We start from the raw sequence: 72,089 nt of genomic DNA, 5'->3' as shown, positions 1-72,089 counted from the left end.
AGTAGATCTAAAAGTTGAATCCTATTGAACCCCTCCTCACCTCCCCTTTTCTTCCCTATGAAATCCCTAATTTGTAGAAATCTATAGAATTCATTATTTCCTAAGAGGAATTTACTCCTCATATTTTCAACAGTAGTACAGCTCTTATCAAAATAGAAGTCACCAAAAATAAATGGAACACGCTTTTTCCTCCATCGCCTAATATAAGGATCATGAAATATATCAGGTAAAAGAGGGTTATCATGAAGGGGAGTGTAAAAACTAAAACGACCAACCCCTAGTTTTTTCCTAACTCTAATCCACATTCTAAATGCATATAGAAGTGTCTTGAACCTAACCTTTTTAAAATAGCCAAATTCTAATTGCCAGAACAAGCAACCACGGACCACAGCTCCAAGGGTTAATTCAAAGCATGACGGAACAGTATTCCAAATGAGCCCTTCCTGAGATGAGTCAAACTGCAGGGGTATTATTTGTTGCAGCGACGAGGCCCAGTAGTACAACCTGAAGTTTGGTACAGACCCAGATTATCCTCTACCACTTCATCTGTGTCTGCGCTGATATTGACACCCAGATATACTGCGTTCGGGACAACCTGTGTGTCCTCAAACCTTGTATTCTCATTTATAAGTATCTGTGTTTTATCCGTATTAAGTCTGTATCCCGCGATACCTCCAAAGAGGTTAGCCTCACTTCGATCTCCTTGACGGCATCGATGGGGGCAGGGGTGACAATCGCAAGGTCATCAGCGTAATCTAGAATTTTAGTCTCCCAGCCCCTAGTTGACATCGGCAGGATTGAAGCGTTACCTTGGATTCGGAGGATTAAATGGACTATATAGAGGGCGAATAACAGGGGTTAACATGGACAGCCCTGCCCTGTCTCCTGCTGGATTTTAACTATCTCTGATTCTCCCCCATAAACGCGGTTTTAGCCATAGGTTTAATAAATAACATTTTAACCATGCTATAAAGTATGAGCCCAGGCCCTTTTTCTCTAATATCGCCCATAGATAGGGCCAGGAGACCCTATCAAATGCTGTCTCAGCGTCTAGTAGTAAGAGCGCCATAGGGTCTCCTTGGATTTTGGCCACATCAAATAAAGTGATTACCCGGTGGATATGGTCTGTGGTACCCATTCCTGGAATAAAGCAGTGTTGTATGGGTGAGACAATTTTTTTTATAACCTTAGATAGCCTTGAGGCTAAGATTTTAGAAAATCCTTACTATCAGAATTAATTAACGTAATAGGTCGATATGATCCTAGCTGATTCACTGGCTTTCCCTTTTTGGGGAACACACCATCCTAGCAAAAGCCAATGAATCAGGAGGAGGACTACCCTTCTGAAAGGCTAAAAATACCTCCAGCATAAATGTATGAAGGGTGGTAGCAAAAACGTTATAAATTTACCCCGGAATGAAATCTGTCCTCACTGCTTTTCCAGATGCTAATCCCGACACTGTAACTATAATTTCTTCTGATGATATGGGTAGATCTGAAAGCTCCTGATCCTCCCTGCCCAACATATTCAAAGCCATAAGAGCTAAGTATGTTTCTATCCCTCATGGATCTACCTCTCCTCAGCATACAATTTCTGATAGTGTCTTTGAAAAAGCGGAGCGTATCCCCCTGCTTCTTAGATGGGACCAAGCTCTGGGTCTTGAATTTGTTTAATGTCGCCGTAAGTTTCTTGCTGTCTAGTGCGCAGAGCTAAGATATGCCCCACCTTTTCATTCAATTCATACGTTTTGTTTTTCCATACCGTATATTTTTTGGCTGCTTTTTTAGCCGAGATATCCCCTATTGCTATTTTAGCCAATATATTCCGATTTAGGCCCCCTCAATGTCAAGTCCCATAGTAACAGCCTCTACCAGACCTGCCTCAGCCTGCGATAAGCCCTGATAGAGTTCCTGCAATTGATGTTTCTCTTTTTTCTGCATATTCCAACTATATCTCGCAGTTTCCCCACGAATCTCTGCTTTGAAGGTATCCCATACTATTCCAATGGGATCAATCCCTAGATTTTCAGCCATAAATATTGGAATCTACTCCCTCAATTATAGCATTAACTCTTTATCCAACAAAAAAGCCCTTTCAAACGACCATCCCCCCTGGATTGCAAAGTAAGTAGCATGAATATCAAGTTCTAACACTAAGGGATTGTGGTCGGACATCACCCGGGATATTTAAATATGCGAGAGGCGGAGATCAACCTGCTAGAAATAAAAAAGATAATCTAGGCGAGCATTCACCTTGTGAGAGGCGGAATTGTAAGTATAACGTGGGTCCAATGGTTCCTTATCAGCCCAAACATCGAGAAGCCTATGTACATTAGCCAACTGAACCAGTGACTAGAAGACTTTGGGCTTACGCCCTTGACACATTGCAGCACTTGCCATCAAGGCATCCCCTTTGATATTAATATTAAAATCCCCACACACAACTAAAGGAAGGAGCCACCCACCCAGTTCAACACAGATCCAGTCCAATAGTGCTGAATCATCAGTGACGGGCCGTATATAGAACAAAAAGTAAAAACCCCTCCATCATGAGTGCATTCTACAATGGCCCATCTTCCGAATTTGTCCACCCTAGATCTACTGAATCAGATCTTGCCTTTACATGCAAGTATCGCCATCACACCGGTGCAGGTGCCTTGCAAAGTCCTGGAGATAACTTGATACCCTGTGAGTTCCAATAACTATTTTTGGGATCCCTCAACATGTGTTTCCTGTATACAGAGTATATCAGCTTTGAAATACTGCACATCAATATTAACCCTCTGCCTCTTCCGAAAATTTATTCAGGCCACAGATATTGATTGAGGCTATTCTTAAACTAGTCATCTTTTATTATAATATAATGTTGCCTGAATATTGCCAGCCACAAACTCATCCCACCACCATGCTTGGATTCCCCGCCCCCCACCAATTCCCTACCTCCCCAATCTGGCCCCCCTCCCAACCCCTACCATGAGCAAAAGGGACACTCCCAACCCTGATGATGGTGCTAACCCGCGAGCCGCCCCTGCTTCCAACACCCCAAACCACTCAGACCCCCGACAAAGCCCGAGAGAGAAGAGCAAAATCAAAAGGAAAAAAGAGAACCCCCTTATACAGAAAACCTGGATAGCCCTGCAGAGAATCTAAGAGGATATATTTCACCCCAAAAAAAAGAAGATCAATAAGAGGAAGAAATACTACTTGCTAGCAAAATACTCCTTTTTGCCAGAAAAGAAGAGATGCAGCAAAAGATATTTTTATCAACCCAGTCCAGTCTTGTTAGAAAATTCTTTCAAATATTCTTGTGCCTTCACCTCAGAGAGGAAAGTCTGAGTATTTCCTTTGAAGATCACCTTGAGACGTGCCAGATTTAGCAGGAAAATTTTACATCCTAACCGTTGGAAGGGGAAAATAGCTGCTGGAATCTCCACCTCCTCTCGACTGTCACATGGCAAAAGTCTGACAGACGAAAAAGGTATGCCCATCGTAAGATCTCGTCCGATGTTGCCTTGTCAGAGATCGCCTGCCATAAAAGGAAATTACCGAAATAGACAAGGATAGCTCTAGGTCTCTCCGGCTGTCAAGAGAGATTTTTCCTGGGAGTCAGGGGGAACCGGTGAACCCTTTGCACCTCTGATTCCCAATCGCATTGGGCAAGCTCGGGGAAGGCATCCTTAAGTAGCTCCAGCATGAAGTGTCTGATGTCACTTCCCTCTACATTCTCTGCGAGGCCGAGAAACCGTAAGTTGTTTCTACGTTGCCAGTTCTCGAAATCCTCCAGCTTCCACATCACGTAAACAAGCTAGGTCTCTTGTAGGTTTTGCCTTTTCTCGACTGTTGCCACCGCCGCCTCTGCTGCCTCCGTGCCCTCCTCCACTAAGGTGACCTGCTCTGACATCTTTGAACATATTTTGGGCACTTTTTGCACTACGCCTTGTATTTTCTTTGTGGCCTGATGCACTCTCTTGTGTTCAACTCTAGCCCCGGACTGCATCTGTTTCAGCATAGAATAAATCGTGTCTATTGTGGGTGTAGGATTCATATCTGGTGGTGGGACCCCCTCTGGGGTACCCGATCTCTCTCCCTCCACATCACTATATATCTGGCGAGTTGCCGAATAGTCCCACTTCAGTTGTCTGGTATTGCTTAGCTCAGGTCCAGATTCCTTCTCGCTCCTCCTTGATCTCTGACTATGTCTTTTTGAGAGAGAGAGATGCTTTTGCATTGAAGGTTTCACCTTTTCCCCACTCCAACTATCACCCAATGAACATGGAACCGAGTCATTATCTGTCAGTTCCTCACTGAGGCCAGAGTGGTCCGAATCATCTGTCAAGCAGTAGAACTTTTCTACAGCCTCAGGGGATCCTCCTGTATGAATTGCTGCCCTTAGATCCTGGTCTATCACCCAGGGGCCACTCTTGTCACCCCTATTCAATTCCCCATCAGAATATGCAAAAGTACTAAGGGGCCTATCAGCAACAACCGGCGATAATTATCGCTAAGCGCACTTAGCGCTAGGATAATTATCGCCGGCTAGCGTGGATTTTTATCGCTGAGATAGCGTGCTATTAGCAACGCTCACTCAAAAGCGATAAAAATCCTAGCGCTAACTGCCAAACGTGTGATTATCGCTGTAAACCCAGCGATAATCCCATGAAGTTTGGCGATAGCTTGCTTATAGGGCCTCACATACTTAGCCATGATATCCACCTTCCATAGGATATCATGGCTAAGTCCGTTTCAAAGCAGGGGTAAGGAAAGTAGCGATAACAGAGGTTATCGCTACTTTTCCTGTCGCTATGCTGCTTTGCGTGAGGCTTGATAATAGGAGAAATGTCGCTTAGCGACATTTCCCCCGTTATCCTGGGGAGGAATGCCCACTTTGCATCTCATTAGAGATGCAAAGATGGGCGTTAAGGGAAATGGCGATAAGGCAAGGTTTCACGCGATAGCGTGACCTTGCAGATAAGGCGATAACATTATCGCCGCTTTTCGTCCGAAAACGGACGAAAAAGCGGAGATAATTTTTTAACGCCTGCTTGTTGATTTGCCCCTATGTGCTGGCCCCTGAGCCCCAGCTTTCACTGTCTCAACAATAAACTCTCTATTTTCTCCCTCATCCCATATCTTTTTCCTTTTCAATTTTGCTTTGCACAGTGCAGCCCAGCAGACTTAAAGCAGTCCTAACAGCCTCCGCTGGAGTATTACCTTCTGCCATCGTAGGCACTTCCCGGAGGGGTGCAGAGGGAAAGGACTTACCCTGCTCTTTCAGCTGTAGCCCGCTCGTTTACCAGAAAAGATTTCTGGTATAGAGGGATGTCTTTCTCTGCATGTTTCCAGGGGGGTTCAAGGTCGCTTGTACTCTCTGTGAATCCGTTTTCAGCCCCTCTCTGCCACTGAGGGATTTCCCACATATGGATGCGGTACCCGTTGTTTCCTCCGTCTTCTCAGCCTCGTGCTATGCGGAGCGAGCGTGCAGGTGGCGGCCCCGAAAGCTCCGCCTGCTCCTTTGGTGGTTTGGCTGTTTTCGGCAGCATCAAAGGGCTCTGCTCGGCCGGAGCCGAGGGAAGGTACCATAGTTGTTGTTGTGGAGAAACGCTGCTCTCCAGGCGGTGCTGCCCCATACCAGCAGTCTGATGGTGTAGCCGAGGTGTCGTCGGAAGTGCACCGTCACGCTCGCAGAAGGAGGAGAGTTCAAGCATCGGCGCTGGTGGCCTAGAGCAGGGGTGAAGAAGCAGCTACGGCTGCGAGCCAAGCGGCAGCCATCTTGCTCTATGCCTGTGCCAAAAATCTTAATTTGATTTAGAAGAGCACAAAATAATGTTTAAGCAACAATAAAAAACCTAAGGGCAGGCAATATTACTATCAAAGACTGCAAACCCTTAGGTGGCCATACCAGCCTCAGCATCAACAGAGGCAAACACAAACACAATATCAGGAGGTATCAAAAAGAAGATCCACTCATAACAAAATCTTCTCACTCCAAATGAATAAATTCCTCTAATAATAAACAATGAAGATCTGACACCCCCTCCACAGTTTCCCACTCCTGTGCGGGGAGGGGTAGTTTTTTTCCTGGAAGAGTGGAAAAACATAACCATGGACAGATGGGTGTTGAACATCATACAAATCGGATATTCAATCCGCTTCAAACAAATTCCACCACCAGCCTGACCAAGGCATTCTGCAGCACACATAGAAGTAGCACATTGACATTATTTAATGATTGTTTATGTGCGGGAAGGTACACCTTCCTGCACATAAACAATCAATAATGGCGTTTTGCCCTTTCTTCGTGTGCTGCAAAAAAGGCAAAAACAAGGAGAATGAAAAGTATTCAGGGCCGGACTGGGAACAGAAACCGGCCCTGGCAAACTGCTCAGCTAGCTTCCCCTGGGGTGAGGGGGAGTGCAGCTGAGCAGTTTGCGACAGCCGGTTTCTGACGATTTTGTTACAGGGGGCCGATATTGCCGACCCCCGGTAACAAAAACGGCCCCCCAGGGCTCCAAAGCCGGCCCCCACCCTAGCGGCCTACCAGGGAAACGCCCGGTGCCCGCTATGGCCAGTCAGGCACTGAAAGTATTTCTCATTGCAGCGCCATTCTAATGGCTGCTATTGCATGGCGTTCGTTTTGACACTGCCTCAGATTTACACATACTTTGACATCTGGTGTAGCGTCAAAAAGCAATGGGTGTTGTGGTGAATGCCCACCCCAACACCCATTGCACTTCCCTTTCACGCAGAAAGTTGGGTTAAGCCACAAAAAGTCACTCAACACCACTTTGTAAATATGGTGTGGGGCATTGCGCCACCGGAACATCTGTAAAAGCGACTTTCTGGTGGTGCAATCCCCTTGTAACAATGTCCCTTACTGTCGAGACTAGGCTTGCTCATAAATTTCAATAAATCAATATCAACCCCAGTACAGTGCCTGACTTTTCTAAGCACCGAAAATAGTGATTATCCTTCGGAGGGGAGAGTATTATCAATACAAACAAAATGTGCAGACCTAATTCAACAAGTCAAGCCACTGTTTGTCAAATCTCATCTCTCATAGGATCCATGGCAACCTGTATATTCATAGTCCCAAATGCAAACTCTTCATGAGACCTCATCAATATTGTCTAGGAGACCAATGGTCACAAAAACAGGAAACTGGGAAGATCACATATACTTAATAGACAATGTTCAGCAATCTCTGACCTGGTGGTCCAAACCTGAGAATCTGCTAGTGGGAGTTCCTTTTCTTGTGAAACTGCCTTCACAAACTATTGTCAGGGACGCCTCCCTGTCTGGATGGGGAGCACATATGAACCACCTTACAATTCAGGGCCTGTGGTCACAAAAGGAAAGGTCTTACCCCATAACCCTATTACCGCTGAATGCAGTGCACCTAGCTCTCAAAGCTTTCCTATCATCTCTCACCTCCAAGGATCTGATGATTCAAATAGACAATACGATGACGATGTATCACAGCAACAAAGAGGAGCGAAATCGAGACAACTATTCCTGTGATAAAGTATTTTCGGAAGAATTTAAATGAGCTATCCCTCCGATTAAAAGATTATCACCTCAGGACCTGGTGCTTTCTAATCTGAATGGTCCCCCATTCAAACCCATTTATAAGGCACCATACAGCATCCGTCATGGAAATCTGCTTTTTTAATAGCCATTACCTCTGCATGTAGAGTTAGTGAACTACAAGCACTGTCATCATTAGAACCGTTTATAGTGTTTCATCAATATTACATCCTTAGTTTTTACCAAACATAGCACCAGAGTTTCACATTAATCAATAACGCTCCCTACCTCCTTTCCTAACCCTTCTACAGCAGCGGAAAGATCTCTACATTCTTTAGATATTAAAAGAGTTCTCCATTTTTTTTTAGACAATTCAAAGGATGTCAGAAAAAACACACCAACTCTTTGTAAACTACACCACTTTTCAACAAGATTTAACTGCTTTGAAGCAAACCATTGCAAGATAGATAGTTTCATGTATTTCTTTGTGCTACCAAATTGCCAACAAACCTCTTCCATGTAAGCCTAGGGCTCACTTAACAAGAGTGAAAGCAGTAACCACAGTGTGGATCAGACATGTCCTGATTTAAGATATCTGTAAGCAGCCACTTGGAGGTCAACACATACCTTTTGGAGACACTATTGTAAGTTTGCAATGGTTGGTCAAGAAACTCTTAGGAACCTGTTTAAATAAATGAACGTTTTTTCCTTGGAACAGAACATATTTCCAGATGTTCTCCTACATTGCAGTATGGTCTCCTTTTCTCCTACTAACATATGACCAAGAGCCATGGATTTGATTTATCTGTAGCTTTCTACTCTTTTCAATGTTTATGACTATCCATGAACTAGGCTGTTCAGAGGTCCACCCAAGCAGCGGGGAATTATTCAAAGTTCATAACTTCAATTAATACACCTACGATGCAGAACTAGGACCACAGGTATGCACAATTTCCACACTTCTCACACAGCTCAGATGTACCATATAGTTAGATCTCACCAAGCTCACAGTGCCTCTCCACTCTTCATAAACATATTCTACTCCATGCTTACACATACAACACTAAACTAACACCCAACCAGCACTCTACAGCTACTCTAGTGTTATAAGTATTGGAATGTCTGTTCAGGCACTGCCAGATTGGACGATGTGTATGCTAGTTTTTTGGTCCCAAACCACACGACCGAAAAAAAAGGTTCCGAACACTAGCCCTTTCAAGCTTGCCCCTCTGGCAGTACCAGACTGCTGCGCGAAAGCGAAGTCCAACACTGAGGTTAAGGGACACCATACTCTCTACCTCAAACACATGCTTCAAACTGGACAATGCACATACCATGCCTCCCAGCTGGCACATTGGTAATGTCCTACGGCTATACAGGAAAAAAAAAACATTAACCACAGCTGAACCCACAAAATGTACACAAAAACAGCATATTAATCACAACGAATTGGAGAGACAGTAAACCCTGTGATGCCACTGGGATGAAAGGGGTGTGTTATCACGTGCACTTTGCTTGACATTTTGCGTGAATCAACATCCATGCTGATTTTACCAAGTGTGAGATAAACATGTCCCTAATTAGAACGTCCACCCCCCTGTCTCCGCCACTGTATGCTCTGGCATCGGATCCCTTGGCTTGGCGCTAAGGGAAAGGCATGCATGCAGGAGCTAAAGACTCCCGGGTTATGGAATAATATGCAGACAACCTATTATCACATGTAAGAGATCCCTGAAATCACTTCTCACCCATACTGAACGAGGTCACTTGATATGGTGGCCTCTCCCAGGTATGCGTCAATTGGGATACGTTTCTCATGTTTCCTCTCACTGTGTTGACACACCAACACGCCCTGGAATGAGGGGCGTAACGCAGGTCCCTGCAGTGCATGAGGGGCAACCCAATAGGAGACTTCCCCAACCCTTCAAGGGAGCCCCATGCAGCCCAAGGTCAATGAATATCTGTAAGATATGGGATATTCGGGGGGCCCTCATCACATTCTGCAGGGGGGCCCATGATGTTGCCTTACGCCACAGTTCGGAATTCCCACTGAGCTGGCAGAAGAGGCGGTATGGTACCTAAGTGTTACAGTGCACAAGCACCCCTAAAGGGTGGTATATACTGGATACTTCAATCAATCAATCAGCATTTGTAAAGCTCAACTCTGTCACTCCTAGGGGTATCTGGGCACTGCACGCACTCCTCCAGGGTGCGATTAAATGACTATGGTGCTGCTGTGCACCGACTCCCAGAAGACAGAGACAAATGAACTGGACTGTCAGTGTCACTCTGAATGGCTGGCAGAATAGCCAGCCATATTGCAGATGATGGTGGTACCAAGTTTCATGTACCTATTTCTGAACATTCCTATAATCCTTAGTAAAATATTCTGTTACACTTTACAAAAATGAATAACTAAACTGATATGGGCAGTAACAACCACAAATAAAACTGACAACTCTCCCAGCCAGACCATTTTGCCCACTGCTGGACACAGTGCCCTTGAAGCTTAGCATATGAATGGCTAGAGAGAGATGCTGCAAGCAAGGTCACGGTCTCTAGAGGCAGTGCTATTCAGCTCCCCTTACCGAAAATATAATTTCATATACCCAGGTGGCTCCAGAGTCCATGCATGGATAGATGCTTACATGTAGTCAGTGGAGACTAATGTACACTCAGGTCGTGCGCAACATATACCCAGGTGTCTAGAGAAGGGTAGTGGGATAGATTTTTATAAAATGCAGAAAATCACACTGGGAGACGTGCAGAGACAGCGTGCTATTGACAGTGACAGGACTGTGAGAGCAGGCTGCGAATCTCACTGCATGTGACATGTTTCTCTACTACAGACAGTTCTTATATTGACCCAGTGGTTGCTGGTTTCTGCATCAGACATTTCTGGAGTGCAAGAGAGGGAAAAACAATCAAAGCGGAAAGACGAAGGAACTGAAGTAAGGGAAAAACGTCACAATGAGAGAAAGCAAGAACCTGCAAGAGTGTGATAAAGGGACAAGGAGTGTCTGGTAGTGGATTAAAGAGGCATGAGGTGTATCCAAGACTAAGCAGCTTTGGTATTCGGTTCACCGATGAATAATTGCACCAGCCACGGGTTTCTGAGCGCAGACCCTGTGGGGCATAGTTATGAGTGTGGTTGCATCGTGCTTGCACCACGCAATGTGGTGCATTCATGACTCAAGCCCAAAATGCGATTTATGGTGACACGCAAGGCCACTTTGCATGGCCCTCTTTGGCTTGATACATCAAGAGTAAGGCAACGTAGTGCAAATCACTGCACTGCATTACTCTGCCCCAGAGCGGGGTTCCATGGGTGTTCCCACGCAACTCCCATGGATTTTGATGCATTCCCAGCTAGACCATTACTGGTAGAGCTGGGAATGCACCAAAATGATACACATTCCCATGGGAGACATAAGGAGGATAAATATTTTTATTTCTCCTTGTTACTTCCTCTTTCTATGCGTACTGCATTTTGCAGCATACGTAGATAGAGGAAAATCCCTCAGGGGATTGTTTTTATGAAGGAAGTTGTTCCTTCCTGCACAAAACCAATCCTGCATGCAACGGAGGCAGCCTTGCACCGTGGTGGGTGCCTGTGTTGGCGCTAGGCAGCTCATTATGCACCGCCGCTGGGGAAAGGACAGGAATGAGCCCTATTGGGATAAATACAATGTATTCCTGCCCTTTCCCTGTGACACTGCGCAGCAAGGTGACTTTCTGCGCTGCGTTACTTTTATAGATATACCCCTAAGTCTTTCACAAATTAAGCATTGTACAGAAATCAACGTGGCCTCCGGAATATCATTGGCAACTTTGTCAATGAACCTGCCCCATTTTGACATGCTAACACATCTGATGCAAGACGCCTAAACATATTCTCTCTCATTTATATGCAAAGGTATATAACAAAGATACCTCGGAAACACTAAGAGTCATCAAGAATGGCAAATAGACATACAACAAGATGTAATGTACAAACAGTGGCCTTATTGCTACATGGCAACCAGGAATGTCCCATTACATGGCAGACACAGACTATTGCATTTTAAGTACAACCAGAGGTATTGCTACACCCCAGGCAGACTATTCTGATATGGGCTCAGACAGACTCTTGAGTGATCCAGTTATGGAGACCCTGTTACCGATGTTATACATGTCTCATGGGAATGCCCGACCATACGGGACTATTGGCATCCTATTTCTCACAGGTTAGTAAAATTACAGAGGTGACCATCTAACCTATCCCAGTGATTGCATTGTTGGAGTAAGTTAGTGACATTCCACTATCCAACAGAAGACTTGCCGGTATAGGGCTCCTGTAGGTCATGAGATGCATAGCGATGAAGAGCAGAAAGGTACCTCTCCGGACCCTAAAAGATGGCAGCAGGACCTTACCTACTGCAATGTTGCATCTGACAACTATGGCATGTTACTCAAGGCTCAAAAATATTTGGGGGTCCTTTCAGTCATACTTAGCTTACACCAAGGTGAGGAAGGCGCGGGGGAGGATTCGGGTGAATGGGTGTGGCGTGTAGTCGGAACCTAGTAGCAAGATGGATGCAAAGAATAATATTAGAACTAAGACTAGACTAGTTAGGCATACAGCTCATTGCATGCTGATGTGTGACGTTATGCATACTGAGCTTATGCAATCAGTGTACTATATGTCGCAGTATGTAGTCACCCAGGGGCTTATTTATGATGTCGCACAGGGCAGCACAGCAAGTCATCTTGCTATGCTGCACTGCATGACAGGGAAAGGGCAGGAATGCTCTGTATTTAAAAGAATAAGGTGTATTCCTGCCTTTTTCCCTGCACTTGCGTCATTTTGGCTACCTAGGGAATGCTTAAAAAATCCATGGTATTTGCATGGGAAGACCCACACGACGCCCCTGGAATACCTCCCTAGCGCAGTGTAAGGCAACGCAGTGATTTGCACTGCGTTGCTTTACTCAAGATTTATGAAGCTACTCAAAGTGGCCTTGCGTGGATTCATTTATGTAATTTTCCATTGCGTTGTGCATGTACCACATTGCGTGGTGCAAGCGCAACGAATCTGGGGTCATAAATATGGCCCTAAATCTGTGTGGGATTCATAAATACTAATTTATTGTATAATGTGCGGAAACACTGTTGATTCCTATATTTTTCTCTTTATATTTGTGTAACCTTTTCTTTTGATGTAGTGAATTTAAAAGTCATTGCAAACAATTTAAAAAAAAATAGAACTTCCATTCCTGAGAGAAGACTTGACCATCCTCATGTGAACACGCAAATCCAGCTCTGCCACAGCTTTTTTTCAGTTTAAAAAAAAATACATTTATTAAATATTGGTTCCCTCTTTACTCGTGTTTCATCACCGGGTTTGAGCTAACCTCCGCGCCAAGTGTACGTGAGCTGACCACGAAATGCGTGGAGATTCTCTGCAGGAACCTTAATATCTTGTGACCTGCTGCAGGGTTTCGAGACATTGAAGCCTGGCGATGGTGCCTGCTTAGTTCGAATGACCTCGAACAAGTCTATGACTTTCAGTCTTGTGGTGAGCCTACGGGTCTCGTGACCTGGGGAAACTGGCAGGTCCTTTGGGGCTTCCTGAGCTGCTCCTTTCTCTAAAAATGTGCTCTTTGAAATGGCTCCAGGCTCCTACATACAAAAACAATAACCAAAACCCCCTGAGGCTTCCAACAACAAAGAGCCTTAATGAAGGCACCCAGAACTGCCGACATCCAAGCGCTCTGCGTCTGTTTACTAGCGCCATGGCAACGGTGCATGTCTGCACAGCAATCAGTGCCTTCATGGACTTGCTACTTTGCTTTAGTTTGAATTGAAATGAAATTTGATTCTTTTAGTTCAGTTTTGCTTGGTCCTTCCATTGGGCTTTGCAGCTCTGTTCGTACACTATGCACTTATTTAATTGAGGAGAAACCATGTGACAGCTGCGTCTATTGTGCGCCAACATCGTCCACTCCTGGCCTTTTTAGCCAGCAGCACTTTGGAATCATTCTAAGCATGGGCCTACAAGTCCAAGCATGCAGACTGCTGCTCGCGGCTATTAAGCAAAAACAGGTCTGGCTGAAGGTGACTCTCGTGACATGGAGCCACTTTGCTGCTAAGTAACTTCTTCACTAGAAAATTTAGGAGTGTTTGTGTGAGGGATGTGGTGTGTTATATGGTATGATTGTGCGACCTTACCGTGTAATACACTCGTAACACTCTCTTGGGTCCAGTCAGGTTCATTTGTAAAACCTTTAGCTTAACCCTGGGTAGCTGTGGCTTTGAACAGCAAGGCTTAAACATAGGAAGTAGTGTAAAGCTTTTAGAAGCACGAAACAACTAAATAGAAAGCCACGCAACACAAAAGAAACCAGACACCAATGTAGAACAAACGTTTGCAATGAAATAGGTCTTGCATTAATAAACTTTAAGCTATTGGCATTGCAAATGCTAAAGTTTTGTAATTAATTGTTTGGGTAAAAAAATATCTCAACAGTAGCATAAGTACTAAAACATATTCCACAAAGCAAGGAAAGGATGCACTTCTACAGGCTGTTACTAGGTGTCCCTGTGGAGTTGTAAAGGGACCTCTATTAGCCACATACTGCACCCTTAACACAATTATAAAGAGAAAAATTGCAGCTGAGCATAAGTTTCCATTAGTTTTTTATTGGAAGGGAGATTTTTTGCTCACTTGTGTTTAAAAAAAAGCACCATTTAAATAAACAACAATGGTGCATTTTTTTTAAATGCAAGCTAACAAAAATCTCACTTTCAATAAAAATAGATGGAAACGTATGCTGAGCTGCAATATTTCTCTTTATGATTACATTAAGGATGCAGTCCCTTATGTGGCTAATAAAGGGCCCTTTACAACTCCACAGGAACACCTAGTAACAGCCTGTGGTACTGCACCCTTTCCTTGCTTAGTGGATTATTTTTTATTACTTATGCCACTGCTGGGATATTTTTCAACCAAAACACAAATATTAGCATTTGCAATGCCAATAGCTCAAAGTTTCACTAATGCGAGACCTATTGCATTGCATATGCTTGTTTCTATTTGACAACAGAAACCCCATCCCTATCAAAAAACAAGGTAAGGTTAAAGTATGTGGTGTGCACATCAAAGAGTAAATGACGAAAGTAATTAACTGTCGAAAGAGTCTAACAGGCAGGCTGGCTCTTTACAATAAAGAGATCTTATCAAGCATTTTAGCAGGTTTAGAAGTCTCCAGAGTTAATGGGCCGTAAACATTATGAACATCTAAAATCTGCACATGTTTGAGTGATGCTGAGAGTGTCTGCAAACAGGATTGACAGATTGGGCTAGATCTTGCCCAATCTGTCTAAACTGTTGTCTGAGTGAAAACAAATTGATTTGTGCGGGTTGGCAGTTCTTATGCTATTTATAATATAACGTTTTGCAATTTGGAGTAAAGTTCAAAGCATCCCCAGGCACCGTTTATTGTATTAGATAATAGGCATGAATGTCAAATTGGCAGCATTAAAGGGAGAAACCGTGCAGCTAGAAACATGCTAGGAATTAAACTATCAGGGGAGAGACTTACCTGCAGAGTCAGGTTATTTTTAAGCTCCTTCCCTGCAATAATGACATGCAACTGGTCAGCTGGAACTCCCTGTTGCTTAGCGACCACCTCCTAGAGTTGGAAGATACTGGCATCTGCATTGAGCTCCAGTCTGGGAAAGTATGGCTGGAGTTAACTTGACAATACAAGCCCAAATCTGAACAGCGAAGAACCTGACAACGAGTCATTGGAGTTCAATAAAAATCTGATTTATTTGTGGTCACCATTAGCCCTACTAAACTGTGTAGGACTTCTCTGAGAGTGAAAATTGCAGATTTGGAGAGACCCGCCAAAATTGTGTTACCGTGGTCTTTGACTGAGAGAGTATTGGAGCTTGCGCCAAGGCACTTTTTAAAAATTATTGTTTAGGAGGTGTAGTTAATAATACTCCGGTTACCTCAGGTTGTTGATATAAAAGTCAGAATTGACCAATATATGGCAGGGCAACAAGGGAGTACTTGAGGAAAATCCAAATTTATATTTTAGGACTACCTTGATGATACAGTGTGGTCAACCTGGTAATTGTTACCAAGGACGTAAAGGGTTCTAGAATGTGGGGACTGACAGTTGGAAGAGACATGATGTAAACTGGAGATGAAGCAGACATAGCTGCCTGCTCTTGTACATTGAATACTAACGACTTACCTGTGCATCATGTTGTTGTTTGAGGGAACAGTACAGATTTGGTAACAAGTTGATCCAGGGTGCTTTTGCCCTCAGGAACCTAGGATGGACGTGATGAGATGTTTCCTGTTCGTTGTTGGACTTTACGTAGTGAACAGCCTTCACAGAGTTTATTGTGAGCTGTGTTCATCATTGTGGGCACTTGTGAAGCTATATTTACATGAGAAAAGGCAGTGTAGGAAAATACAGTAACTTTTTATTTTATATTTCTGGGCAATTTGTGTGAAGAAGGGCTCGTTAAAGAAGTATGTGCGAGAACGTGCATGCGCCACTTCTCGTGCTTCCTCCTCAAGTGCTCCCTTGTCAGTTGATCGTTCCCGCATGCGTCTCTGCATCTAAGTGTCATTACAGTAGGGGCATTGTCTTGACTGCTGACCTGCAACGCCATATTGGAAGGAGGCATCACAAAGGCTTGCAAGTTTAATCTTCTGTACGACTGGTGTGCTACAGTGAGGCGTACACCTTTTGCTTAGGGATCAATTTAGTTGGCATTTTTTTACTGCTTCCTATTCCATAGTGATGAGTACACCGTGTTTTAAAGTACATTAATGCAACTTTCTTCAATAGATTTGTGGGGTTAGAGACAGTGACATTCTTTATATTTTATAGAAAACTTCTACATTGTACAAACCTCTCATGAAAAAAAACCCAAAATTATATAATTTTGCCAGCAGGCCAAAAGACGACTGCTGCAGAGGCTGTTAGCGCTAGGAGGAGGGTGGAGGGCTTATAACGTGGAAACAGAAGCGGAATGAAAATGAGGCGGGAAAAGCATGAAAACAATAAAGATAAAAAAGTTCTCTGAAGCAAAAGATAACTAGGCAAGCCAATAAAGATGCAAAGTTCTCTGAAACAGGAGATAACAAGGCAAGCGTAAGTACACTGTACTTTACCGGTGCTCCTGAAAAGGAAGTGAGCTATTGGCTGCGAGACCAAGACAGGAGGCAGCAAAGAAGAATGACACTGGAACGGACCAATCCTAAGCAGGAGGCGGTAATAAAGTGTTTTTATCGATTACAGCTGGTCTTGCAGACAGCGCATGCGCGTTGATGCTTGACCTAAAAATAGATATTTTTATGAATTTTTATATACCACAATAATCAAAATCCATCGGAAGGGTCTGCAGATATAGATTTCAAGTCAAACGTAAATCCCAGCGGTTTAGTGCAAAGTGCAAATAAGCATTGGTAACCGTAAAGTTTAGAAACTTTTGGATAGATTAAAAGAGTTGTGTTTGGATACTCCGTCCCTAGTGGGGAGACCAAATATGACAGGGCGGTCAGGGGGGCCACTAAGGAGTATTTGGACAGTTACCTGGTCACTAAAGCAGTCTGAATTCCAGTTCCACACATCAAGGCCACCATAGACTTCAATGGAGTGGTCCTGATGCTGGAGATGCAAGATGCCGAAACATACTCTGGGTGCTGTGCGGTCGATAGGGGGTGTCCTGTTATTTCTTGGTCCACAGGTAAGGTAGGGTGACTAGGGTCGGTGTCCCTTGAAGTCCTCTTTGAGACAGTTGAAGGCCAGCTGCTCCTTGGCTACCGATTTCCATACACAGAGGGTCCAGTGGTATTCTTTGGTGAAGAATGGTGTCTCTCTTTGGTAACCAATCTGGACTCAGATGACACTCCCAGATCAAGCAGACTGGGATGCAACGGTTGGCTATTGAGAATCAGTCTCTTGGGTCCCCCAACAGCGGTCAGTGGCAATTCATAGAAAGTTGCTACTGACTTGACGGAATGGGCTACTTCAGCTTTGATAGCCTGGGTGCTGGTTCCAGGAGGTCAGCCAACTGACCTTTGGAGTCACTTCTTTGGTCTGGGGCTCGAGAGTGACTTTTCCACGAGCCAGGAGCCACAGGCACAGTCCTCTCTTTACTAGCCCAAGCTGCGGTAGATGCAGTCCGGTAGTGAATGCAGCCTCTCTTGCCATGTCCTATGGTCAACAAGGCAGTCCTTTTTTGGTTCTTGATCCAGTTCCATCATGCTCTGAGGTTCACAGTGCTAGAGGTGCCATATCTATGCACAGAAAGAGCCCCGGGGGGATGATGCGATGACTAGCCAATGGGCCATCAGGATCCCTCCCCCACTGTGACAAATTCTGGCTATAAGTGGCATCTAGCAATCCCAGAGTGCACTATTCTTCCCACTCCCAAGATGTTTGAATCGTTGCTTGGATGTTAGGAGCTGGGTAACCCACCCTAGAGTTGAGGTTACCTGTGGGCTATATGCCCTCAGGAAAACCGATTCGGGCACTAGTCTCCCCTCTATGTTCCCGCCGCCAGCCGGTCTACTGAACAAAAGGGCAACCCTTCAGGAGTGTGGTTGCCATTTGCCTGACAAATGTGGCTTCACCTTTGAAGCTCGCAATTTGGGCCAACATCCTGAGTGGCTTCCTGCAATGGGGAGATAACACCTCTCTCCGTAGACAGCTTCTATTGTTCCTGAGCCTGGGAGTCATTCACACCACTCACCAGGAGGGCAGAAGGCTGTCTGGTGGCCAGCAACTGTGCGAGCCCACTGGTTTAAACTGGGCAACAGAGTGTTAACTTTCTAAAAGTTGCCTTTCCTTAATAATGAGTTTGAATTTGATTTGGGCATCAAATAAAGTTTAATGCCACGAATAATCTGATACCCTTAAGAACCCATTTAAGTTGTCCCATTCAGAAGTTAGTCGAGCTGATAGGTCGACCGGTAACTGTGGTAGACAATGAAGCTATTAACTTTTCCACAGCAAATAGAAACAATTTGGAAGTTTTGCTGTCAGGGCATATTAAAAGTATATGTCGTACTTAATAATATATAGCTCCCTGCCTCAGGGCTCCATAGGTGTTCCTTAGAGGAGACTTACATATGTTGTTAAGGGAAGTGGGGGGTTGCCATTGGTTTAAATGAAAAAGTCAAACTAGCAGTTTAAAACTGCTTTTCCGGGTCTGCATTGGAAGGCTGGGAGCCATGTTGTACTTTATCACACCCAGGGTGGCACAGCCAGTAGGTCAGTCCTGATAGGACACTTTGCCTTACATGCCCTAGGTACTCTTGGTACCATATGCCGGGGACTTAAAAGTAAATCAGTGTATGCCAATTGGGGCTACATTTTTTAACACTTACTGTTAGAATACTGGCACTGAGGCCTGAATAGCAGGCTTCAGTGCATGATCAGAGTTGAAAAACCATCAACATCAGTCGAAACCTTGAGGGTGAACATGCAGAGGTGGGTCTTATTTGGCAGTCCACTCTTTCATATAAATGTCTCTGATATTCTCAGGTCCTATAGAGAGAGAGCAAAAGGCTACTCATGTTATCTTCTCTCCTTGTGGTGCTTCTTTGATGAAGACCAGAGGCCAGTGCTTATCTGATAGTATTGTATCAGAATTCAGATAATTGTGGCCAGACAACTGCTTTAGTTATGTGTGGAATATCCCCCTCTACTTGAATAGTATACACCCTATCAGGAGGATTAACATGTTTATCTGGAAACTCAAACTGTTTGAAACCATCAGTTGGACTCGCCACCAGAAACCTCTGAAGAGTCTAATGCACTATTGTTAATTCTTCTGCGCTGTCTAGAAGCGCTCTCACCCAAGCCCCATTCTGCAGAAGTATCCATAGCTGGTATGGCATGTTTCTTACAAAGTCCTGACACTTTTTCTTTTAAATTTAGTTTTAAAGTCCAAACCTTTCTCTTTCTTCTATACACTGACCTCAGTATCTCGTGCCTTTTCACCATTCTGCTTGCTTTAGCATTGTTTTCATCTATATTTGGTCCAACCTCCAACCCTATCTCTCTCTCTCTGTCTGTTTACTGTCTGAGTCCTGAAAAAAACAGGAATAGCCGCTATCAGAATACTGATACTGTTCTGATTTTTAATGTTAGCACAGTCCTTCAAATTATAATCATCCTGGCTGGACTCCTGGGTTACTGGAGATCCAGTTTGTCTTTTCTCTTCCCCCTTCTGTTTCTTTTAACTTTCAGTTATAGATTTTACCTTAATTGAACTAGCACTGTTGCTTTTAGGCTTGAGGTGTGGTTTACTGGACCATGTACCTAAAGTATCATGGCCCACAGAGGTATAAACTTCAGATATCATTCTCAGTAATTCCAGTTCATGATCTTGAACATGAACTGCTGCAAACCTCTGGTGCATAGCCAGAGCACGTGCTTTTCCCTTAATGTCGCTTAGGATGATTGAGGAAATTGTAGAAACATTTTTTATTAACTTCATGCCTAAGTCCAGAGCTGGTGCAGCCCCATATTCATTTTGTACTTGTTTTAATACCTCCCGGAGAACTGCAAGTGAGGTTGTGCCATGAATGTGTTAGGGTAAATGCATGCACATATACTTCCCCAGGTGTTACACTCCTCCTCGAGTGGCACCATTACGAGAGGAAGACACATGATCAGCATTCTGTCTTGTTAGGTCTTGTGTGAGGGTAAACCGCTTCCCACTCATTGGTATTGCGAGCAATTCAGAAGCCAATTTCATCATGCTTTGTGGGCATCTTGTCCATGATAACGTTTCCATGGACGATTTCTTTTTTTTTTTTTTTTTTGAGTTCAAAATGTTTTATTAGATTTTCCATAAGAATGAACAAACACAGACAATACAGAAAAAATTTATCACAAGCGAAAATACCTATATAAAATAAAACATTTCTAAAAGCAATTCTAAATACAATAGTTAAAGATGTATATATAATCAATTAGAAGGAGGGAAGATAAACTAAAAAGAAGGGCAGGGAGGGAGCCATGAAGAATTGCATTGTCAACTTATTAGAAAAAGGAGCTACATTCATCATATAAGGCGTTAAATAGAATGACTGTAAAACGGTGAATCAAGTATAAATATACAATTATAAAGATAAGTATACATCTATGGGCAACCAAAACGAGTGAAACAAATTAGAATTGTGATTGATCCCTTTCAGGGATAATTGAGCACCTCTTCTTGTAAAAATGACCCATGACCACCAAGCATGAACCGATAAAGACGAAATATCCTTCCAGCAAAATGTAATGGACTTTAAAGCAGCTGATATTAGGAAGTTAAACAGTTTACCTTCTAATTCAGTTAAGTTATGCGTAAGATCAACAGCTTTACATATTAATATTTTGTAAGAAATAACATCATGAATATGAAATATTTGTTGAATAATATCCCAAACATCAGACCAAAATTTAAAAATTAATGGACATTCAAAAAGCATATGTCGTAGTGAACCAGGGAGTAATTTACAATGCCAACAAATGTCGTCTTGCATCAGCTTAGCACGAAATAAACGCACTGGGGTCCATAAACAATTAAATAAAATATAAGAATTGGTTTGGTAAAGTGAAACAGGCAGCCATCCTGAAATACTATTAAGCCAAACAGTCGTCCATGTATCGTTGGACAAAGAAAGGGAAAGCTCATCATTCCAAAATGTTGAAATAATATTTAGATTGTTTCCTATAGAATTAGATAATTTTTTATATAAAATAGAGACAGTATGTGATGACGTAGAGATAGTTCGAATATATAGTGCTAAATCTGCTTTAACATTAAATGGAATACCATGAGGGAAGGAGTCTAAAATTGAATTACATAACGATTCATATTTAATAAAATCAGATTGAGGTAAATTAAATTTCATTTGTAAAGCTTCAAAAGAAATAAAAACATTGTCAAAATAGATATCTTTAAGATAAAAGATACCAGCTTTAATCCAAGCATTCCAAAAAGTAACATTTCTATTCAATTTAATCACATTACTATGCCACAATGACATATCTTCAGTATGAGTCATAGGGATCAAAAAGATTGAATCCAGGTCATTAAAAATGAGTTTAGTGGATTTAATAATAACCGATTTATGCACATATATTGACCTATTGGACATTGTTAGCAAGGTGGTCAATGGAAAAGGATCCACAAGAGACTGCTCTATATGAAACCATGTAGGTTGGTTCTTTAAAGAGGAAGGAGAAAACCATATGGAACTTTGTTTCAGTATAAATGCTTTGTGATATAGAAAAAAGTCAGGCAAGCCAAATCCAGCATTGCATTTAGGTACTTTTAATTTTTTATAACCAATACGAGTTGATTTATTATTCCAGAGAAATTTGGAGAGAAGTCTATCAATGTTTTTATAGAATTGTAAAGGAAATTGAATAGGAATCATAGCAAGTGTATAAAATTTTTTAGGAGCAATAGTCATTTTAATGGAGTCCATTCTACCCCACCAAGAGAGGTGAAGTGAAGACCATTTAGACGTTTTATCTTTGATATAATTCAGAATAAAATTACTATTTAATGTTAATGTTGCTTTTACGGAGGACGCAAATAGAATCCCAAGATATTTTAATTTATCTTTTTGCCACACAATATCAGCCATGGGTAACATATCAGGAGTACAAAAAATGTTTAAAGGGAAGAATTCAGTTTTATTAATATTAAGTTTATAACCAGAAACCATGGAATATTTTGTAATAATTTCTAATAGGGCAGGCATTGAGGATAGAGGTTCACTAATAAATAACAGCACATCATCAGCATAGGCTAAAGTTTTGATATTAATCTCCTTAATCTGAATACCTTTGATATTAACACAATTTCTTATATGAGTAAGGAAAGGTTCAATTCCAATGAGAAATAAAAGTGGAGAGAGGGGACAACCTTGTCTTGTGCCTCTAAAAAGAGAAAACTGACTAGATACTTGACCATTAATAAATAAACGAGCAGTAGGGGCATAATACAGAGCAGAAATCATGCGTATAAACGAAGCACCAAAATTAAATGATAATAAGGTTTGAAATAAGAATTGCCAATGGATTTTGTCGAAAGCTTTCTCTGCATCTAAAGCCAAAATTCCTGCGGGGGAACTTAAAGTGGAACTCTGTTCAATAATGTGTAATAAGGTTCTTGTGTTATTTGTAGAATATCTATTCTTCATAAAACCAGATTGATCAAGATGTATAATAGAATCCAATATAGGGGACAGTCTAGAAGCAAGTATTTTAGCATACAATTTACAATCTTGATTAATTAAGGAAATAGGGCGATAATTTGAAACAAGAGTGGGGTCTTTATCTGGTTTAGGAAGTACAATAATTAAAGCATCAGTAAAGGAACCTGAGATCGTTCCTGAAGAACCAAAAAAAGTAAAAAGTTGAAATAAATAAGGCAAAAGTTGGGACTGGAACTCTTTATAAAACTCAGCTGGGATACCATCTGGGCCAGGGGATTTTTTTTTTTTATGGATTTAATAGCAGCTAAAATTTCCTCAGTAGTAATGGGTAAATCTAGCCTAAGCCTGTCCGAGTGTGAGATTTTGTCCAGTATGGAAGGATCATGAGGATCAGGCTTAATATATAAAGTAGAGTAAAAATCCAAAAATTCCTTAACAATATCATTATGAGATATTGCAATGTTACCATTAGGGCCATGAATTGAGGTAATTTGCGTTCTATCTTTTTTTATACGTAAATAATTAGCTAAAAGCTTCCCAGATCTGTTGGCATTAAAACTGAACTTAGCCTTAGAATTAGAAATTTGGATGCCCGCTCTAGTACTAAGGATTGAGTTAAATTCATATCGAAGCTTTTGTAGCTTGACTTTAAATTGAGGATCATTTGATGAAATAAAAAGCCTTTCAAATTTCGCAATTTGTTTTTCCAAACACCTGATACGTGCGTTGAATGTTTTATTTTCATAGGCCATAATTGAAATAGTTACACCCCTAATGTAAGCTTTAAAGGCGTCCCATCTATTGACCATGGAAGTGGAACCTTCAGGATTGAGTAAAAAATAGTCCTGAATAGCATTTAAGATTTTAGGCTTATTATGTTCATTAAGAACAATTCCAGTATTCATACGCCATCTAGTTTGGTTTGCAAAAGTTGAAGTTAAATTCAGAACAAAAGAAATCAAGGCATGATCTGAGATATCAATATTACCAATCTTAGGAGTCTTAACAGATTGGACTAATTGTGTGGAGACTAAAAAATAATCAATTCTAGAATGCGAATTATGTGGATTAGAGAAAAATGTAAAACATTTTTCTGTGGGAAAGTGCAAACGCCAAATGTCAACTAACTTGGTGTTATGAATAAATGACTTAAAAGCATGAAAAACCTTAGGAGGGCGAAATTTAGTACTAGATATTCTATCCAATAATGGGTCAGCAATAACATTAAAGTCACCCCCAACAATTAAAGGAACTTTACCCAACTTTAGAACCTCGGTGGTAATATTAGACCAAAAAAGAGGGTCATCCGCAGTAGGACCATAAACATTGAGCAAAAATATGACTGAATCATGAATTTTAATTTTAGCTATAATAAATCTTCCATCTGCATCCGAAATTTTGCTTAAGACTTGGCAATGCAATTTTTTCGCAACAAAAATAGCCACCCCATTTTTTTTACCAATTGCAGGTGATGAAACAATAGTATCTACCCATTTCTTTTTCATATAATTTAAGATGTTGTCATCTATATGAGTCTCTTGAAGAAAACAAATATCTGCCTTACAACTACCTAAATAATCTAAGATTTTTGTACGCTTAACTGGATGACGTAAACCTTTAACATTTAGTGAAACAACTTTAATATTGTGGATATTAGCCATAATGAAGAGAGAAAGAAGAAAAAATCAAGAAGAGGAGAAAAAGAAAAGAAGGAGAACGATAATGAGAGAAAATAGTAGCTCCAGAACAAGTAAAAGGAGGTGAAAAAATTAAAAAAAGGAGAAAACGACAAACAGGGTACAAAAATATCAAAGATGAGACGCACATACGCTCAACAAGCATGACCTAACCGTTGGAGCCCAATGTAGTAATGGTTCATTAACCTGTCAGAAAACAAAAAGGAAATTAGCTATAATCAGGTATTAGAGTCATGAGTATCCATGGATTGCTGTGAACGTTGATCCAAAAACTGACGCAAGTCCTCAGGACGTTGAAAAGATTTTGACAGATTGTCTTTCCAGATACGCATTGTTGAAGGGTCAAAAAGACCATATTTGAATCCAAGACTTCGCAGTTGAGGCCGAAGAGTAGAAAATTCCTTGCGGATTGAGACTGTTTCCTTGGCAAAGTCTTGATGAATAAAAATGTTATTCCCATTGACCATTAAGGAAGGAATCTCTCGTGCTGCCTTTCGAATCAAAACCAAATGATGATGTCTGAGGACTTTGAAAATCATTTGACGAGGTTTGGTATGTTGAGGATTGCGATGTGAAGGGATTCTATGGGCCTTGTCAATCTCAAATTTTTCTGGAAATTTAATTTGTAGAAGCCCAGGAATCAAATTTTCCAAATACAACCTACAGTTGCCACTCTCCACATCCTCTGATAAATTAAAAATGCGTAAATTGTATTGTCTGTTAGGATTTTTCATCTCTAGGAGCCGGGTAGACAAAGGAGATATTTTAGCTACAAGAGGAGTGAAAGTCTCAAGCTTAGCCTTATTATCGTGTATTTTAATTGCATTATCAGATATTTTCATTGACATACTCGCCATTTCCTTTCGAACATTTTTAATCTCTGAGGCAATAGCATCTGTGTTAACACGAAGCGCTTGAATTTCCTCCAAAATTAAGGATAATGAAGGTTCTGTTGACTCAACTGCCTTTGATTTAATTGGCGGAGGTGAAACCTGCTGCTTTCTTTTAGGATGAATATTTTTATTATCCATGTTGATTTGGTAGCAAAAGTAGGATAATAATAATAACAATAAAATAAAATATCAAAATTGCAAAAATAACAGCAACAACGCAGAAAAAATGAAGGAAAAGAATACTGCAGCAGTAAGAATATCCTTATTAAAGCTGGTGCAGCAGCTATAACAGGCTATGGGAGTGGCTAGGCCCAAGCCAGGCCCTTTCCTGAATGCTTGCTCCGCCCCCTGACAGACAAAGCTGGGAATACCTGAAGGGAGAGCTGGAGGCAGAGGCTGGACACTGGAAAACGCCTCAAACAGCGCCCAAATTCAAAGAAAATCTCAGCAATCGACAGGTAAGATGCTCAGCATTCAAGCGACCTCATTTGCGGTAAAAAACTGACAGGAATCGTCGTTTTTAACGAAAAACGGGCGAAAAAACGCCGGAGCTCTCTACACGGCGGCCATCTTGTTTCGCGCGCTCGCGCGTCTCCCTCCATGGACGATTTCTTGTAACTCAACCTGACCCTGGACTACTGGTCCTGCTAGAGCTGGTCTAGTAATAATAGTTTGTAGTACTTATGCCTCTGTAGTAATTTAGGATTCCTACCATGTCTGTGATTTTTAGGGTCTCAGGACGTGGAAATGGTGTTTAGCCAGGTAGTATTGACCATGTTGCCCCTTCATTCCTCATAGGACCAAATCTGTGTGTGTGTGTGTGTGGTAACTCACCAGTGTAGTCGTCAGGGAGCATAGGTCTCCCTTAGGCCTCTCAGGTACCAGTATAAATTACACCGCACTCACTTGGAGACTAGTTAAGGGCTCTGACCACAAGCGGTCCGCACCCCCTTTATTTAAGCCCTTCCGCCGCTCGTGGGCCTCAGGATTCCAGTTTGGTACAAAGTAATGTAGGGGTGGGGTGGCTCACTACATCCAGCAAACCAATTTTGGTACTCTTGGAAAGTGTAAGGGATTTCCAAATACTGGCATGCCTTATAATGTGTAGACAGTGCTGCTGGTTTATAAGCCCCAAACTGCCCTGATAGAGTTTATAGCCTCAAACTTCTCCCATGAGTAAAATGTTTCAAAGGCATATGCTGTTTGTGCAGCTATTACAAATATAATTGCTACCCAACCCCACAATGGAGACACTTCTATTCTTGAGATGTTGCGTAAATGTCTTTTTGGTAAATTACTCCCAGCGCAATTGGAGTAGCTACCATTTTAATCAAACAGATTCGATAAACATGAGATTCCAAAACATAGAAAACCACAGATGGGGAATAACATTTAAGTCAAGCTTGACTAATCTACAATAAATAGGTGCTTCCTCATTTTCTGTAGGAGGTAACCATGATTAACATGAATCTCTCTGTAGACTTGTAATGATGGTTCTCTTGAATGTGCATATTCAACACTACTCAAAGGTACAATAATCTGAATGCCCATCGTCCGGTGCCATGTTGTGTAACCTAGGGCTCTGGCCTAGGTCTATAACGTTTGGTTTTCCCACCCATGGGTGCTGGGACTTATTTCAGCGCACAGTCTCTTGTGCAGGAAAGTCCAGGTTATTGTAGCCCCACACAACCCCACCAAGCATACCTGGTGGTGTCCATGCTTTTTGGGTTATTAACAGAAACAATGAGTAACCAGCAGGGGGTACTGATTTTAGGAAATATAGGATTCCGTTGAGAGTTCTTTCTTCACCTTCGGCTGAGGTATTTTGCAAGCTATAGATTGTGTGCCGTAATGCCAAATGGATGGATGGGCCCACATAACCTTGACTGTATTAATCTTCCAGTCAGATGATCTTTCTATTCCCAACACTTTTATACATGGCTTTTATACTCAAGTTGTACATAAATGTAACTGTTTTTATGGAACCTATTATTGAAAAGCGACTAATAAAAATGAGCATCATAAACACCAAGGCCCAGAGTAATGAAGAAGTCATGCAAAGCAGGGCAGTCAGCAAAGTTGCTGTGCTGCGTTGCGTGAAATGGAGAGAGCAGAACAGTGCCATACCTACTAAGATGTGCAGCTGTTCTGCTTGCTCGTTGCACTGGCAAACGTTTGTATGCATGATGCACAGGCATCTGCGTGGTGGGAAGCAAAGTTTTTGGCCAAGATTTACTAAGAAATCACGCAGCGCAACAAGTAAAGCTGCTGTGCTGCGCGAACAGTAGAGAACAGAACAACGCCATATCTACTAACAACGCAGACACTCTTGCAAGGGTGTCCGAGTTGTGTTAAGCATAGCTTTTGTACAGTAAGTGTTCCATTTCGTACAGGAAGGGTTCTTTTCCTGTTCAAAAACTATGCTTTAAAGTGTTTCCCTCTTTGTATGTGTGCTGTAGTATGAAGTTAAATAGAATAGCAAAACAAAGCCAGCAGAGGGTGCTTTGGGTAACAGGTCTACATGAGACACATGTGAAGCACCACTTGCTATGTGGAGACGTTTATTTATATGTTATGCTTTTCGTTCAAGCAGAAAAGCAGATTTTATATATTTGTTCAGATATTCTATGATTAACAGTTTTGTGGTTCAAAAAATACATGAATTGGGCACTGCCTCAGTGCTTTTCCTGGCTCTATTTTGGAGGCCATTCTCCAAGGGACAACGGCTGAGCCAAGCTCAAGCCTTACTTCACTTGCCCCCCTTCAGTGTGAGAGGTTACAGCAGCTCTCCGGAGTCTTATCAGGATGTCCTGCACAATGAACTTCCTATGCATACCTGTCAACCACTAGGCGCTCATGTGAGGGTAAGGATAGATGTTTAGGGGATGATCTCATTAAAGTGAATGGAGCAAAACACATTTTTGGAGGGTGAAACATGTTTGCATGGAGGATGAACAAATGGAAGTCTATGGAAGCATATCACTATTCAGGAGGGTGTGTATTATTGAAAAAAAGCAGTGACACCCGCCTAAATGAGGGTGAGTTGAAAGATATGCCTGGGCTTGAAAGTCCAGTGTGCCTACTTGCCAGGTGGTTTTTAAGCATGTTTGGGTGACATTGGCTGCACATCGGTAACTTTCAGGTTTCTCAAGTAAACTGAAGTTTCCCGACTGGTACTAACTACCTGCGTGTTGTTAAAACCGTTGTCCATCCCCCAGAAAGAGCACACTGCCTGGTAGGTACTTGTGGCAGCTACCTGCTTTTCTCAGGAGGAGCGCTATACTTCATTTAGACAGCTGTACCAAAACTGAGCGAGACTGCCATACTTTCAGCAGAGCAAGGCTGTAATATCTCAGCATTGTTAATATATTTTAAACTGGACTGTAAAACATGTCAACACTGACTTCCAATTTAGGCTGGAGACTCCTGCTTTAGCTTCTAATCAGGTTATTGGAGCTTTCTCCTGCTGAAAATTCCTCCCCTCAGGCGTGGCCTCTCTTGCGCAGGCGAAGTGAAGAACCACGCAGACATTTGTAATGTTTGAAACTGGAGAGAGGGCATGTGTGCCGAACTCCCTTTTGTGTGCAGGGTCACCTGACTGGTGACTCTTGTGAGGGATGGGAGTGGGCAAGTTGCAGGGAAGAGCACTGTTGTTGAGAGGAGTTGTAAAGTGACTTGCCTTGATGGACACTATGTTCCTTAAAAAAAAAAATGAATGTCAAAACCAGCCTCATAGGAGGAAAAACAAAACAGAACACCAAGGTCTGTCTCAGAGTCAGGCAGCAGGAGAATGGCGATACCAGTGGTGCAAGTAAGATCAATGTCACTAGTAGGCTGTTGGTTTGGGGAGTCAGGGATGCCACAGGAACCTCCCAAATGGCGCTGCTGATCTCACTCTAGTCGGGTTGTTAGCCACTATACAGATGGTAGATTTGATACATACCTGGGATGAACTGTCAGCTTGGTCACCACTGAACATTATGGATGTTTGGGTTGTTCTTAATTGATGGTGGCAGGACCAGTTCACAGGATGACACCCAGGGTGATGAAGTTGTGGGTATTCTGACCTTTAACAGGAACAGTTATAACTTCCACTTGTATCTTCCTGGCAGTTGATGGCTTCTCCATGAATCTATGGTGATTCTTCCCTGGTGCATCAAGACTTCTTTTGAGCGTGAAGATGGCTGGCTTAATGGTAATGGAATGTTCTGTGTATCCTAGTGGGTATTTTAGTTGCTGTTGATCGTGTTCTTCTTAAACCTGTGTGAGTTATCTGTGTCTGTTCTTGGCATGGATGCAAGGCATGTAAGCCAACTGGTGACAGTGTATGGACAGTTACTGTGGGAAGCTGGGGGTACAGACTCTGGGGCCGATTCCGATAGCCGGTCGGACAGCTGTCCATAGCCGTACCGTGCGACCGACACGTACCCGGAGCCGGTTCGTCCTGTAGAGTAAGTACGATGCGCATAACTGCCAAAAACCAGACCGACACGTAGGCTCTGATTCAAGCTCCATTCTCCGTCCGAGCCGTAACTCCTAACGCTGAACCGAGTCGCCCGGAAGCAGTATCCATAGCAGTTTCCGGCATGACAAGTACGATGCTTACTTCCTACACGCCGGACGGATCGCCACGTACGGCACGTCACAGCATCCGAAAAACAAGCATATCAGCTACGATTCGCGCCACAAATCAATACACGGCTACGAGACGTACCAGCTTGCAGCGGGTACGAGACGGAGCAACAAGTAGCATGTACGACACAAACACATCATGAATCCCATCGCGCACGTCATACCGGTACTCTACATCTATGACCGGCTCAAGGACCGACGGCGCAGGCGGTAAGTTAGCCACCTACCACATAAACAAACGACACATACCCACAAAATGGCACACACACACAGGGGATCCACATCCTGGCCACTAACAACAGCCCACCATATGGGTTGCATGTCCAGCACCACTAACACCCCCAGCCATAGGGCTGATGTTGCCCATCACCCCTGCCACCCCCACTCACAGGGGACCTGATGCCCATCACCCCTGCCACCCCCACTCACAGGGGACCTGTTGCCCATCACCCCTGCCACCCCCAGCCATTGGGCTTATGTTGCCCAGCACTACTGCCACCCCCACTCACAGGGGGCCTGTTGCCCATCACCCCTGTCACCCCCAGCCATAGGTCTTATGTTGCCCAGCACTACTGCCACCCCTACTCACAGGGGACCTGTTGCCCATCAACCCTGCCACCCCCACCCATAGGGCTTATGTTGCCCATCACTACTGCCACCCCCACTCACAGGGGACCTGTTGCCCATCACCCCTGCCACCCCCAGCCATAGGGCTGATGTTGCCCATCACTACTGCCTCCCCCACTCACAGGGGACCTGTTGCCCATCACCCCTGCCACCCCCAGCCATAGGGCTGATGTTGCCCATCACTACTGCCTCCCCCACTCACAGGGGACCTGTTGCCCATCACCCCTGCCACCCCCACTCACAGGGGACCTGTTGCCCATCACCCCTGCCACCCCCACTCACAGGGGACCTGTTGCCCATCACCCCTGCCACCCCCAGCCATAGGATGGGTGATGCGCAACACATTCAGCATACTCCAACATCAGGTATGTCCGCAAAATACATCCCCCCCTAACATCATGTCAACAGTGTGTAGTCTGTGACAAAAGCCCACAACAGTGATTATGGCCACGAACATACAGTGTAAGTGACAGCACATGTGTGACCAACACATGAGTGTGACATACACAAGGCAAGCATCACCATAGCACTGTGGCAATGTAAAAAGAACACCCCCTCACTGTGTAGAACAGAAGTTAAGTGTGGGCTTCCAAAATGCAGCAGATGTTGAGCATTGTGGTGATGGGGACTAACCCCTCCCCCCTCATCACAGTGACCAAAAGGTAAGAGTCATCATGGTCAAAGCTGCAAATAACAAACAGCATGTATGATCCCTGCTCCCAACACATTAAACACTTCTGGGGCAAACTAGTGGTTGTGTCCAATACACACAGAGATGTGGTGAGGCTAACAGTGCTGTGAAAACATAACACACTCTCTGCCATGTGCAGACAAGCACCACACATGGGGGCTGACAATGCATACAGTGTACAGTGACACAAGAGCAGAAGTGACCATCACTAAGCATGCACACATCTCAAAAATAGACACGCCAATCAAAAAACATGTGTAGACTGTAGGTGTCAGCTCACAAACTCACATTTTATGCCAGCAATGGCACCTAACAACCAGGATGAATGTGCACAATGATGTGATATGACTCACAGGGACAGCATGCAAAATCACAGAAACAGCATCCAGACAAAGGCCCACAACAGCAATACCAATGCACTGGTGCAGATGCACAAACAGGCAAACTCACACAGCACATCTGACACAGCATGTGTGTGTGTGTGTGTCACAATATCCTTAGGCAACTACACAACACATGAGGTGGGCAGAACCACAGTGACACAGATGTGGACACAGTGCCATACAAAAGTAAACCATCATTGGGACACCCTCAGTGGGCAATCAGGCATTGGGAGATGAGAGGGAGCACAACAGACACATGTGACACAAGGTGGAATGAACACCAACTAACACAGCAAGAGACTGACACACAACAGCACTACCCCCAGGGACCAGACATTGGGGGGACACAAGCATGCATGACACCTCTACTGTGATGACAAAGGCAGATGTCGTACAAACTGCAACAATGTGCATCTGTGAAGCCCACATGGACAGGTGACATTGCACATGCACCCATGACAAACACAGGAATGTTGGGAGGAACTAAGGTGCACAGACACATCACACAAGGACAGTTTACAACCCTGGGGAATGACAGACATACTGCACAGTATGCGGTACATGACCATGACTTCAAAGCTCATGTAACCTCCAGAATCCCTGCCACAGTCCCAGGACAATGCAGAAGCCACGGAGAACCACAAGGTACACATGCTGACACCTGCCAGCATCGCAGCCATGAACCCGACAAGTGGGAGCAGTTACACACACATACAAATGTCTCAATCACTGAAAACTACCACCTTGGGACAACTACATGATTTAGCAAATAAACAGGTGCCTAGAGGAACCCTGACTGTGTCCCATCTGTGTCTGACAACATCATCACCACTCAGAACTGACAAATCCCAATGGTGATACACCAATTAACAGTAGTATGTCATGCACCCACACATCTGGTAGCCCATTGGAAAAGTAGTGGGATGAACCCAGTACCACTCAGCAAGCAACAACAACAGGAACATATCAAGGGAACACTGTCTGTGTATGAACAGGGATGTGGACACACACACATGCTCATACAACACACACCATGGGCCCAGGCCATGTCACTGGACAACACACTTACTTGAGGGGACCCAACTCCTGTGGAAGCCCAGCTGTGCCAAACAAACTTACCGCAAGTCTCACCCATGTCTGCAGAACACTTGGTCAGTCAGCCATCAGTTACCACACAATGAAGGCTCTGGTCACAACAGCCTGGGTACGTGAGTCTCCCCTAAGTTATCTGCACATACCCAAAACATATGTCTAGCAAGTTGCACAGAGGACCCAGTTGCTCATATTGTAATGATGCCCACACCTGTAGGTCCAGTGTTGATGAGCACAAAGTATGTGGAAGTGACAAATTGGACAATGGGAAGCACATCATATGTGCATGGGTGTAAGCCAGAGATGTGAACATGCAAATGAAATGCTCACAGAGAGATGTCCACAAATAGTTGATCCTGACACACCCAGGTAGCTGCAAAGGATGACATGGATACCCACCAGAATAGGATACATATCTCATGGACCAAAGGGAGTACCTCACAGCAACACATAGTATTCAACATTGTAAACAACGCATCACAGGTGCAAGGGCATGTTAAACATCATCAACATAATGTACAGCTAAATCTAGTTCACAGGGAGAAAGAAAAAAGCTTTATTCAGCATTTTAAAGTTAAACGTCTGTGCAAACAAAAGGCCAATGGCCAGTCCATGTCCAAATGCCAAGGAGTGAAGTAGAGTGAAAACTGTCACACCTTGCTTGCCTGCAGTGCCAAGGACCGGGGTCATCCCCTCGGAGGGGCATACATGGGGGCAGGCCAGGCCCCGCAGGGACAGGATCAGGGCGCAGCAGAAGGAGGCAGTGAAGAGGTGGTGGATGCAGGCGAGACACTTGTAACTGCAGTGGAGCTGACTGAAGTGGTGTGTGCTGTCACAACTGTGGGGCACAAGTCAGATGGTGTGGGTGCCGGCACAACTCCAGTGGGCAGGTCAGATGGAGTGGATTGGCTCACCACTGCAGTGCCCAAGTCAGACGGGGTGGTCGTGGACTTCAAAGCAGTGCCTCCATGGGAGCGGAATGGGGGACAGGTGAGGTCGGCAGGGCAGGGGGGGACACGGTCCCCACATCAGTGGCACTAACTGTCTGACCAGGTGTGGAGGAGCAAGTGCTGGGGGGGATGGCCTTAGCATTTTGGGGATGGTGTATCTGTGGGTGGGGGAACCCGGGGCAGGGAGTGGCGTGGGAACCTCTGGAGTGGTGGCCTGGGGGATGGAGGATGGAGACTTTGCCTTGGAGCTGCGTGGTGGCGGGAGGGTCTTGCTCTTCTGGCACCGGGGGGACTTGCGGATGGGGGTCTCTGTCTGACTGCACCTGGGGGAGGGTGTCGGGGTGTGAGGGGCACTCCCCTCTGTGTGTGGGGACTTCCTCTTCCCCTTGTAATCAGGACCTGCAGAGTCGTGGGGAAGAGGCCAAGGTCACAGAGGAAGAGCTTCTGGGGGGATGGGGTTGCAGGTGAGGCAAGGGAAGGGGGCTTGGAGGGAGAGGTCTCGGAGGACTGCGGAGTGGTTGTGGATGACTGTGTATGTGTCTGCAAACCAGCCCCTGTGAGTGTGGAATCAGTCCCCTGCGCTTGCTTGTGTGCACGTCTAGACCTTGGTTTGGGGGTTTCTGTGCTTGGGGCAGGTAGGGTGCTAGGAATCGTGGGTGGTGCAGGGGTAGGAGGGGTGTGGGACTGTTGGAGGAGGGACACTGCTGCTGTCAGGGAGGAGGCCACGGACTGATTGGTCCTCTGTAGGGCACACATGCCCGAGGAAATGCCCTCCATGAATGACACCAGTTGTGTCAACAGACCTGTGTGTGCATGGAGGACCTTCAGCATCGACGTCTGCCCTACATGGATCTGTCGAAGTAAGTCCACATACTCCTCACTCAGGGCAGCAGTGGACACAGGGGCAGGGGGTGCGGTGCCTGGCACAAAGGAGACATGCTCACGAACACGGGAGCCCACAGGGACCTCTGAGATGGGAGCCGATGGGAGGGTGGTGGTGGTGGTGGCAGGGACAGCCTCACTAGCTGGGGTTTGGTGGCTGCTGGCACTCGCCTCCACAAGGGAGTCATCCTCAGAGCTGCTGTGGCCCTCATCTGGGGGTTATGGTGCTGACGACTCCTCTGTGTGGCTCCACTCGCCCTCCGTGCCACTGGGTCCACCCGACTCCTCTCCTTCTGTCCCTGTCAGGCTCTGTGGCTCCTCCTGGTCTGTGGAGCTGTCCCCTCCTGTGGCCGTGGATGTATCTGGATAGGAATAGGAAGTAAGAGAACAACATCAGTCACCTGCACCGACTGCACACACCACAGTGAGTACATCACATCACAGGGCAAGCCCTGGCATCATCAGCTGAACACAGCTCAAAGTACCAACACTGTTTAGAATAAGACAATTGTCATTCTCAACATTAACCATGGCAAACATATCCCTCCTTGACTTTCACACATATGTCCATTGCATGTTGGATGCTAACACCCCAATGTGCCAACATGCACCACCCACACATTAGTTGTACATGCAAGTGAACATGTAGGAGTATGTCACTATACACACAGCACATCTCTTGCTACTGACTCAGTACAGGTGTCCGGATAAAGGGATGGGAAGAGACTCATTTCACATGCTTGTGATGCATACCAGCAACACACACTATGATGTAACCATGTCCTGATGGGCAATGCCACAATGGGGTGCATGGTGCACACTTGAACACAATGCAGGATCACTCATAGCAAGTTCAATTCCATGGCACTGGGATGGCCTGAAAGTCAGTCAACACTGTCTCCTGTCACAGGGGCAGGGCATCCAGACAACAACAATATGCACTAACTCACAATCCTAGCTCAGGGGTAAAGCTAGCTCTGCAGATGACCGGCGCACTTGCCCATTCCCTGCAAAAAACATATCTAGGACCCAGAAGACCCCACATCGTGCAAATCATACATATGAGTCTCTGCATACACAAATCCCTGTACACTAACACATCACAGTCTGCCATGCATGTAACCCGGCTGCATGAAGGACACAGTTGCATACACCATTGTGCGCTGTCAGATGATCACACACCTACATGTCACACAGGTCTTGTCTCTCACAGTCACATCTCAGATGTCATGCTGACACTCTGAATCATGGACACCCCAGTTGTACATAACAACAAGCCACACCCTAATGACACAGAGGCAGACACCTGAGGGCACATGTCACTAAGCACATCCTGCAATTTCATACACAGGAGTGGAATTACAGAGTGTTTCTAAATGCCCTTGAGGAGTCATGACTGGCCAGGTCTACATGAAACAGTGTTTGGCCCTGGACAGTAGTCAGGAGGCTAAGCAAATGTGACATACTTGATATACATACTCCTGAGGCCCCAAAATTGGAGTCCCCTGCTGCATGGGTTTTTTGGGAATACCCCAGCCACATGTTGCGAGTCAGACCAGCAATTGGTACACATCTCAAGGGCACACAAAGATCACATGTCAGATCTCAGGCATTGTGTAAACAATTGACCCACCCATGTAACACACAACAGAGTCCCAGGACCAGATGCTGACCGGTAGCTGAAGCATAGCTGACTGCAGGGACACAGTGCCCTAGTGACACAAGCAACAGACTGTAGGGGCCACACCTGTGGAACAGATGAGGAGGGTGCATCACACAATTGATGGACCTGAGTATTGGACTACAAGACCTACGTAATGTGGAAGTGTGACCAGGCCATGTGGACATGTGGAATTGAGATGTGAGGTGGTGGTCTTGTAGGTGACATACGTGTGTCCATGACCAACAGCACACACCTCAGTACATTGTGTAATGTCATGAACTAGCATGTGATATTGATCGTGGTCATGGCCACATGGGTGGATGAACTGACAATCTTCCTTTGTGCATCTCTGTACTGCAGGGCACCAGCTATCCATCGGCCATTCCCAGACCTTGTAACCATGCAGGAACGCGACTGCATCAGACGGTACCGCTTCACCAGGCCACTGATTGCGGAGTTGGCAGAGCAGTTGGTGCCACATCTGCTACCTGGCCGGACATACCCTACAGCACTGACCCCAGAGGTGAAGGTGATGGCAGCCCTGCACTTCTTTGCTACTGGTACCTTCCAGTACACTGTGGCTACTGCTGGCGGGATGTCGCAAACGATGTTTAGTCGGGTGCTACGCGATGTCTTGGAGGGGATGTTGCAGTTCCCGAGCCAAGCTGAACTTCCCGAAATAAAGGATGCCTTTTATACACTGGGGAGGATGCCGAACGTCATCGGATCTATTGATGGGACACATGTTGCCCTGATACCACCACAGGCACATGAGCAGGCATACCGTAACAGGAAGCACTACCATTCAATCAATGCTCTGGTGGTCTGTCTTGCTGACATGTCAATCACACATGTGTGTGCACGGTTCCCTGGTTCTGCGCACGATGCCTATGTTATGAGGAGTAGTCGCATTGCAACGCTGATGTCACAGATGCCAGCTCAGCATGCCTGGCTTGTCGATGTGTACTGACTGTTTCTCATTGTGTGTGTTTGTCAATGTTGTATCCCGCACTCCTTCAAAACTCAGCTACTTGTTCATTTTTGTGTGTGTAGGTGACTCCCGATACCCCAACATGCCGTGGTTGCTGACACCCCTCAGGAACCCTGTGACACCAGCCGAGCTGTGCTACAATGAGGCACATGGTCGGAGTAGGAGGATGATTGAGCGGACATTCGGCCTCCTGAAAAGCCGCTTTCGCTGCCTGGACAAGACCGGAGGGGCCCTCCCATATGAGCCTGCAAAGGTGTGCAAAATAATTCTTGTCTGCTGCATGTCAGACATAGTACACAGATTAGACATGGACCACCTCCCTTCCTGCTGCTGTCTGGCCTTCAGCTGCCTATCCAGGTCTGGGAAGACCACCACCAGTATCCGGAGCATGTGGGGAGTCAGGGTCCGGTGTCCGCCCCTCCTGCGTGGAGGTGACAGCTTCAGCTGGACTCTAGCTATCCTCCGGGTCCAGCCCCGAAGGTCCTGCCACCTCTTCTGGCAGTTGCGGATCCGGCGCTTGTAGACCCCCACAGAACGAACAGCCCGGGTGATGGTCAGCCAGATCTCCTGCTTCTGGTGGGCATCAACCTGTGAGGATGACAAAGTGAAAAGTACATTAACACACATGCCCCAGATTTGTGCAGCACACATTTGGATATACATGTCATCATCACAAAGGGAAATGAATTACGCAGGTTGTGCAACCATGGGGAAGGGCAAATCACCTGCATGTCTGACATGTTTACAATGCCTGGATAGTTTAAGCTTGCAATAATGCACTTTAGCAGCAGGAAACCTATTCATTACATGTACCCACACACTTTGGGGGATGAAAGTAGTCATTGAGAATGCTTGCCACTGGTGTACACACTGCTAGTACTGCTAGTCAGACAACATGCATAATTAGGAAGTCAGTGGACTGCACACTCACCTGCTCCCCTGGTTTCCCATACAGCTTGCTGTACTGTGGAAGGAGCCCGTCCAGCAGGGCCTGGTTCTCCTCCTCAGTGAAGGCTGGGGCCCTCTCTAGAGTATGTGCCATAGCAGGAGCCAGAGGATGCATAGACAGAAGCAGTGGTAGCAGGGATATGGTCCAGTAGCATGTAGTGCAGGCAAGTGAGCTCCCTGGGGGCCAGCCAGCCTTATATCTGTGCTGCAGAGGCAGAATATGTGCCATGTGTCCCAAGTGATAGGTCCAACACGGTTGCATTCTATGTATCTGGCCAATCCATTTAAAAGTACGGCTCGTACACGCCTTCCGCATCGTTCAAATCTTCACCTTCATGGAACACTTTAAATTGCAACATTGTTGTAGGCATCCAACTGAATTTCCAGTGCACAACTCGTACAAGTTTTGAATCCGTATCCGTCTCCATGACAGTCCAGAGCCAATGGGTGCGCCCGGCTCGTTCAACTGACTGTACAACGCGTATTTTGAAAATACACATGCACCCGTCTCCATACGATTCAATGGCCAAGGCGTACGCCTGTCTCGGACCATGCCTGTCCGACACGTATGCATGATAGTCACCCGCGTCGGACCTCATTGCATTCAATGACAAAGCGTACGCACGGCTCGGACATGACCCGTGCAATGCGTATGCAGTCACCCGCGTCGGACCTTATTGCATTCAATGACAAAGCGTACGCACGGCTCGGACATGACCCGTACTATGCGTACGCATTGTCACCCGCGTCGGACCTCATTGCATTCAATGACAAAGCGTATGCACGGCTCGGACATAACCCGTGCAATGCGTACACATTGTCACCCGCGTCGGACCTCATTAGTGTGACTATTATACAGATGCAACACACATATACTGGCCAGGGACACCTGTGCACACCACCCACACTACAGCATTGGCCACACAGTGTCCTATGGCATGTACGGCTGCATTCCCTGGGTGTTTGGGGGGGCCACATCTGTTTTTTGGCTGGCACTTTGTGCAGCCACTCCCAGGCTGTGCACGTGTACATGGGGGCAGAATCCTCTGTGTGTTGTGCACATTACCACTGTGATGTGCAATTGGACAGTAATGGGCATGAGTCACGGACACAGTGTCAGGTTGGATATGTTTAGGACAGGTCTCATACACCCTGAGTCCTGGGGGTGATGGCATGTATGTCACAGTGATACCCAATGGGTGACAGTCTCCACATCCATGTGGTATATGCATCAACCTTGATGGGGTGTGTGTCTAAGAGACGTACATGTCATGCCGGCAGGAACAACAGTGGCCACTACCTGTGGGACTTACGCTTGCCTTGTTGTGTGTACGTGCTACGCCATGTCCATTGCTGTGTTGATGAGGCAATACAGGGAGTCTGGGTTTCTGCATGGCAAAGATCTGTGATGTCTGGGAGACATGAGGCCTCAATTGTCACTGTGGTGTGTGTTTGGAACGTTGCAGCAGCACATAGGTTGGGTGACACAGCCAGATGATTGGCCATTGCACTACATGGGACTCATGTGGACATGTGGAATTGAGATGTGAGGTGGTGGTCTTGTAGGTGACATACGTGTGTCTATGACCAACAGCACACACCTCAGTACATTGTGTAATGTCATGAACTAGCATGTGATATTGATCGTGGTCATGGCCACATGGGTGGATGAACTGACAATCTTCCTTTGTGCATCTCTGTACTGCAGGGCACCAGCTATCCATCGGCCATTTCCAGACCTTGTAACCATGCAGGAACGCGACTGCATCAGACGGTACCGCTTCACCAGGCCACTGATTGCGGAGTTGGCAGAGCAGTTGGTGCCACATCTGCTACCTGGCCGGACATACCCTACAGCACTGACCCCAGAGGTGAAGGTGATGGCAGCCTGCACTTCTTTGCTACTGGTACCTTCCAGTACACTGTGGCTACTGCTGGCGGGATGTCACAAACAATGTTTAGTCAGGTGCTACGCGATGTCTTGGAGGGGATGTTGCAATTCCTCGACCTGTATATCAAGTTCCCGAGCCAAGCTGAACTTCCCGAAATAAAGGATGCCTTTTATACACTGGGGAGGATGCCGAACGTCATCGGATCTATTGATGGGACACATGTTGCCCTGATACCACCACAGGCACATGAGCAGGCATACCGTAACAGGAAGCACTACCATTCATCGTTCAATGCTCTGGTGGTCTGTCTTGCTGACATGTCAATCACACATGTGTGTGCACGGTTCCCTGGTTCTGCGCACGATGTTTATGTTATGAGGAGTAGTCGCATTGCAACGCTGATGTCACAGATGCCAGCTCAGCATGCCTGGCTTGTCGGTGTGTACTGACTGTTTCTCATTGTGTGTGTTTGTCAATGTTGTATCCCGCACTCCTACAAAACTCAGCTACTTGTTCATTTTTGTGTGTGTAGGTGACTCCCGATACCCCAACATGCCGTGGTTGCTGACACCCCTCAGGAACCCTGTGACACCAGCCGAGCTGTGCTACAATGAGGCACATGGTCGGAGTAGGAGGATGATTGAGCGGACATTCGGCCTCCTGAAAAGCCGCTTTCGCTGCCTAGACAAGACCGGAGGGGCCCTCCCATATGAGCCTGCAAAGGTGTGCAAAATAATTCTTGTCTGCTGCATGCTACACGACATGGCGGTGCGGAAGGAGTTGCCTCTCATCCAGGATGACGATGACCAACGTCCGGCACCTGTGGAGGATCCCGGCCTGGGCCAAGATGCCAGTGATGATGAAGATGATGGTGACGTCCGCTCACAGCTCATCAACAACTTCTTCACCTGAATGTGAGTTTCCATGGTTGTTATGTGAATGTATGGAGGTATACAAAGAAACGGTTCAAAACCGGAGGGTCAAAGGGAACATTTTTTAAGACCACACAGGGTTAGATCCCCAATTAAAGTACCTGTAACAACAAGAACCCTGAGGTCTAAAATCACCAAAAAGGAAAAAGAAGAACGAGAAGGTGGTGTATAAATGACAAACAAAAGCCCAATTCACGTAGTGAAAGGGCAATCCCTTTTAAGGACGTAATCCCTCACTCACCCTGGGTGACATGCTTCATAATATGGGATTCTCCTCCCAGAGAAAAATCCTAGTTTCTCTGGGGGCTACAACCCCCTCTATGAGAGGGAGGAGCTCAGGGATGTTTTGATTGTGCACTAAAGGATAGACTAAATCCACATATGGTGAGCTACGTATGAGTGAGGGGTGCAGTGTTGGCAAAATGATTGTGCAGTGAGAGTGTGTTTAAAACTAGTCACGGGACGGCAAGGGAGATTGTCTTGACACAACCGTGCCGAAGCTAGATTAAAAACGTGAACACCACTAGTCAAATGTAAACAATGGTGCTAAACAATAAGAGAAGGTCGACATGTTTCAGCCAAAACGCCTGAATAGGCTCGGCTTTCATCAGGACCACAATAGCTACTGCAAAATGAAAAAACTGTGTGAAAAACTACACAGAAAAAAGGATACTGTGAACACCCAATGATTGCTTGAAGGGTGTACGTCACCTTGTCATCTCAAACATCACCTAAACAAAGAAAACTCAGTGTAAGAACAAGTTGGTTCCGAATGCAATGTAAAACAAATGCAGGAACTGAAACTTAATAACTAATTGCATGAACCACTCACCTGTTAGCACTGGGTGGGACTCTAACCTCCACCTGGCAACCGCTCAGGAAGGGAACACCGCTCTGAAAAAGGATGTAAGACTGCTCAGAATTTGGTACTTACATCTCATGGGCGAATGTTCTAAAAATGTGGACTAATAAACTAAAAACAAGGGAGACTGATATCTTCGCTGAATGCACAGAGTGCTAATTGTAAGAAGAACCAATGAAATGCCGAGTTCTTCAAAATATTTACGTTACAAACAAGTCTCGCTGTAATTGACAATCAATTTGGACAAATCAAGAGAACCACTGTTAAATCAAAACGCTGTTTGATAAGACTCTGCTTGTAAAAATAGAGGAATTAGCTCAATATACTTGGCACTCGAGTGCGTTAGTTATAAAACGAGTAGCCAAGGATACTTCAAAAGGCATTAACCGCCTAAGAAACAACTAAGTACAGACTTCCAAAAGAAATGGTGAATAGGCAGTATATCCAAAAAGGAAACAGAGAGCTTCTCCAAACGCTTACCTCTCCGTCGGGGAACCGAGGCTGAAATGAGCCTGAAGCCGGAGGTCCCGCGGGACGGGCAAACGTGTAATAAGAAGCGTCAGTGTCTTCAAACAGTGGCCAATAGAAAAGCTCATTGTAAAGAAACCATAATAAAGAAACCAATCAGAGCTGCTCTACCGCCCTTGTTCTTGTTGTCTTGACAACGGGTGATGCAGCCGACGATGCGGTTTTTTTAAAGGAAATGCACGCAAAAAACAAAGGTGCTTGCTTATGTTTTTGGGCTAAGCACTGATTTAGATGCCGAAAACGGAGGAATCCTAATTTGAAGAGACACTAGCTCCGTTAGGAAATGCACAAAAGAAACAAAGGTGCTAGCTCGTACTGTTGAGCTTGACACCAGCTTAATTGACGAAAACGGAGGAAATCTAGTTTGAATAGACACTAGCTCCGTAATTGACGCGCAAATGCTCGTCACAAAGCAAACTTAAACAACGCCAAAAATGGATGTGCAAAACTAAAAAAACTAAAAAAAACGGGGCCAAAGCGTGCTAATGTGCAAAAAAACAGCAGATGTCCTGAAATAGCGAGACCAGATCAGACAGCTAAGAGATACTGAAAAATATTCAATCAATCCAAAAGTCGGACAAAGTAGTTCAAAAAAGGCAAGCACTAGGTGGCACAACCTTAAACAGAGGTAGAAAACATGGAAAAGAGAGACAAAAGTAAATCTGACCATCACACAGAGTACTCTCTTGACTTATCCCATGTGCATAGTGTGAAATGGTACGGGACCAGGAGTAGACTAATTTTCTGAAATTCACAGCAACAACCATGGTATGTCGTCATTCAATCCTTTGACATGCGTGTTAAGTTTATAAACCCACCTTTGCTCTCGTTTGAACAGAAAAGAAGAGCAATCTGTCAGATGGGAGGGTATAAAAGGTTTGTCAAGGACTGTCCAGTGTAAGTCATTTGGAGCATGGTTGACTGCTAGAAAGTAATTGGTGACTTTGGTTGAAGAACGGCCACACCGTATGGTGCTTTTATGCTAGTGTCTATTCAAACTAGATTTCCTCCGTTTTCGTCAATTAAGCTGGTGTCAAGCTCAACAGTACGAGCTAGCACCTTTGTTTCTTTTGTGCATTTCCTAACGGAGCTAGTGTCTATTCAAATTAGGATTCCTCCGTTTTCGGCATCTAAATCAGTGCTTAGCCCAAAAACATAAGCAAGCACCTTTGTTTTTTGCGTGCATTTCCTTTAAAAAAACCGCATCGTCGGCTGCATCACCCGTTGTCAAGACAACAAGAACAAGGGCGGTAGAGCAGCTCTGATTGGTTTCTTTATTATGGTTTCTTTACAATGAGCTTTTCTATTGGCCACTGTTTGAAGACACTGACGCTTCTTATTACACGTTTGCCCGTCCCGCGGGACCTCCGGCTTCAGGCTCATTTCAGCCTCGGTTCCCCGACGGAGAGGTAAGCGTTTGGAGAAGCTCTCTGTTTCCTTTTTGGATATACTGCCTATTCACCATTTCTTTTGGAAGTCTGTACTTAGTTGTTTCTTAGGCGGTTAGTGCCTTTTGAAGTATCCTTGGCTACTCGTTTTATAACTAACGCACTCGAGTGCCAAGTATATTGAGCTAATTCCTCTATTTTTACAAGCAGAGTCTTATCAAACAGCGTTTTGATTTAACAGTGGTTCTCTTGATTTGTCCAAATTGATTGTCAATTACAGCGAGACTTGTTTGTAACGTAAATATTTTGAAGAACGCGGCATTTCATTGGTTCTTCTTACAATTAGCACTCTGTGCATTCAGCGAAGATATCAGTCTCCCTTGTTTTTAGTTTATTAGTCCACATTTTTAGAACATTCGCCCATGAGATGTAAGTACCAAATTCTGAGCAGTCTTACATCCTTTTTCAGAGCGGTGTTCCCTTCCTGAGCGGTTGCCAGGTGGAGGTTAGAGTCCCACCCAGTGCTAACGGGTGAGTGGTTCATGCAATTAGTTATTAAGTTTCAGTTCCTGCATTTGTTTTACTTTGCATTCGGAACCAACTTGTTCTTACACTGAGTTTTCTTTGTTTAGGTGATGTTTGAGATGACAAGGTGACGTACACCCTTCAAGCAATCATTGGGTGTTCACAGTATCCTTTTTTCTGTGTAGTTTTTCACACAGTTTTTTCATTTTGCAGTAGCTATTGTGGTCCTGATGAAAGCCGAGCCTATTCAGGCGTTTTGGCTGAAACATGTCGACCTTCTCTTATTGTTTAGCACCATTGTTTACATTTGACTAGTGGTGTTTATGTTTTTAATCTAGCTTCGGCACGGTTGTGTCAAGACAATCTCCCTTGCCGTCCCGTGACTAGTTTTAAACACACTCTCACTGCACAATCATTTTGCCAGCACTGCACCCCTCACTCATACGTAGCTCACCATATGTGGATTTAGTCTATCCTTTAGTGCACAATCAAAACATCCCTGAGCTCCTCCCTCTCATAGAGGGGGTTGTAGCCCCCAGAGAAACTAGGATTTTTCTCTGGGAGGAGAATCCCATATGATGAAGCATGTCACCCAGGGTGAGTGAGGGATTACGTCCTTAAAAGGGATTGCCCTTTCACTACGTGAATTGGGCTTTTGTTTGTCATTTATACACCACCTTCTCGTTCTTCTTTTTCCATTTTGGTGATTTTAGACCTCAGGGTTCTTGTTGTTAAATGTATGGAGGTAGCCTGGAATGTGTTGTGCCAGCTCTGTTGCTGTCTGAGTGTGTCTGTGTGCCACTTGACTGGATGCGTGCTGTGATGTGTCCATTCAGGTGGTGTGTACTCCACAATAGGGTAGTACTGCTAACTAGTGTTTGTGTAGGTGTCTTGCAACATGTTTTGTGCATGTGTATTGCATTTCTCTCCTGTTCTTCTGTGCTTTTGACTGTATCTTGTCTGTCCTTCCCAGGGTACTTTGCCTGTTGTGTGGTCAACACTGACCCCCAACACCCAGAAGCCAACACCAGTGTGGAAGTTGACAATTCCCATCAACTGATGTACCACACATCCCTGGACTTCCTTTCTCCAATACATTGGGAGCGTGTGTCCACTGTTACATAGAATTACCGTGCAACTAGTGTGGAATAAACCTGTTGCTGATGTGTAATGAACCTGTGCTACGCTTTGTTATGTGCGTTGTCTGTCTTCCCACATCTGAGTGACATCTGCTCACCTCACCTGTGGACTTGTTACCACTGACTGGAGTTGGTGTTGTGTCTGTGCATGCCAATGCATTTCAGGTCAACATCATTGTGTGTGATGAGTAACATGGCCCTGGTGAGTATGTTTTGTGTTGCCATAGTGGTGTATCTCCCTCACATGTGTCACATCCCCATGACTCACCTTACGTTGGTCACATTGTTGCAGTATTTGGCATGCACTGTGTTGTGTAGCAGATCGACATCTCCCTGAACATGACAAGTTGGAATCACAACAGAGGCAAGTATGGTGTACTGGTGAGTTTATTTACAAACATGTGTGAGGGAAGTGCACAGGATGGTGGGTGCTGTACAGTGATTTGGGAATCCAAAGTTCACATTGGAGTTGGAAGTTCTGATAGATGAAATGTCCAGAGTAAAGTCCACAGTCATCTGATACATTGGCCCAACATGAACCCTCCATGTCATGTGGGCGAGTTGTGTGTGATTGGGCAAGGTGAACGGGTTGCGCACAAAGAACATTGTCCAGAACAGGGTTAGAGGCCCTGGGGGATGTGCTGGGACATCTGCCTCTCACATGTTCTTCTTCGGACGACCCCTCTTCTTCTGGGTGGGGTCCTCATGTGCAGGCCTCTGCGGTGCAGGGGACTCTAAGCCAGAGTCCTCCTCCCTCCCTGTGGCGCTGGCAGATGGTGTTGCGACAGATGTTGTGGGCACACAGGGGGGTGTGGACAGGTTGGTGTTGATCTGGCGGAGGCATTGTAGTATGTCACGATGCACCGCAGTAATGTCATCCCACTTGGCCTCCATGCGGGCCTCGTGTTGCATGTCCTTGAGGATCCCCACTACCTGGCCAAATCCTCCGGTGCTATACTGGTACACATCTAAGATGCGTGCCAGGTGGGGGTCATCATGCAGTCCAGACCCCTCTGCAAGGCGTGCCCTGTGCCTCCCACTCCTCCCAGCACCCCTCTCCACACGGGCAGGACCAGCGGCAGGACGCACAGGTGACACTGGGACCCCTTGGGTGGTGTTGCTGCTGGTGTTTGCTGTAGCTTCCGGGGGGTCCTGTGTCCCTGTGCTGTGGGTGTTGATTGGCCTTGGTCTGTCCATGTTGGTGGGTGTGCCCTGTCGGTGTCCAGATGCTGGAGGCATGGGTACAGGGGGGCAGATGTTGATACTGCTGGTTCTGCATGATGGCTTACACCGGAGGGGCCAGGTTGGTCGTCGTCATCCGAAGAGGACAGTGAGAGAGTCAGACCAGAGAGCTCAGTGTCCACCAGAGTCTGGGACTGGGTATCCTCATCATTTGGTGCTGGGTGCCCAGCACCACCTGTGTTTGGAAGAGACACACAATGTGATTTATGTTTCTACATGCATCGTTGGTTCACAAACATGACATTTTCTACTTTTCTAACAGATGCCTGCCTGTACCCTGCTTTTTCCCAGCTTGTCACGGACAGAGTTTGATATTGTTGGTGGCCATTTCCCAGCTTGGTCTTGTGCTCCCCACGACAGAGCCCAGTGTCAGACATCTTGTCAGTCCCTTCCCACTCCCTGTGAGGTGAGTATGGTTCAGTTTGATCTTGCTGGGCCATGTGGGTGGGTGTAGGTTGTCTGTGACTGTGAGTCCCATCATACTCTTGGCTACACCCCCCTTCCCAGCATGCCCATACTTCCTCCCTCTTGACTCTGCTTCCCTGTGAGGGGGTGTGACAGCAATGGCAAGATGGCTGACTGTGAAGTCCTGGTGTTTGTTTGACTACAATTCCAAAGTGAGCCCCTGTGCTTCACACAGCACCATCCAGTACGGGGTATCTTTTGCTGATATTTCAATGAGGTGTGTGTCAATGCATTGTACCCGGTGAGTTGTGTGGAGTTTGTGTTGGGGGGCGTCTCCCCATGCTGATAAGTATGGTCAGGGCTGTCAGTCCTACTTCCCATCGTGAAACGTGCTTCCATTGTAGGGCGTGCAAGTTGTCTTTCAGGATGTCAGTCAGTGGTGTCCTGCTTATGATTTGCACACAAGCCCTAGCAGGGCCTTGTGCTCCCCACAGCAGGAGCCAGTGTCAGCCATCTTGTCAGTCATTTTCCACTCCCAGTGATGTGGGCATGTTTCAGAGAGGTCTTGATGGGCCAATCAGGAGGGGGAGCATTATCTGTGATTACAGGCCCCATCATGCTTTTGGCTACACTCACTTCACCTGCATCCCCACTATTCCTTCCTGACAGTCAGCTGCACTGTGAGGTGCTGTGTTTGTGGTGGCAAACTGTCTGGCAGGGTCTATTTGGCTTAGTGCCACTGGCTTTCTCTATTTGTTTGTAGGTTGGTGCATGTCATGACACAGTTCCCAGTCACTCTGAGATGGCAGGTATTGTGTTTGTCTGACTGGCATACACATCTTGGGCTGATTATCTATTGGTTAGTGTAGCTTTGCTTGCGGTGCATGGTTTCACTGTCCCCTTGCCACACAATCTTGGGTATGTTGTTTGTGTACTCACCAGGCTCTGGGATGTCTGTTAGGCCATGGACGCTCTCTGGTGGTAGGATGGCCTGCACCTTCTCCTCCCAGGTCCTGAAGTAGACTGGTTTTGGCAGGAGGGCCACCGCCGGTGCACTGACACAGGGCGTGATCTTTTTTGATGAATTTCTTGACCCTCCTACGCACGTCATACCACCTGTTCTGGATATCGTCCTTTGTGCGCCTTGCTGGTGCTTGGGCGTTCACCTTGTCCACAATCCTCGCCCACATCTTGGTTTTCTGTGAGATGGGGGTCCTTTGGAGCAATGTACCAAACAAATGTGGCTCTACTCTGATGATCTCGTCTACCAGCACTTCTAACTCACTATCTGTGTACTTTGGATTCTTCTTTGGGGGCATGGTGATGGGTGGTGGTGGTGAGTGATGTGTGTGCGAGGGTGCAAGTGATGGTGGGTTGGTGTTGGTTTTGCTGGGTGTATGTGTGTGTGCTTTTGTATGAGGTGCTGATGGTGTGCGAGTTGTGGGATGGGTGAGTTGTGAGTGTGTCTGTGGTTGCTGTGTACTGGTGTTTGCTGCTGGCTGTGTCGCCTGTTTGCAAGGGATGATGGTGGTGATTGTAGTCCTTTATATAGTTGTGTCTTTGTCCCATTTTTTTTGTTGGTATTTATTGGCTTTGTCATTGCTTGTTTGCTCCTTTTTTCATTTGTGTTTTGTAGGCATGAAGGAGATGTTCATGTGACGGAAACAGACACTGCTGTTGTCTCGTGCGGGCTTCTCTGCCTCGTTCATGCTGCCTATCTTCTGTGTTTGGTACGAGTCAGTCGCGGCGGTCTCTCTTGCTTGTGTACCGGGTTGTCTGTGCGTGTCGTTCGTGCGGCTTGGTCTCCGTGTGAGTCGGTCTGGTTTTACACGCATTGCATCGTACTGTGCAAATCGTACATCGCGGGTACGGGTCGGTCGCGTTCATTCCGGGTTTGTGTCGGTTGGTGAAAATAGCGTCGGTCTTCCGGCCGGATCACTGTTTTTCCTACGGCTCGGTCGTATGGCTTGTATTCCGTACGTGTCGGTTGTAATTCACACGCATTGCATCGTACTGCACAGGTCGTAGGGTGCTGGTCCGTGTCGGTCGGTATTCGGTCCGGGTCCGTGTCGGTCGGTTCGTTTTGCGGCCGGAATCGGCCCCTCTGTGTTCATGCATGCAGCTTATCACTGATCCTCCCGCCTATGCCAAGTCATTGTTACTGTATGTTGGTACCAGTCATTGGTCAATGGGTGATTCACAGCCAGTGGTATTTTATAGTAGTGATCTGATTAAGCTTGATCAGAGGCCGAGGTACAGTTTCATTTCTTTTGTGTAGGAACTGTCTTCGGTGTGACCAGTGGGTCACTTCCTTCTATTCGTCTCTCTTTTTTATGATCCAGTGTGGCACCATTTTCTTGAGTTCAGGTCAACAAGGCTTATGTATGGGTGGGGTGTGTTTGTGGTGATGGTGGGGGACCCTGGATGCAGGCGTTAATTGTCACCTGTGGGACCTCTGGTGCGCTCAGATTTTTGATCAGTGTTAGTGATAGCAGAAGGCTTAAGGCAGGGGTACAGACATTATGCGGGCGGTTGTGTGGAGACACCAACGGGACTAGGTAGTTAGTGATGAGGTGTATCATCTAGCATGGTGGCGGGACAAGTACAGCATTAATTTGATGAAGCCAGTTAAAGAAAGTGCAGGTCATTGTCTGCGTGCTATCTTTCTGGAGCATTGCAGCACTGATGATCTGCATTCTAGAATGACTATGTTGGGACAGAAATGTTCCCGGCATGTTGAACTGTAGTGTTCCTTTGAGATAAGTATTTGACTGCATGTGAAACTGGCATCCTGATTTTTTGTTTTACTCTGGGGGCACACTAATCTAGCAAGGACACAGAGGTGTAGGCCTGTGTCCCTGACAACGGGAGTTCATGGATCCATCCTGAGACCCATAAGGGTGCATCAATCATGCCCTTATAGTAGACAGTAGACTACTTTCCCTGTCTTGGGTGTAGCACATAAAGCAGTGGTGGCAGTGTAAAGAGTTTTGTGAATCTTTAGTGTGACTGGACCATTTTATCTGTGTCAGGAGTGTTGGGCTCAATGACCTCTCCTGTGTAAGGTTCAGTTGTTTGGTGAAATCCAGAAACTTGCACTAGCATCCTGTGTGCATCTTGAGAGCGAGTATGATATGCATGTGGTAGTAGGACTATGTGTGTGGGTGAGTCTTTGAAAGCCCCTGATTGTTGAATGATACAAGACGGACTATGAGAATACCTTCTCCAGACAGTGGAAGTGCATTGTCTGCATTCCTGTGACTAGAAGTTGAAGAACCAGACACTGAACTGATGTAGATGGAGACAGGACTACCTTTAGATATTCCATGAAGGCTTTGTTAGCAAGTGTCTGCGGATTAGGTTTTCCTGAGCACTGCCATTTGGTAGATTGTAAGGGTGAAGGATAGGACTGCAGTATATGTTGTCCAATATGAGGACTGCCCTTTCCCTTTTGTTAATGTTTCAGAAAGGCTACTGACAGATAAGTGCAAAACACTCACACTTCATTGCTCCCAGGTTGTGGGTGCCCCTACAAGGAGACAGCCTCAGAGCTACCTGCTGTGAGAAGCATCACTTTATACAAAGACTGTGTCTGGAGAGCAGCATGAGAAGGATACCCCCAAACCAGTTCTGACGTAGATTCACCTCCCCTGTCTTGATCTGGAAAAGGTGTGTAAAAGTGGAATTCAAACCCCTTCACTTTGTTCCAGACCTAAGGTCTTCTTGACCAATGAAGGGAGTGCTCTGCAGAGTACTTAAAAAGAGGCTGTGCAACCACGGCTGGTGTCTGCCTGACAATAAGTCCCCAGAGATAAGTTGACAGTACCAGAAGCCAACCCTTTTTTGCTGGAATAATACATACATCCCATGCACAAATATGAGGAATATGGCTGTATACTGTAATTCAATGATACCCTATTCTGGAATACATCTAAACGTCATGGTTCAGAGTTGGGGGCACTTCCCCTGTAGTCATGTTGTAGTCTACTATGCAGCAGTTTGGTGGCTCAATAGGTATGGGAGGCTGCCGCTAACCCTTGATGAATGTGTAACTACAGGGGAGGAGGCCACACTCTGAACCATGATGCTTAGATGTATCTCAGAATAGGGTATCATCGCTGAGTTACAGTGGACAGGTATGAGAGTCGTATGCCTCATAATTTTGTGTAACTGAAAATTGACAGCTATCTTTTAAAAAACTCTGCACAATTCAACCTATTATACATGTTCTTATCTAAAACCAAAGACTAGAGACTTCTTTACTACAGGAATTATGTGTAAAGTGTACTGTACATTCAAATAACATAGTCTGCTTATTTATTAAAATGCATTATTATAAATAAACATTTGGTAATGTTAAAACAGGGTATATATGCTTAAATCTAACATTATTCTTACTAATTGTGGCATAAACGTAATTACAAATCTTCTCTGGTCATGACATAAGTCCCGAGGAAATTAATGGTGGCACTAATTAGCATATGTTCTGAAGGCACATACAGTGGATTCACAGGAAATGACTCCGAACCCCTGTGATATCCCTCATGTTTAAGTGGAAAGTGAGATTTAGTCTTTGCTTGACATGAAAAAAGGTAAATATATCAATACAATGCACACACACACATATCAAAAACAAACATACATATACGTCAACTTGTCTCAACAATGCAGTACAAATTTCAGACAATTAGTATGTCTATGTTTAAAGAATAAATCAAACACTTAAGTAATTATTGTATAGTAAGAAATATTTAACAAATCTATATACTTGATGTATAATTAAATATAACATTGATGGATACAGATACTAAGAAGTGTTTTCATTCTCTCAACTCCCACTTACTGCTGACAAATGCAGTGTTTTGGATGTCATGAGTTAGAATTTGGGCACGGCAGACTAAGCCTTCCATCCTTCCAACTGAGTTAATTGATTACCATAAAGTGTGAAATAATAACATACGTTATTTAGGAAGCTTGGAAATGGTAAGTGTGAAATTAACACGATATGAAAAACATGCTATTATGTGCTCCCAATTTGGCTTCATTCCACCTCCCTTTGAAGGATCATGTATTTGCTTCGCATTCAAAGCATTTGTTTCTCCTCCTGGCACCTCTGTGTCGATGTACTTTTGAGTTCCATTATTTTTACGATGTTTATTTTGATTATTACCAAAATACTGGTGAAAGTACCTTAAATTAAATAAATTAAATGAACTTTGAACACAGATCATGTAAGTGTGCTCTTTCTTATAGGGCTTAATTGTAACACTTAGTCCAAGAATGTGTCAGGTAGGTAGGGACAGATCCATGGCAGATTTCACTGTGTTTAAACATTGACATGTGAGCATTCTGAAAATCGAGCATGGATCAGACACTTGAGGACCAAAGCGGGACACTGGTGATTTAGTCCATGTCAAACCACTGTCAGCGAGGAAATAAGATTCACTTTAATGTAGGGTAAACAGGTTAGCACTCCAGGTTGCCTGACTGCACATTATGCAATTTAGCAGGTCAGCTACCTATCACCGTAACTGTTAGGTCAATGTATTTCTCAATGCTGCCATGTACATTTAGAAATAGTAAAGTTAGTATTATATATGAAGTTAAAGCCAATTATTTGTGATACATTTAAAAACTGTGACATGGTATATAAGGTTTGTGGTCTGAAGTGGCCCCCTGAGATGATATGTTGAGAAAATAGGCTAGGATATGCCTCTATTTTAAAATGGCTAGTGCTGTCTACAACTATTCTTTAAGCATATATTTTTTTCTTGTTTCTTTCTGACTCTGCACATAAACAATTCGTGCACAAGAAACCTTGTAAACACTGTTATGAGATGTAATTTCACTTTCCCAGGTACAGAATGATTATTCTTTCTTTAGGAATCTGGTGCAAAATGTGAATATTGTGCTCACCTATTGGGAGCATGATGTAATTCTCATAAGAACGTGTATATTAAGTAACAATAATTGTACTAACTATTGAGGTGCACCAGGGATGTGAACTGCATTTTATGAATCTGGGGGATAGCTCTGAATAATGTGATTTTGAAACTGTATTGTTCTTCCTTTAACCAGTTTGGTACAAGTCGTGTGATTTTGATATAATTGCATTCATGTATGGTTTTCATTGTATTTTGCACTATAATAGAAAGCCATTCTTAAGTGTGGCGGCCTCACTCTCTCCTGATATTTAGGAGGGGACACTATGCCAGTCTGATCTCTGATTTATGACATATTTTTATTGAAGTGAACCATATTTTGTTACTACACTTCATACTGAGTATCATGATATTCCTTCACCTAAATGACTAATTGATTGACTTCAAACCATCTAATTATGCTTTCTGTAATTATCTGAATCCTTTAATAAATCTTAATTGTTTCATTTGATTAATTTACCTCCATTTCATTGTAAAGTGTAACATGCTTTACTATTTACATTGTAATTTGCATTGAAATTAGACAGCTAGGTCCATCTGAGGAGCAACAAAATCCTTAGGGGATTAACACCACTACCCATCTGTCAGAAAAGTTTTTACATTTCACATCAGTAATAAAAAGCACCATCAACTCCATGTGAACTTTTTGGCAAAAACAACAAATTAATGTAGACAAACAAAAAATGTTAAAAGACCATTTTTCAGTACGTTTTACTTTTTATAAGCTACTTGTATGATTTCTATCAAGCAATGTTTAATTCACAGTATAAATGGTTGACAATGACAACTGTGTGGAGCTGGCTAATTTATTTAACTGGTTGTACCACCGTGCCAAGTGCCATGCCTCACTGTGGTGCAACGCAAAGTTGCGCACTCTTTACACATCACAAATTACAACAAAAAATGTTAACAGATAAGTGACATGAACGTCTACTTAACACGTTTCTTATTTGAATCAATGATTTCTCAAAATATTGCAATCAACATTACTATTAAAGAGTGTATTTATTGTAAAATTAGCAAATCTATTCACATGTATGTTTAACCATGCTAATTAAGTTGTTTTAAAGGAGCTTAATGAATATATAGTCAGCCTCGTTTAATAGATAATGTACTTACTCTGAAGAAGCAACCCGACTTTCCTAAACATGTGCTATGATCTATAATTAAAACATAATGACTTAAAATGGAGATTAAAACTATCCTCATATATGTAGAATGGTTCACTGACAGAATATCAATGTAAAAAATATCAATGAAAAAATATGGATGCAAAAATATCGACTCCCTATACTTAAACAGGTAAGTACCAAAATGTTGAGAAAAAACAAATCGATGTTAAAAATACAGTTGTACAAAATATCGGTTTTTATATATATATATATATATATATATATATATATATATATATATATAAAATAAAATGATAAATATAAAATATATAAAATAATAAAATTCATTAAAAAAATTAAGTAGATATAATATACATTTTAGCAAATATAACAAATAAACTTAATTAAAAAAAAGTTAAACACACATGTAATAATCAATATATATATATATATATATTTACTTTAGAACAATTAATAAACTATTAATTTTAATTTATTTTATTATTTTACAATTAGCTAAAATTTACTTATACATATATATGTATATATATATATTGAATCCGTAGCTTGCTGCGAGAGCAGCCCCCAGGCCTGCAACGTTGGTGCTGTCAGTGGCGGCAGCGGCCACTAAGATACGATCCAAATCTTAAATTCCAGAAGATTCAGGAATAAGAAACAGCACACCAGGAAACGGCACAAAAACTTTATTGTGCACTAGCTTTCGAAGGACGACGCGTTTCGGCGTTTGCCTTTGTCAAGTTACTTCCTGTATGCCCATCGGCCATAGAAATACGAAAACAACATTCATGAACATAAAGAAAATACTTCGAGAATACATTGTTTCGCAACCATGATTGACACATAAATTCATTAAATCAAGTAAATAATTCAAAAACTGTAATGAGTATAAATGTATAAATTCAAAGACAATTGTCTGTGGAACATATGCAATTATCGTGCGTTAAATTTTAAGAAAACAAATTTTGTTCAAAATTCATGAACAATAAAGTTTTATTGAATCAATCATTTCAACACATTTTTTCGTGGTAGCATGCTAGAAGCCCTACAAATAGATCTATGTGGGCTGCTAGAATTATACCGATGGGGGTAATCACTCCACCTGTTCTAAATGGACATGCTAATCATATTATAACATGACGAATTCATACTTCTGAATTAAAGATAACAGTAATAACATGCGTCATTGTGCCTAATCAAAAGGAGAAAAGAAGGTTGCGCATATAGTGAGATAATGACTATCCTTCACTAGCACTCAACTAAGGAGTAAATATTACGCGCAATTGCGCAGGTCCTCTGACAAGTCAGAGGATGAAAATAAACTGACTTCGCCCATATGTTTATTGATAATCCTATTATCATAATGTGCAGCCAGGGTTATACTGGATGAGGAGCCTGTGAATGATAGGGTGAGATAAGTCAGTCGTTCTCAGTAAGTAATGTACTCTCTTATTATCAAATCGATTATGTGATGGGCAAGAAACGGAAGTATCCTATTGGTGAAAGTTGGAGATTGGGGAGTGGAGGGAAAGTGGTGTATATAGAGTAAGTGATGGATTAGGGATATAAGAGGCACAAAGGAGGCTCGTGGGTATATCCAAAAGCACCTGCTGATACGGACAATGTATATATTGTTCATGAATTTTGAACAAAATTTGTTTTCTTAAAATTTAACGCACGATAATTGCATATGTTCCACAGACAATTGTCTTTGAATTTATACATTTATACTCATTACAGTTTTTGAATTATTTACTTGATTTAATGAATTTATGTGTCAATCATGGTTGCGAAACAATGTATTCTCGAAGTATTTTCTTTATGTTCATGAATGTTGTTTTCGTATTTCTATGGCCGATGGGCATACAGGAAGTAACTTGACAAAGGCAAACGCCGAAACGCGTCGTCCTTCGAAAGCTAGTGCACAATAAAGTTTTTGTGCCGTTTCCTGGTGTGCTGTTTCTTATTCCTGAATCTTCTGGAATTTAAGATTTGGATCGTATATATATATATATTCACTGAAAAAACCATAGGTTTCACACATGTTATAGTTAGGAATTAGCATTTAAAAAACCTTGAAAATTCAGTGAAAAAACCATAGGTTTCACACACGTTATAGTTAGCTGGACATTTTACTCGTAAAAAACCATTGAAATTCCCCCGTTATAGTTAGTGCAGGCAACTATAACTCACGCGACCACAATCCTCTGCTGATGCTAATACTGTATTTAGACACTTATTTGCCCATGTCTTCTTCCATTAAATTTTAGCTATACATATATTGCAAATATTTTTTTTTCATAAAGACACATATGTCATCAGCAGAGGATTGCGGTCGCGTGAGTTATAGTTGCCTGCACTAACTATAACGGGGGAATTTCAATGTTTTTTTACGAGTAAAATGTCCAGCTAACTATAACGTGTGTGAAACCTATGGTTTTTTCACTGAATTTTCAAGGTTTTTTAAATGCTAATTCCTAACTATAACGTGTGTGAAACCTATGTTTTTTTCAGTGAATTTGTACGTTTTTTTAAATGCTAAGTTACTTTACGCCGTTCGTGGCGTGCGCGCCCACTTAACGCAGTTCGTTCCGTGCGCGCACGGTGCGCTTCGCGCACCGCGCACCCACTTTACGCAGTTAGTGCCGTGCACGCACGGTGGGCACGCGGTGCCCACGTTACGCTGGATGGGCCATGTACGCACGATGCGCTTCGCGCACCGTCTGCACACGGAGGACATATTATGCGCTTCGATGTGAAAATTAATCTATTAATTGTTCCTGTTAATTGTATGCCATGCGCAAATGGTGACCTTCGGGCACCATTTGCACACGGGGGTGGGAAAGTGTGGATAGTTTTTTTTTTATTATTAATTTTTACCGTGCGCGTACAATAAGCGTAATCGGCGTTTTTTCGATAAAAAAAAATTGATTTTTTGGCTTTGGGGGTTCTTTGGGGACACCTTAATCAAGGCTAGGTGGTTAGGAGCAGTCTAACCTGCCCCTTTACATGTTTTCAACCTTTGTTTATCCTCCCCTCATCAGAGTGCGAGAGAGAAAATGGCGGCCGCCACTTCCTGGTTTCGACCGATTCGAATGTTTACTAAGATCTAACAGCCAATCAGAATCGCGCTCGCGCACGGCACCGTACGCGTACGGTAAGTTTACCGTAAGCGCACGGTAAGCGCACCGTAAGCTGCCACAGATATATATATTGATTTAAATGCTATTTTCTCAGAAACTACTGAACAGATTTACACCAGACCTACAAAAGGCACTTCCTTGACCTGTAGACTACCTATCTGCCAAATTTCAAGTAACTCTGTTCAGCCGTTCGGGCTGTAGCTGTGTCTAAAGGTCCTATGGAAAAATGCATGGGAAAAACGCGTTTTGGGACCCCCCTTTTTTCTCAGCCCCCGCTTGACGAATCCCCCCGAGACTTTCAGGGTAGGAGCGGAGCGTAGCGCCCCATTAGTTTTGAAAATTTCGCGAGGATTCGTCGACCGGCGCCAAAGTTATTCCAAATAGAATGTTGCGGATTTCCTATGGAAACACGGTCCTAACTATAACTATCTACTGGCGAGCGCCAGTAGATAATATATATATATATATATATATATATATATATATATATATATATATATATATATATATATATATATATATATATATATATATATATATATATATATATATATATATCAGAATACAAAATCCTTTTGCCGAAAAGGAAAGTCGACGCCTTGTCTGTTGCGCAAAATTCTTTAATCAGCTCACAACGTTGTGAGCTGATTAAAGAATTTTGCGCAACAGACAAGGCGTCGACTTTCCTTTTCGGCAAAAGAATTTTGTATTCTGATATTTCCGGGCCGTGCTTTGGAGGCCCGTACGTCGACGCGCCCTCCGGTCTGGAGGTGGTGAGCATTCCGGAGCAATTTGGAGGAGCAATATATATATATATATATACCAATAACATAAAATCTATTTCTATGAAACCATTCTATTATAAATTAAAACATTCAACTATTTAAAAATCTTTAAACTTGCATTTACCTCTCCAGTCAGTGCAACAGTAGGGAAAGTGTTGGATAGCGGAGCGGTAACAATTACTATTTTAACACCAGTGAGTGCAACAATAGGAAAAGTGTTGGATAGTTGAGGGGTAAAAACTTACTATTCCCATTCCAGTGAGTGTAACAGTAGGGAAAGTGTTGGATAGCAGAGGGGTAAAATGGACTATTCCCACTCCAATTAATATTCTCACTCCAGTCAGTTCAAAATTAAAAGCAAACAAAATATTAACAACAACAAAAATATTTAAAAAACAAAATAAATAACAAAATATCTTAATATGTTAAAAATTAAAATACAAATATATTTATTTTACAAATTTAAAAGAAACATATTATAATGTTAAACGCACATGACAAATACCTACAAATATTATATTAAATGAAATAAAAAATAATTTTCAAACAAATAAATATTTTTAATTAGAAATTATTCAGAAACAAAAACATTAATTATGACATAAATTTACTTTGTTTTATACTATAACACCACACAATTCACAAACCACATCTAAATTTAAAAATATGTACTTACATAATTAACATAATTAATTACCAATTAAATAAATATTACTAATTAAAAAACAAATTAAAACTCATAAAAAGTAACAAACTTCTCACACTTTACCCAAATGTTCCCCACAAACCGCAGCTAAAATTAAACTGTAAAATAATTAATTACACAATTAAAACTTATTTTCAATTGAAAAACTAATAGTATTTAACAACTAACTATAACATAAGTAAAATGTATTTACTCCCCACCCTTTACCCCATAAAAGTAAAACCCACACACAAAAAAATAAACAATTACACTAATTAAATATCAATTAATTAATTAATATAAATGAACAACTAATTATTAATTAAACATAAATTACTTCCCACACTTTACCCCTCTAAACGCCACAACCCCCACCTAGAATTAATTACCCAAATTCCATAATTAATTTTCAATCAATTCATTAATATAAATTAACAACTAATAATTGATTCATCAAAAATAAATTACTTCCCACCCGTTACCCCTATAAACCCCACAACCCATACCTAAAAAGAATTACACAATTACCATAATTAATTCACAATTACCTAATTCATATTATTAACAACCAAATTAATAATTAACTACAAATAAATGACTTCCCATGATTACCACTGTAAAAATCTCAATTAAATAAATATTAATAAATAAAAAATAATCATTAATTTATTATAATTAAATTACTTCCCACCCTATTCCCCTATAAACCCACGACCCACTACAGAACAAAAAAACGCAAAATTGAATTAAAATAAAATTGATAACTACTAAAAACTTAAAACATATATTAGAAAACATAAACAATACTCATACAAAAAACATACATCACATACTTTTAAAATATAAACAAATACATAACACTAATTAAAAAATTGATATTTTAAGCAACTATATTTTTACAAAGGATATTAATGACTACTATATTTTTTTAAACAATATTTCTTATCTTAAATTCGATATTCTTGACCACAATATACTTGCTGTCGATATTTCTGTCTCACGATATTTCCAACTCGATATTTGTGTAAGTCGACATTTCCAACTCGATATTCTGTCTGAATACCATGTAGAATGTGATCTTATTAGAAACAATAAAGTTTATGCAATGTGTGCATAGATGTAATACGTATATGCATTTAAATGTAGTTCTTAGTCATACTTACACTTGAAGTATTTGAAAGATTTACTGTATGCAATGAGTTACATGAATTTAATAACATATACTAGAAACTTATATTCATTCATGTTTGAATGTGCACTTTCATGTTAAATGTTTACTATTGAACTTATGTTTATCTTGTCCTAAAAGTTTAGGCCTGTATTACACCATGCTGCATTTCATAAAACATTTGTTTTCATTTTGCATCGTACTGGCTCGGTCGTAAATCGCATCCATTGCACGCCACGGTTAGCTTCCGAAAGAGACGCACTGAGTGGTTCGGACCCGGAAACGACTCGGTTGGTGAATTTCACGTAGCTCGCATCGTACTTGCTCGCTCGTAAAGCTGTACGAGTCGGGCGGAAAACACGCATACGGCTTGTAGTTTTTCCGTCCGGATCGCGTTCGGTGGCCTTCCAACCCGGATCGAATCGGCCCCATAGTGTTTACCTTGAATGTCTTCAGAACCCTTCCTGATTTTTGACCTCTTCAGAACCAACGCAGACCTCTTTGGTTGATTCCTTAAAGACACCTTTTCCTGATTTCCTACTACCTGGATGGACTTTGAGAGGTTTAGACCTCAATGCTTCCCTTTGATTTTTGCTTAAGTGTGGTTTAGGTTGACACATATTCCCAACCCAGAGAAGAATCTTGATGTAGCTTCTGAGATGTTAACATTTGATTGCTTGATTTCCTTTTGTCGCCTTCTGACTTCCTTCTTGGAAATTCCTTGATTGCGAGTTTCTTTGTTTCCTAACTATCCTATAGACTTTGAAATTCTATATTACTGATGTATAGGAGATAGAATCTTAGATTATTTTACGAGCATCAGATTTGAATGTTACTTTTCTATACTACATTCACAGAACTGCTTGTTTGTTTAATAATAGTCCGCCTCAATTTCTTCAGAGGGCTGGGACTTCTAGTTGTTATTCTGTATTGTGTATTTGAACTTGATTATTAATTTGAAATAAAACCTTGATGAACTTAGCTACTGATAACTGGTCCTCATTGTGGTGTAGCCAAATGGGTTGCTCCTTTAATTGAATTTTGATTGAATGTAAATGCTAACTTCCATCACCTCTAAGTCGGATTCAAAAGGTCCATCGAAGGATCAATAGTAAGAAAGTGGACCCAGAAAACGCTGTATCAACGGGTACAGACTAGCGCAAATCCAGTTCTGTCAATTGCCACATATTGCATGTTTCACTAATGCAGTTAAAGTAAGGCTCCCACATTACTGCACTGCCCAAGAATGTCACGCAATGAATAGCAGTTGGCTTGGCTGCCACAGCATATTCATTAAAGCTGAGCAGCGGGCTGTGTCATGCGCTGTCTCAAACAAGTGGTTGCACTGCGGGGGCCAGTTAGAGGTGTCAGCATTGATGATATGTGCTCACTGACAAAGCATCACTCAGACCAGCCTCCCAGCATGATGCCTTTGAGCTGACTGACCGCTCCTATACTCCCTCGTGGAAGGGAATGAAAAATGTCCTAACTATCGTGACGGAAAGTTTCAATTCTATTAAGGACGGGGAGGCGAGGATTATGCTTATCTCTTCCATTTTATTGCTCAGCAGCGTTAACAGTAAAACACAGTAAAGACTACAAATCCCATGAGTCTTTATCAAAACAAACGATCATAGAGGCAGTCCCATATAAACAGAGTCCAGGAACAGCACTTCCTCGTTCTTCGGGCAAACCGCATGATTCAATGTGCCTCAATACTCCTGTTTCTGATCCGATCCTGTAATGAAAGGAACAATGTCAGCTCATTGAAAAGCGACGGCATCCCTACAACCGAAAATGTATTAGACAAGCAAAACCAGCTCAACAATAAAATCACAGGACCAAGGGCCATATGTAGGTAATTGCAATTTTTAGGGAATCGCAATTAGAGAATTGCAAAACGGAATGTAGGTAGGATTAGCAAAATATTTTGCGATTCCCACCTATTCCTTATTTGCGAATCCCAAATTGAGATTCGCAAATAAGGAATACCTTGCCATTCATTCCTATGGGCTAGAAGGCCCATAGGAATTAATAGGAAGACATTCTCACTTTGCGATTCTCAATTAGGGAATCGCAAATTGAGAATGCAATTTCAAGGTTGCAAGGGTGTCAATAGGACACCCTTTTGCACCCCTGAAATCAACATGTGGGCACATGTGGCGCACATACATGCGCCAAGGGCATGTATGTGCGCCACACGACACTTTGAAAAATGCAAAAAAGTGCATTTTTCAAGGAAATCGCAAATTACCACCAACCTGAGGTTGGTGGTAATATGTGATTCCTTAAGCCAAAATTGCACAACTTGGGTGCTTCCAACATTGCATTTAAGGAATCGCAATTTGGGATTCCTTAAATGCATTGGCTAAATAAGGAATCGCAAATTTAGCGATTCCTTATTTTGCGTGTGGGTTTTTGTGTGCACAGTGCCCAAATTGCGATCACAAACGCCGAAATTCTGCGAATTTCAGCATTTGCGATCGCAATTTGCCTTCCTACATATGGCCCCAAGTTACAACCAGCAAACCTCCACACCCTCAAAGGAATGATACTTATCCAACTTAAAGATTGAAAATGGGAGGGTTAGAGTAAGACAATACCTGGCTGGGATAATCCTTGCCTCTGCGTCCTCAATAGATTCGAAACTTTCCTTCACGATAGTTAGGAAATGCTTCAATCTATGGCAGGACCAGAGGCTTCGGATTATGCTGGTTTAAAGCTGATCGACAGCCATGCCCAAAATCGGTTTGAAATAAAAAGTTTTGAAGGTGGAGTCCGAGGACCAATCCGCAGATCTAAGGATGTCCTCCAAGCGCCCTCCAAGGGCGAAGGCTTTAGATGCCATGGCTCCCCTTGTTGAGTGGGCCCGAAAGGCCGAGGTGTCAAACCTCGCTTCCTGGAAAACCCACCGTACCCAACGGGCAATAGTGGCGGCTGTCACAGCTTTGAAGGGTTTTTTGAGAGAAATAAAAAGTTGTGATATCCCGGGAGGTCTGTATTCCTCCGTCATAACCTCGTATGCCCGCAGGCATCACACGACACATAACTTGGGATGGCCTGGGAAGGCAGGATAGTGCACAACTCTGGTGTTGGACTTAGTACGCTGCGCGATCATGTAAAGCCGTGCCGACAACTCCAAAACACGCACATCCGAAACCGGCTTCCAGGAAATGAGACAGAGCAACATCGCCAGCTTACCTGAGAGTTCCTTCCAGGAAAGGTATTGGTTGTCCTGCAAGGACCTATATAAAAAGAGAAGAGGGGGGGACCAGGAGCTTGTTATGGTCCAGTGTCTATGCTCCGTGTATCGTCTGTATCAATCAAAAAAGAAGACACTGTTCCAAAAAAGGAGAGAAACAAAAGGAGACTAAGAAAGCATGAGAAGAGAGGCTCCTAGGCTGTATAAGTGTTGGAAGGGGAAGCAGAGCTTATTTTCTCTTGTTGCCCTCACACACCCCAGAAGGTGTCATGCTTCATCATCGGGCGTATTGCTCCTCGTTGGGCCGGCGCTGCAAAGCCCTACGGGTCCCCCGAAGGGTCACTTTAGCGGAGATCTTTTTAGAGAAAACGCCGTTTGGTGCATGCGGGTGTGTGGATTAGGTCCTAAAAAAAGGTAGTGGTGCAGTCCTGTGTGTGACGTGGTAAATTAAAATTGTCTAAGGGTTGCTCGAAAAGTATTGTTTAATAAAGACAAAGGAATGGCACCCTTGACAAACTAAAAAACCCGTAGGTTAGGTGTTACCCTAATGGGGTTAATGTCCCATCAGATAACTAATATGTGGTCAATGTGGTTGACAAGTTTCACGCCGCTGCGGTCCAAACGGATCCGTGGCGCTTCCTCAGGACCAATTAAGAAGTGCAGTGTGTATAAAAGTGATCTGGGGGATAATACCCGCAGTGTATATCCGGGCGTCCAGGGACTCAATGGCCCTGCTATCTGTTATGTCAGATTGAAAGTCGCTCCTGGATATAAGGCTAGGTGAACATAAAGACAAAAGAAAAGAAAGAAAAAGCAATGTGTCAAGGTTTAGGGTAAATATGCCCCAAATCTGTCCATAGACTGGACACGAATAGATAAAGACTGAGTACATGGTTACGTTGTTTCAGGGAACACAAACTCCACTCACGAGTGACTGGGAAATTGGGGTCTCAACGATAAGCAAACGGATGACCAACCCCAGGATAGGTATCCTGGAGTAGGTGGCCTCCCGCCGCCGATCGGAGTCACCCACTTGTCCCATAAATCTCCCGCGGAAGGTCTGATGAAACTCAACATTAATGTACAGGTAATTATTCAGCGGGGGTGGTGACAGATCATCTCCCATTGGTGTCTTAGCCACACTGTAGACACTCCTAAAGTACATCTCACAACACTCACCTAAGTATAAAGAGAAAGTTGCTCCATAGACTAGGGGACGAGCGTTCACACCTTCTTGTGCTAAGAAAGGAACAAATGGACGTCCCAGTGAGTAATGGCATATAAATAAGTTTAGACCCTGTGGTCTAAATATGGGTAAAGTCAGCGACTAATACCCTGGATGCGCCTTGGGTATTTACTTACAGTTTTGCTCCGGTGTGGCCTCTGACGAATCTACCCCAACCGTCCTCCTGTCTGCAATGGAACCGCATCAGGATGTGGGTTCCATTTGTAGTCCCGGCAAGCATCGTGGAGGCGGTACCTGTATCCGGTCAAAATCTGTAACAGGTGTGTGTTCGGGTGTAACTTTGCTCAATTGATTGACGCTTCCTAGAGACGATCTTACCTGGGTGAAGCTGGGGAGCTCGCAGGAGCAGACGCTTGGAGTTCTTGACGCGAGGCGGACTGTTCCCTCTTCTCCCCCCCGCCGTTGTTGCAGGCTTGGGCATCATACGTGGGGAGTGCAGGACTACGACTCCCATGATTCCTGAGAACGCCGCCCCCATCCGCCAGCACTTCCGCGCCCGGAGGCGCTAAATTCAAACGGCTCCCTCGGTGGAACGGGTAACTTTGCTCAATTGATTGACGCTTCCTAGAGACGATCTTACCTGGGTGAAGCTGGGGAGCTCGCAGGAGCGGACGCTTGGAGTTCCTGACGCGAGGCGGACTGTTCCCTCTTCTCCCCACCGCCGTTGTTGCAGGCTTGGGCGTCATACGTCATACGTGGGGAGTGCAGGACTACGACTCCCATGATTCCTGAGAACGCCGCCCCCATCCGCCAGCACTTCCGCGCCCGGAGGCGCTAAATTCAAACGGCTCCCTCCGCGTCGCGGGACGCGCGCGGGCGGCGCCGGGAGAAGCCCGGGACAAGGGCGGGACCGTCTGTGGCCGTCCGAGGCCGGAGGCGGCTGGGCTGGGCCTCCCCCCCTTGATATTTGTCTTTGGTTACCAGCTAGATCATAATCTCTATTGTACCCAGCTGCCTATTTTTCTGCTAGGAGGCTTTGATCGAATTCACTAACGGCCTGGTCCCGCACTAGCAATGTCAACTCGCTCAGGCAAAAGCTTGAGGGGGAGTGGGGGGGGGTACGGTTGGCACTATGGACCAGTTTATTACCCGTGTGGCCAATGTTATTGATAAAGAAATCATCATGGCTGAGCGACGGCTATCCCGTGGCCCACCTGGTGATAGACAATCTTCGATGGGCCCGATAGCATTGATACCCTCCCCGGAGCGAACACTCTTCCCTGTCCCCTCTCCCCTGGACCACCCTCGGGTGGCTGCCCTTAGAGCCAATATAGAAGGCCTGGAAAATCTGACGGCCATGGCACTTAATGCCCAAAACTATGAGGCCCCAGACCTAGTAGTATCCAAGCCAGCCACCTCCTTCTTGCCCCCGGTTAATCCTATTACCCACCCAAAGTCGCCCCCCCGGCGGCTATTAGGGTACAGGCGGAAATCCACCCAGCCCCACCCTCTAAAAGGAAAAGACTCGACACCCCACGGAAAAGTAGACTGTCTAAAGACCGTAAGAAACAGAGGCGGGTGGGTGTCAGGAGGGGTGGTTCTGTTAATGTAGCAGGGTGGGATCCTAGCTCACTACAGGGAGATAAGGACGAGGCCCTAACTGAGGGGCTAACGACTAGTGCTCCCAATGATCAGTCTGGTAGCAGTGCAGTGACTCTTTCCCCAGATTATCCCCTAATTGCAAATATGGAGAAAATAATGAAATCTTTACTCCTTCCAGTATTAGACAAAATTAGAGGGCTAACTGAGTGGGTGGACAAATTGGAGCAGGCAACCCTGGACAACTTTTTTTCCCTAAAATCTTTCATAAAATTGCAGCTAAGAACGAGGGATGTTGAATTAGGGGGGGGACCCGACAGTAGGGTGCCGTCTACAGTCCACCATAGCACTGCCATTACAGTAGATAACATTCCAGTTGCACTCGAGGTGACCGACCGCAATCTGCACCCTACTGCGTTGGCTGCAGGCATTCCCACCATCCCTGGCCACCCCGTATCTAAGCCTGTAGAGAAACTCAAGTCCTTTAAGGCCACTAATAATATTCCAGATAAAATGATGGCATGTTCCTCAGCCTCGGCTATTTCTGGCGAGGCGAATTCCACTACTAAAGCCATCTCTCCAGTAGCCCATAGTGCACCCGAGATCTCAATACCCAATCTAGCTGGAACTGTAAAGGCCCACACGCTGCAGCCAGGTAAGGGCTTTAAACGTGGGAGGGTTCACACTGTAAATCTCCCCCCTGATTGTCAGCCTTATGTGGCTGTGTTGACTGGGGTGCCAGTGCTCAGCTCGGGCAGGCGCGAGTCATACACTGAATTGTTTAATAAGACCTTATTTTGGCTCAAACAGAATAGACCTTTGCCCGAATTTTGGGAGGGCCGGATTATCCACGTACGAAGAGTTGGCTGGATTGGCACTAGGGAAAAAACTATAAGTGGGGATTGCATCATAGTGAACTTTGAAGATCCAAGGATTGTTAGCTATGTATGCAGAGGATCCATGAAGGAGCATAGCCCAACAGGTAGTGGGGGCTCAATTGGCATTTGCGATCTCAGTTATTTCAACCCCCCAAACCCGACTGTGAGGCCAGCCGGAGTCCCTATGTGGGAGGGTCGGGACGGCAGACAGACTCGTGATAGCCTCTCCCAATTTAGTCTATTTAATAATACCCCCTGCCAGTCGCATGGTCGATTCTGGCAAGGCTATTGACAGGCAATTCGTCCAACATGGGAGTCGCACATTGAAGTTTCCGGGGAGATGCAAACCGACAGCTTACTCTCCGGAGCGCAGCTGGTGAGGTCAACCACCAGTACCCTCTCCCCTTTAACCAATCCTGGGGGCATCCACAGGTGGTGACTCAGCTTAGCAGGGAGCCGCCTGATGGGGGCATTCAAACTTTACATGCCATGGTATCACCCGCCGGTGAAATGGACACTGCCATTGCCAATACCCCTACTGTCAGGGCGCTAGCATTGGGGCAGGGAGGGGTCCGCAGTGTGTCCCTGAAGGTAGCTAGCTGGAATGTAGCGGGTCTAGCACGGAACATAAGCGTTCCTGATTGGAATGTGTTTATTGAATCATTTGGGATCTGTTTGTTCCAGGAAACCTGATGTCTGGAACCACAGCATAAATTGGGTTACACCACCTACTTTGTACCAGCTGTACGTTCGAACGGAGGGAAGGGGCGCCCTTCGGGAGGATTGATAACCTGGGTAAGCATCTCCCTGCGGTACTCCATTAAATGCACAGCCACTAACTCACCGGACCTTCAGAGATTATCTGTGAGAGGCCCGTGTGGAGGAGGAGTGCTTGAAATTTTTAACATCTACGTTAGAGGCACTAGGGGCGGTCTATCCACTCTCTCCTTAACCGGCATTGACGAAGAACTCAGGAAGTGTGGTCCAGATTCCCTCGTTCTACTTGCCGGGGATTTTAACTGTACATTTGAACCACTCGCTGTGGATGATGTGCTGGGTGTCAGCGACGACGATGCAAGGAGAGGCATCCCGCCGCTGCAAACCGCTCCAATTAGAAGATGGACCCAAAATGCAATTGACCTTAATGCCCTTTGTCTGGAGCATGACCTTAGAGCAACCAATGGTAGATCCATTTCAGATCAAATGGGGGCCCATACGTTCAACAGAATAGGCCACTCCTCTAGGATTGACTATATTCTGCTGAACTTTCGTATGTGGGCTTTTCTGGTGGATATGGAGGTCCTGCCATCTATTGACAGTGACCATAACCCTTTATCTCTGTCTCTGTCCCCCCTGTGGAGGGGCATCTCCCCACCCTTAATCCCACATGTGTGGAAATCATCACACGAAGTGTGCCCCTCCAACTGTGGCAGGCGCCTGAAATGGAAGAGTATCTCCGGGAATGAGGGAAAGATGCTGGAGGTACAATTAATAATGGCTAATATTATACCTCGCCTAGATTCCCCCTCTATCAGTGCGCAGGAGGTATCCGCAGTGTTTGCTCAAACCACGAAGGCAATAGGTGAGCTATTCGTAGCCCATAATGCGGGAAAAGGGGATATTAAGAGAGGTGGAAGGAAAGGTACTGCTGGGTGGTTCTCAGCTGCATGTCGCGCGGCCAAAAGGGAACTAATAAAGGCAGTGAAATCTAAAAATGGAGCCCTGGTATACGCCTCAAGGGGCAATTATAGAAGGGCTATAGCAAAGGCAAAGGCAAAGGCAGATTGGGAGGACCAGTTCTGCTGTGACCTGAAGGCCGCTAGCCTATGGAAGGACGCCAAGGGTTTTTGGGACCTGTTAAGAACCAGGGAGAAACCCGTGGACTTAATGATTACATGCAACGTACCGGAGTGTGCGTGGTTTGATCACTTCTCCCAGCTCTACTTAATGGTCCCGGATGAGGGGGAAAGTCTGACAGTATGCCATCCTCATGTATCCTGCCAGCTCAATGACGAGCTTCTGTTTACACCTAAGGAAGTGGTGGGGGCGATCAAATCGCCAATAAAGCAGCAGGTCCGGATGGCATACCAGGAGACTTGCTACGCACCAATCCGGAAGAGTGGGGAAAACTTATTTCTGCCCTATTGAATTCCAGCTTTGATGGGGCAACCTTCCCGACCTCATGGAAGGGTGCTGAGGTCGTCCCATTCTTTAAGAAAGGGTGTCGGAATGACCCAGCCAACTACCGCCCAATAAGCCTCTTAGACACCTCTCAAAAGGTGGCTGGAAAAGTGGTTCTGGTCAGGGTATTGCAGTGGGTTGAGGAAAAGGGTATTCTTTCAGACTTACAGGCTGGCTTTAGATCGGGTATGGGGACGATAGAGCAATCCTTTCGGCTCATGATGTTATACTGGAAAGTGGTTGTACTGGGCAAAGGCAGCCTGTATCTCGCTTTTATAGACTTGCGGACTGCCTTTGACCTGGTCCCCCGCGGACAACTTTGGAGTGTGCTTGACCAACAAGGTATTCCATCTTACCTACTAAGCATGTTGATAAAACTCCATGCTGACAACTTCGCACAGATCAGGTGGGGTAATCAGGGGCAAAAAACACCACGCATACCCGTAAATAGAGGGGTACGCCAGGGATGTGTCCTAGCCCCCTCTCTGTTCTCACTGTATGTCAATGGAGTGGTGGAGCACCTGCTACAACATCCTGCAGATGCACCATCCCTGGCTGGCAGAAGAATACCAACCCTTCTATTTGCAGATGACACCCTCCTGATCTCTAAAACCCCGGTAGGTTTACAGAGCCTACTATCCAATTTTAAGTCTTTTTGTGATGCTAGGGGGTTAGTTATCAACACAGCGAAGACTAAGTATCTGGTCCTCAACCCTCCGAAAAAGTTGGCCAAACCACCGACCCTTGATTCCGTTCCCCTCGAGAGGGTCTCAGAGTTCGACTACCTCGGTATCCGTCTCTGCGACTCCATGAGTTGGAAATGTCACCTCCAAAAGATGTTGCTGACCCATAAGAGGGTGGTGGGTGCCCTTCTTAAGGAACATCGTGCCTCAACCCTTAAACCCATTGCTCCTGTATTAGATATTTACAGGGCAAGGGGAGTCAGTGCTGCTCTCTATGGGGCCGAACTCTGGGGGGTATAAAATGTGGACCACCTATCCCGCTCAGAAAGCAAATTCCATAAAGATTTAATGGGGCTCCCCTATAGTACCCCAACCCTCCCACTGCTTCTAGACATGGGTACTCGGCCGATCAGCGATCTGGCTAGGCTCCGTCCCCTTCTCCTATGGGCGAGAATCTGGAGAACTCCAGAACTGTCCAGCTATGCGGACGGTCTAATCGACGTGTTGGGGTCACCAGGCTGGACCAAGATCTATTGGTTGAGGGAAGTCAAGCGTCTTCTCGTCAATCTTGGTCTTGGCGAGGCCTGGAATAATAGATCTGCACCCCCAAAGTCTGAGTTGAAGAAGATATATTGGAGATGGGTAGCCGATGGTAGAAGCAGTAATGCTAATTTGTGCAGGTCCACCATGGATTTTCTTCTGGTCAAGGAGGTGCATTCTTGTGAACCATACCTGAATGTCATCTCTAACCGTAGGGATAGGGCACTATACTTCCAATTTAGGATAGGTTTACTTTCCGTTGGAGAACTGACTTCCAGGTGGAAGGCCCCGAACCAGACAACTTCCTTCTGCCCACTTTGTGAAAAGAGGACTGAGTCAGTTCCCCATTTGCTGTTTGAATGTCCGGCCTATGCAGCCCCCCGGAGTAGATGATTAAAGCCACTCTGTAGAGCACTTGGAACTGACACTATCAGGAGGCCCTACGAATATTGAAAAACGACCCACGGCCCCTTTTTGCTTGTGGTTTAGCAAAGTTCCTAGGATGGGCTTGGCGCATCAGATCAATTAGGCTTTCGTATCTTGTTTAATCTGTTTTTTTATCAAAATTATATATGGTTCTTATCTAACTTATTGGTGCCAGTTGTAGTATGAAATGTACGATTATCTCTCTATGTATTGGCTCCTTTTTACTATTTTATTGTTTTCTTACTGTATTATCACTTTTTAAGATATTATCATATCGAAATAAAGCCTTTTTTTTGACTGACTGTATTTCAGATGATGCGCATGCGCGAAGACCAGACATGCGGTCTTCGCGCATGCGTGGCCAGAGTGAGACTACGGCTTCAGAGTGTGTTCGAGTCTATTTTGGAAGGTGCGCATGCACAAAGACAGGACATGCGTGGCCAATGTGAGACTCCGTTTTCTTCGATCTGTTACTTACAGAACGTGTGGTTTATACAATGAATTAAAGTACAATACAATGACGGGATATCCACAGGGTGAGTGGGTCTTAAACAGATGTAAGGTGTCATGTCAATTGAGGACATCTTGTCTGCATATAAAGAAATCTCCAGATTCTGCGCATGTGTAGTGCCACGGTATCTGATAATAAACACATGCGCGGTGGACGCACGTATGTGTGTGCCCTCATATGCTAAAAACAAAAAATACAGGTAGCATATTACAATCCACAGGCCCCAATGAGAATGGGTATGTGGAGAACGATGCGAGGAGGGGGAGGAGGATGTGAGAGAGGGGCAAAAATGTTTAGAGGTCTGAAAAACAATACCTGATTGTGTGCAATGCTATCGGTCATCTAATGGTAGTAAATATAGATGGTCACGAGCGGGGTCAGACTGTATAGATAGTCTCTGTGGGTACATGATAATCAGATTGATCGTCACGATGAGATGGTCACCTCGTCTAATGATGTGCTCTGTCTAGTGCTAAGCTTGTGTGTGAACTCCTCGGGGAAATAGCGTAGTATAACGTTATCTTCCCCAATAATACCACTGTGCACAAGACCATGATCATAAACGGTTAGTGCCCAAACAAAAATGTATACACCCAGACTCACATTATTGAGTCTATCACTATGGTGACCTGGTGTGTTGCTCAAGAGGGAGATGTGTGATATAAGTCACATCTCCCTCTTGAGCAACACACCAGGTCTCCTCTTACATCTGCTTTGATACACCCCTGGTTGTGAGTGTTGATAGTGATAGACTCAATAATGTGAGTCTGGGTGTATACATTTTTGTTTGGGCACTAACCATTTATGATCATGGTCTTGTGCACGTGGTATTAGTGTTTATTATCAGCTACCGTGGCACTACACATGCGCAGAATCGGGAGATTTCTTTATATGCAGACAAGATGTCCT

This window comes from Triturus cristatus, chromosome 3_2 (assembly GCF_964204655.1).
Source record: "Triturus cristatus chromosome 3_2, aTriCri1.1, whole genome shotgun sequence".
Taxonomy (NCBI): Eukaryota; Metazoa; Chordata; class Amphibia; order Caudata; family Salamandridae; genus Triturus; species Triturus cristatus.
This window is presented reverse-complemented; position numbering follows the sequence as displayed.